This window comes from Carex rostrata, chromosome 11, assembly GCF_964058835.1.
Source record: "Carex rostrata chromosome 11, lpCarRost1.2, whole genome shotgun sequence".
In the NCBI taxonomy this organism is placed as follows: Eukaryota; Viridiplantae; Streptophyta; class Magnoliopsida; order Poales; family Cyperaceae; genus Carex; species Carex rostrata.
Genome location: NC_135928.1, coordinates 4,346,532 through 4,397,500, shown reverse-complemented (window position 1 = coordinate 4,397,500; position 50,969 = coordinate 4,346,532). Strand labels below are relative to the sequence as shown.

The 50,969-nt window shown below is 32.0% G+C and overlaps 2 protein-coding genes across 4 annotated transcripts; both read right to left on the bottom strand.

Moving 5' to 3' along the window:
• Positions 1 to 17,089: 17,089 nt before the first annotated feature.
• On the bottom strand, positions 17,090 to 19,356 carry LOC144562155 (protein G1-like1). Of its 3 annotated transcripts, none has more exons than XM_078311319.1 (2): positions 19,184 to 19,356; positions 17,090 to 18,226 (listed from the first exon to the last, which is right to left on the bottom strand). In XM_078311319.1, the coding sequence occupies exon 2, from the start codon at positions 18,109 to 18,111 to the stop codon at positions 17,344 to 17,346; it is 768 nt and encodes a 255-aa protein (XP_078167445.1). In that variant the 5' UTR covers positions 18,112 to 18,226; positions 19,184 to 19,356; the 3' UTR covers positions 17,090 to 17,343. The 3 variants fall into 3 exon arrangements, with proteins under 3 accessions (XP_078167445.1, XP_078167444.1, XP_078167446.1); XM_078311318.1 differs by lacking the exon at positions 19,184 to 19,356 and adding an exon at positions 18,522 to 18,823; XM_078311320.1 differs by lacking the exon at positions 19,184 to 19,356 and adding an exon at positions 18,646 to 18,812.
• A 19,788-nt stretch (positions 19,357 to 39,144) lies between these two features.
• LOC144562258 (putative UPF0481 protein At3g02645) lies at positions 39,145 to 41,546 on the bottom strand. Its single transcript, XM_078311445.1, has 2 exons — positions 41,218 to 41,546; positions 39,145 to 40,438 (listed from the first exon to the last, which is right to left on the bottom strand). Exons 1-2 carry the CDS (start codon positions 41,505 to 41,507, stop codon positions 39,184 to 39,186), a joined length of 1,545 nt encoding a protein of 514 aa, XP_078167571.1. The 5' UTR covers positions 41,508 to 41,546; the 3' UTR covers positions 39,145 to 39,183.
• Between the last annotated feature and the right edge of the window lie 9,423 nt (positions 41,547 to 50,969).

The window sequence follows — 50,969 nt, the reverse complement described above, 5'->3', positions numbered from 1 at the left end:
CTTAATCACTGGAACTATCTCATCCCCCAAAAACTTCACTGAGACTGTGAATCTGTGATAAGTAAATTTTTCATCAATTTTAGTTTTTAAGTTAATTTTAATACATTCATTTTTTCAAATTTTTTTGCCGCTTGATTTGATACTAAAATAACTCGAAAATATAAAAAGTTTGCATGCAAATGCATCACTCATAAAGTAAATTGGTTTAAACGGTTTGGATTCACCATTTGAACTCGATTTGATATGTTTTGGAGTTGGTGTTATATAGACTGAAATGACACTGATATTATATTGGCCATACTCCAGAATATAATTTACAATTTGAAGTTATTTTATTTATAAAGAGTTCTCGATGACACATTCTGTCAGAAAAAATTGAAATTACCAAATGACATTACTGAAATTTACCTAAAATACCATTTTATTTAGGAAAATTAGAAGTCAAGTCTTCATTTCTGAAATAAAGAGATATTTTCTTAAGCAACTAGATTAAAGATTAATTCTCGTTAAATGAGATGTTGCCTATTGACAGCGCAACTTCTAATTCCTTCATTGACTAAATTTTTCTATAAGGACAATAAATATCAAAGTTCCTTTGATTGGTTAATGATTATTTTATTTGTCGTCTCTTTAAATGGAATCCCTGTTTTAACAAACTTTTTTCTGGTTTTAAGGACCACTGATCAACTGACAAATATAACTGTACAAGATCATTTATGAATTATGATACAGGTCTAATCAGGGTGATAATATTAAAATGACTCAATTTTATATTAACACAACACCATCAAAATATTTTACTATATAGACAATTTTATCCTTCATTAATATCTTTAAAAACTGATTCTCTCTCATATATTAACACATAGTTGCTTTTCCTTAATAGTTATGTTTTATAAAGTATGTTCTTTTGTTTAAAATATATTTTTCTGTCATATATTATTTTAAAATATGTTCCTTAAAAGTTACTATAAAATATGTTTAGAAACTTTATGTTATCGTATAATAAGTATTCATTATTTATTTTAATTAAATCTTTAAGATTTTTTAAGAGAATTACAATAGTAAATTGATTTTATTATATTATTAAAATCTATCAACATTGTATATATCGATTTATTTTATAAAACTTCACAATTTTTTTTTAACAATCTACTATAAAAAATTTATTGTCTATTAACATTTTACCTTCTTTTTTACGCAATAACACTAACAAAACAACATAATTATTTATATAAAAAACATATTGAATGCAAATTATCATGAATAATTTGACATTCAACTTATGATTAAAATAATAAATTAAAAGTACAACAAAACACTACAAAATAACAAATTTATTAGGTCGCAAGCCGCGAGTTATTAGCATACATAGCCTTTAGCACCATATAAATCATGAACAACAGGAAGCATATCATCATAATTTTCAAATTTCAGATTAAGAAGTTGGATGCTTTCATTTGCATAATTCAAAACTCGATTTTCAAGGTTTTCTTTTGGCAGGTTAGGGGATTGATCCATCTATTCAATTAACAAAAATAAATTAATTACAAAACATCAATAAAAAAATTCTAACAATTTTAATTAAAATAGACTAATAGATTATAAGTATCAAAATTAAGAGAGAGAAAAATATAAAATATATATATATTTGAGTTGGAATATATCACATATTAAAGCGAGTGTATCTTAATATAAAAAAAAATTACAAAAAAAAGTTAAATACGTATTTTGACTTGACTGCTTAAAACCTTAATTGAATTGAATGTTCTATTGTGTAAATTATACAGCTATATTTTCATGATAAAAGGGAAAATCAACGAAATTCTGTAGCTTTTGATTTAACTTGAATATAAAATATAAAAATTGGAAAACAAAAATCTAGCAATTATGGAAACAAAATAATTTAATGATTACTATATTAATTATATTATGAAAAAAATATGGTAGTTAGAAAAATATTTAATGAGGATTAAAATTATCCGTACATTAAATTTTTGTAAAAATGTTGTGTTAATATAAATGTGTGTGGTGTCGATATACTTACCGGTCTAATCATAATTCCAATTATCAATGATCATCATATCGATATAATTTAATTACCTGTGTAGATAGCATATCTGTAGTGGTCCTAAAATAGTATATCATTCGTTTGTTTCTATATTAATCAATTTATACCTAACTTTGTTATTAAAAGAAAATCCATGTCACGGGAAAACCTAATTTTATTGATTCTGATCCCAAAGCATTTGGGGGTGACGAGATGAAATAAAAAGAAAATAATGAGAAAAATATTTGAAAGAAGATCCATTGCGGGTCCCAGGATAATTACAGTCCGAATCCACGTCAGACAAAGATCCGCAAAAATAGCATGGAAACCTAAAAAAATTTGGCCTCTGGTCGCACGTGTTTCAACTCTGACCGGTTTAAGGGAACTTTGACAAGCATTTACGAGACGAAAAAAAAGGTATCTTTTAGTCGAAAAAAATATTTTTAGTTGAAAGTTTGAAACAAAATAATTTTTCTACTAATTTCTTTAACAAGATATCATTAAGAACTAGCATTTTGATTAATATATAGCAAAGGCATGTTCTGAAAAATTATAAGTTCAAATTGGGATAATTTTTTTTTTTGGTTGTGTAACAACAAAGATTTGAAAAGAAATATTGAGTGGTTTGATCTCCAATTATGTAATTAAAAAAACAAAATATCTTATATGATCAACTTCATTTTAATCATTCCCTTCCCTTCTTTTTATCTTCTCATAACACTCTCAATTTTTTTTTTCATATATTTGCAACTTTTATGTTTATTTAAATAAAAAATTACAATCTTCAATATTCATTATCCATAAATTTTAGCTCCATATTTAGAAAAGTATATATGAAGTATTATATTTAAAAATACAATGTCAAACGGACGGTTCTTCAAAAACATCAAACGCAAATTACAAAATTTAGAATTTTCAGTAATTGCCTGACATTTCACATTGTCTTGTCATGCAATTTAAAAAAAAAAAACGTTTACAATTTTATGGAAGAATATAATTAAAAGTCAAATTTAATAGAACAAAAAACGAGAAATTAGAAATAAAAGTACGAATATCAAGAATTCTACATTTTTCAAAATGTCCTATAATATTGTTTGAATTCCAGAAACATGACTATTAATTTTATAATCTGGCCATGTGTCTCGAATTCAAACAATATTATATGACATATTTTAAAAAAAAATGCAAATTTCTAATAAGAATGTGCATTTGGCTTGATGTCAAAGTCACGTGGCTTTCATTTGAGAGATCATGGATTCAAAATCTAAAAGGCGAGAAAATCTTATGTAATATACACAAGAGTTTGAAAGTGTGTTGGGTGGCTTGACCTCATCCCATGATTTAAAAAAAAAAAAATTGTAATATGGAAAAAATATATAAATTTGCCCTCTGTCATGTTTTCTAAAAAAAAGTTATATAAATTTAAAATTGATATACAAAATTTCCGGTTTTTTACATATGAAAATAAAGAATTTCGTATTTACAAATTAGTATATTGAGTTAATGTTGAATTTTGAATTAATAATTTTAAATAGGAGGTGTTCAGCCAGTTTGGTTTAATTGATTTTAAATCGATTTGAGAGAGTTTAGATTAAACGGTTTGATTTCTTACATTAAATATATCAGTTCGGTCCATTTTTTGTAACCAGTTTAATTGCCTATCAAAATTAATCATGAATATTTTTTTTATTCTTGAATATGAAAATAGCTAAACCATAACTCAATCATGTGTATTGAAATAAAGTTTTTATTTTGCGCCTGTAAAAATAAAAAATAACAAAAATTATTTATTTCTTAATTAATCTTCTTATATTAGTTTAACCGAATAAACTGAAATTTATTCTGATTTGTTTGGTTTGGTTTAATTCAGTTGATAAGTTTATTTCGATCGGTTCAGTTATATATATTTTTTAAATCGAATAAAATTTTGATTTGCCTATCTTTATTTTGGTTTTAACCGAATTGAACCGATGAACACCCTAATTTTATATGTGAAATATAACTTAAGTAGAAGTATGAAAATATGGGAATTTAATGTGTTTTAATTCAATCAGTATTATATGATATTTATAAATTAGAATATTTAGAGTTCCCAGTAATCATACCTAGGTATTTCTATGTTCTAATTTTCATACTTGTAGATTTGAATTTTTAATTAACTACTCTGTTAAACTAATTTAAAAAATGAGTACTTTTTTACAAATTTGAAAGTTAAAATAATTACAAAATATTCAAAATGTGAGAGATGCAAATTTAATATTTTGTACTTGGAAGTTTTTGTAGTGTCATCCACTTAACATTGTTATATACTTATACATAATACTTCATAAATGATATTGTTAATATGAAGCTTAAATTTGTGTACAAAACATTCAAAATTAATAAGTTTCTTATAATGAAAACTGAAAATTAAATATGTAAAAATCTGAAGATGTGTAAATAAGTGAGTGGAAAGGATAATAAAAGGAACGAAGTATAACAATCAAGTTTATTGAACCTATAAGGACATTTTAGTGAAAAGCTAAATTAGATAGATTTATATTCTCTCAGGGCCTGTTCGGCGGAAGTAAAAAATTTACTGTTTATGTGAAAAAAAAAAAAAAAATTTCTGAGTAAATTTTTTTTTTTCTCACATGAACAATAAAATTCAGTTCAACATTTTTGCAACCCATTTCTATTCCCATTCCCTTTAGGTTCATGGAACAAGTCCTCAACTTCTGAAAAAAGAAGAAAATTTTATAAAATTATCCATAAAAACAAGCCGGTGTTAATTTTTCACTAGTTTTGCTCGTCGGTTTGTAGTGTTACTTGGCACAATTATAAAAATAATATGAAATCATTATTATCTACGAGAAACATTTCCCTTGATGATGAGTAGATGATAATGATATGAGTTAGCTTCTACAGGACTTCATTAAAGAGATCCAGCTAACATTTAAACTATTTATTTAAAAATGGACCACTCAGATTAATTCTGATCACGCATTAATTATCTTTATATGACCGATTTATCAGCCGCACGTCAAGTTTTAATTTTAATCGGTCTACAAAAAGTAGGGGTGCACAAAAAGCTCGTATCTCGTGATTCAGTTGAGTTCGATTCGAAGAAAAATTTGGTTCGAAACAAATCAAATCAGTCCAGTACTAAACGAATCAAATCCAGTGATCGGTTTGAAATTTGTTCGAATTGAACTGAACTTTTTTTTTCAGTTCTAAACCTCACTTTAATTTCGAACCAATTCAGTTCAAAACTAGTTCGAATTACACTGAATTAAACTCGAACTCTTCTTTTTAGTTTGAAACCTTACTTCAATTTCAAACTAATTCATTTCGAAAATGGTTCGAACTCGAACTGAGTTGTCTTCGATTCGGTTCGATTTGTTTGCAACCCTACCAGGCTTTATATATAGGAACCGAATCGTTTGCCCCCAGAGTCACTGCAGAGTGGACCTCCATTAAACTCTAAACCCAAAACTATTTTAACCCTAAACCCTTTAATAGTAACCGGGTCCACCCGCAGTGACTCTGGGGACAGGAGATCTGATTCTAAGTGTATGAAAAGCTTATCAAGCACTCCAGCTGGGATCGGTATAATTATTTTTACATAGGAATATACGATCGAATTGGAAACTCAAATTTAAAAGCTTTGATACACTTAAAAAGCGAGAGCACCGGTAAAGAACCAATTCACTGTGTATATTTACAAATAGCTACAAAAGCAAGGGTTGTGGTACAAAACAAGCTAACACTTTAATCATGGTGAAAAGGTTTGTCGATGAGGTAGACGACAGTGAGTCGTGTGACACGTGGCAGACTGAGAGTGATTCTCCTCCCACCATGTCCATGACCTATCACATCATGTCAAATCAAAACTTTCAAATTAGAAAAACTTTTTTGGCTCTTATCAGAAATTTTAAACCACACAGATTTCGATGAAAGTGGGGTGTTTTCTGATGGAGATCTTCTGATCTTATCAGAGTTAGCTGTCTGTTGACTCTCTCCCGTTCTTTCACCTCAGGATTTTCTATGGCCACAACGGATCAAAAGTTACTTTTGTTCTTCATATTTTAAAATTGTATTGTTATTATGAAATTGAATTTATGGTTTTTAATTTACGTGAGAATAACAAATGGTAGGAAGAATATGAATAAATCTATTAAATTTCGATGTGAAATATTCTAATATTATTTTGGCGTTTTTTTTGTTTTTTTGATAAGAATCAATTTTATTCACACAAGGTATATCTTCTTCATATTAGGTTGATTTTATCTGATTCTTTTGATTTTTTTTTCTAGATTCTTGTGATTTTTCAGATAGGATTAACTATTCTGATTTTTGTAATTATGTTGATTCTACTGATTCTAATTTTTTTTATTGAAATCTGACATTTAAAAGGTAACAAATTGTATTAATTAGTTGCATATAAATATTTTGTACTTGGTTTTTTAATAAACTCGCAAACATTGAAAATTTTATAATAGAAAATAAAATCCGTAAAAGTGCCATGATTATATAGTACTATAATTTTCTTCTTTTCAACATGAAAAATAATTTTCTTGGTATGATAATATTACACTTGCTAACTTTACACGTGGAAACTAAATATAATTTACACTTAATTAATTTATGTTATACTTTTGCACCCTAAACCTACTAAAATATTAAAAAAAAAATCTATAATATTGGATCTTAATCACGAATTGAACTGCAACTAGAAATTTGCACAGAAAATCAGCACCCCTTAGATTCTTCATTCTGAGGTGCCCATACGGGGACAATAATTTGTGAAGGCCATAAAACCCAATGAAATCAAATATTAAAATATTTTCCTTAAAATTTCAATTTTTTCAGTGGACACGGAAGCTAGTTCAGCTGTGATCGATGTTACTAAAAGAGGGTGTAAAATCAGAAGTCTTTTCACTTTAATTTCTCCCGCAGTTCTATCCCCGATTTAGCAAACTGCATGTCAGATGAAAACACACTTGTGTTGTCTTTCTCATCAATTTAATTCTTCAAACTTTTTAATTCAATGCATTGTATACATGAATTCACGGTCCTTTCGCTGCCGGAGCTGTATCTGGAATCAAAGGCCAGATGCTGGATTTTCGTATGGCAAAAAATAACGGTCAATCGGATCTAAATGGATAATTGAATTTTAAAAAAAAATTATAATTTTTAGTGTTCTGATTTTTAATTTTTAATTTTAATTATACATCAAAATTCAAAAAGAAATTATCCTAATTTAATTCTAAATTTAAACACAATTACAAATTAGAATTTTAGAGGGCAGCAAATAAAATTCCAAAGAGAGCGATATTGGTTCGGACCTATAGATCTTCATAAAACCCTAAACCCTAAACCCTAAACCCTTGTCAGTATCAAGTATCAACGACATGCATTGCTTAATTTGAATTGTAGGATTTGAAAATAACTGAAAGAGTAGGGATCCATTATTGAATTAGTTTAATAATTTTGATAATCACAAGAATAATTTGTTTTTGGACCATAAACAAAAACATTGGTTATGTACCAATGAAAAAATAGTAAATAAATTATAAAAATTATATTAAATTTGATCTCCAAACACATTTTAATATAAAAATCATATCAAGCGGTTCATATCGCATGTTTGAATTTTAAAATCCTAAATTAATTATTATACTTGGTTAAAATGATATGCTAAGTCATTTTTTCATAGTCAACTGTGTGCCATCTCAAATAAACTCTTCTTTCACTTAAAAATTAATTGTGCTACTTAAGACGCTAATGTGTCGAATTCCTTTATCGGGCTCTTAATTTCCGTTCCTTGCTCTCTTCTTGGTTAAGGTGCAATGCAAAAACAAAAAGTTGTGAACATCATACAAAATTACAGTTGAGAAACATGTAATAATATCATGCCTCCTTTTGTTTTAACAAGTTTTTATCAGGCTTAGAAGGCAAAAGAAAAGTAAAAAAAAAATAGCATATACACCTCATGCTGATAGATTATAGATTTATAGTTGCTTTATAAAAATTTACAAGAAATATTGGTTTATATATATTACAAATAAACGTGCTTAGAGGAAAAAATTATAAAATTATGTTTCAATATTAATTAAAAAAATGTCGCCAAATTTATGAAAATAAAACCTATGTCCATATATTATATAACTCAGAATAATTTGACAGCTAGTAGCATTTGATACCATTTTTTTTTTTAATCATTTTAATGCTTTTCTGGTACTGCCCATGTGTCCCTGACTCCCTGTTTATTATAAAAATTTCTTACAATGTATAGAATCCTATCACGCAGTGTGCAGACACATTTTGTCTAATATTTTTATTTTTATTTCTCACAATTGCATTTCTAGATTAATTTTCTTATAGATGATTTCTAATAACTCAGTCACAAATCACAATGCATCTGTGGATAAGTCATAACACTATACATATAAATATGAATTTTCTTTCGGCAAGCAGTGAACTCATTAATTGCTTTGCATGCAACTCTGCGCTCAAACTTTTTCCTCAGCTCCCCGAATAGCAAACAATCAAATAGTGCAACTTGTAATCTCCATTACTTGATGCCTACTTTATTATGCTAGTGTCATACTTACTCAAATATTTTCTATTTTACAGTTTTTCACCGCCAACCAGAGAATAACGACAAAATTAAGAATGTAGTTCCTGTCAGGCTAGCTATAATATGTTTTTTTTTTCAAGGAAAGCCCTTGGGCATTTGTATTTATCAAACTAGTTCCTGCAACTAGAAGTTATTCGTAATGAAAAAATAATTTCAAGAGATACACTGCAAGAAGCACATATTATACATGTTGATTATTATACTATCTGATTAAAGAGTAGAGAAATTGGTGGGAAAGAAATTAAAGTCAAAAGTTATGACAATTTCAAATTAATGATAAAAAAATTGTTTAACAATTAATGGAACCAAAAGTACGTAGTATATATAAATTGCAAGTATTTGACATTTTTTTAATTGCCAGTAGTGTACAGCAACGTTGGAAACCTAAATTATATATACACCACTTGCTCCCTTCAATAGTAAAATAATTTATATCGGCTATTTTAAGTACAAATGTCAGCATTATTTAGCGGCTTCTTTAATAGTGTTTAATGCAACCAGCATTAATATCAGATCTGAATATTAATGAACACCTGTTCAATATATATATCTACACGAACTCTGTTTTTTTTTTTCCCCCATTTCAAAAGTTTGATTTTAGCGACAAAGAGTGTTCTCCATCACTGCATTATCCCGGGAGACATCTTGTTGACATAACCAATTCATTTTAGTGAATTCAGATTTAATGAGGTATCATAGGTTGCAGGACGAAATCCGAACCGTTTATTTTAGCCTGAAGAATGCAGTTATTAGCGGATAAATATTGTAGATCTTCTCGTGAGATTTTGAAATTGATGTGGAACGCTGAAATCGGACACTCAAGCGAAGAGTTACGTCGTCTGAAATTTCTTCGTCTTCAATCGCCTTCTTGGTGAAGATGTCATCTCACTTGTCTTTCCTCTCGTCTTAGGTTCGCCTGTTTATAGAAGATGGCTTAGAGAAATACATGTATAGAGAAGAGAAGCTTTAGAAATAATAAAAATGACTTAGAAAATGTAGATATAGATGTATTCTAACAGTAAAAGCACAAATCAATTACATGAATTTTTTTGTGTTTTTTTTTCAGCATGCAATAAAATTGCGTATGATTACAAGCAGGATTTTTATTTTTCACAAAATCCTGCGGATCGTTCATACACGGTTTCAATAAACAATAGTAAATAAATGTGCGCTGCCATTTATACTCAGTTAATTAAAATAGAATCGTGTCCAGTTGTTTCTAATTACACATAATTTTTAATAAAAAATTGTGTATGAATGTACGTCGGAGCATATATACACAGTTGTTTATTAAAAACTGTGTATAAATATTGAAGTTATCTTATGTATACAATGTATGATTAGTGATTTTTTAGTAGTGTCTACCTAAAAAATTTATATTTAAAGCTGTCTGATTTCTACATTGAAAATGCAATCATCGAATCAACAGTAGTTATTATGATGTTATATAATTAAGCTGCATGGAGTGTTCTTCGGCACATCTAACTAAAGTCATAATATTTTATTGGTCAAAACTATTACGTGGGAGGTTAGTGCTGACAATGTGCAATTAGTAAATCCCCACTCGTGGTAATTAACAAATTGAAAGTAGATACGTACGAATTAATTAATTTGTGATGTACGAAATTTGCTGCTCATCTCTGAAGATATATATATATATATATATATATACGTAGGGTGTTGATCGAGTAGCTATACGGCTGTACGCCTGTACCTGGCGCCGCTGTTGATCATTGTATTTGTTTGGTATTTACAATAAAATGAAACAGAAAGTCGACTTAATATAGTAGCATTGATGTCAGTGCGTTGCGTGTGCATGCATGGTTGTCCAAGTTCATTAATAGAGACAAAAAAAAAAGGAAAATTAAGCTGAAAAAAAATAAAATAACATAGTATATTTATATTCTGCACACATCTTCTTATCTCTACTTCATCGATGTACTTAATGATAAAAGTAGTAACAAGAAACAAAAAACATTTAAATACTATAGATATTTATTTAACAAAGTCTTTAAGTTAAACTTATTATCATTTATAAAAGCAAAGATAATAAATATTTTGTATATTAAATGTAGATATATATTTACAAATTCAGATATCAAATTTTAGATAGTGCAGAATAATTTCTCAATTAGTTATATACTTCGGATATAAATAGTAAGGGGCAGCTAAGTACTACAGACAATATTTCAACAAATTCATAAATTCACAATTGACCACAATAAAAACGGTATAAAACACACTGAAAATAGACAGGTAACATAAGCCGTGAGTGCGTATCCTCTGAGATATCTCTTATTTTGCGTGACCGACGTGTCCGGTGCCTATTCGGGGATAGTGCAGGGGCCTGTATTATTAGAGCTTTGAGATTCGTGTAGAACGTACTTTAACGGTTGAGATATCCCAGAGAGTCACGTAAAATATGAGGTATCACAGAGGACACGAATTCCACACGTGGGGTTCTATTTGTTTCCAGAAGGGATTTTTTTCTGTGACAGTTGTTTTGTGCAGATGCTGTGTTGTCTGTCATTTTTCCTAAAAACATGATGTCATTTCAACTCATTGCACAGAAGGATGCATATATCAAGTCGTTTTTTATTTTCTAATGAGAGCAATTTTTTATCAAAAAGATACACCACTAAGGCACTAACTCTTAACGATATTTTTCTCAAAAAAAAAAACTCTTAACAATATCAGACAACCCAATAAAGTTTGCCGTTAAATTTTTGTTTTACAAGCCATTGGTGTAAGATATGCAAACAAAAAAAACCCTCAAATTTTTTATGCAAGTCAAGTCATGTGCCGACTTTTAGAGGTAAACTAATTAATTGGTGAATAACTTATCAACTAGACAACTATAGCTAGACTACGACACCATGGATAGGAAAGCGAACAAATTTATTGGACGGGCCGTTTGGATCAATTCGCTCAATTTAATCTACTTATGGAAATCATATAGAAAAGTAAATTTTGAAGTTTTGAAATTTGCATCTAATTTTAATAGAAAGAAAATACACCATCTCACAGAAATATTTTTATCCCTCTATAAAAGCTTGTAAATAATCTAAAAAAAATGTTCTATAAGCTTTCCATATGTAGATCAAATTAAATTGTTTAAATCGGTTATTTTATTTAAAACTAAAAATTAAAATTATAATACCGACTGAAGTATAAATCATAATCTCTCTCTTCATTTGTGTCAGAAACACATTACTAGACAGCAAACTATACTTTTCTAAATGCAACTACAGTTACAACCCTTTTTTTTCTTTTCTTTTTTCAATACCTTGTTTTTTCATCAACTTCAGAGGCCAATTAATTTATTGATTTAGGGCCTGTTCGGCGTGATACTATTCACGTGGAAAAAAAAAATTCACTCTGATTGATTTTTTTTTTTTCACGTAAACAGTAATTTTTCAATTCAAAATTTTGAGTTTCTATTTCCATTGAGAACGCCGAACACGCCCTTAAACTGTTGTACTAGGCTCGAAAAACAAGTGTACTCTCTAAATGTTGTTAAATTTTCTGTTTTTGAACAAATAACGATTTGTGAAAAGGAGATCAGAATAAAAAACGGTTGCAAAAAATGCTAACATTCTATGGTTGTTCAATCAGTCAACTCAATCATTAATCATATCATTCTGTTTTTTTATATAGAAAGAAAAGAAAAGAAACTCAGGCATGTCAAAAAGGGCTGACCTTTTTCTTTTCTGTCACTGTTTTGTGTGACCTAAACCATGGCTAGAGAGGTTTTCTCCTGTTTAACCCTGCCTTTTGAGATACTGTTTAATTGTGCTGATCCAAACTAACTTTTTTTTTTTTGGAGGAAAGATCCAAACTAACCGATTTCACAAACAACTGTATCTATGTTTTGATAATGCACGTGCACCCGACAAATCAGCAGAAAAATATTAATGGTTATTAATAAACTTATTTCATGGCATGGAACTTCATTACTTCAACAGTGATTCTTCTTTTTTAAAGAAAAGGAAAGGATGCATAATTATCTGAGAATAAAAATAATGCATTGTTGAATTTAACCCACAAAAAGATCTAGTACCGTGTACGGGAAGATAGAGAGAGAGAGCGGGAGAGAGAGAGAGAGTCCTGTGTGCAGGTATTCATCTGTCTTTTCATGCATTTATAATCTTTCTTCTTTTGAAAATTGGCAGAATATAGCACATGGACCAGAGAAAAATGTAAACAAACTCCATCTCCTGTCAGCTCAAAATTGGACAAGTCCCTTTCTTTGTTGCAAAAATTTCCACAGCGCGATAATTCTGTTTTCTAGTTTTACCGGATGCCGATTAACTGGAACACACATATGACTATATGAGGTACGTTTGCATGGGAAGTGGGGTTAGCTACTTATAGCTAGATTATTGAAAATAGCGCTAATCTAACAAATTGAAGGAATAGAGTGGAACATCTAACTTTTCATTCAAACATAGAAAAACAAAATTGTTTTTTTTTTTTTTTTTTTCTGAAGGTTAGTGGCTAAAAAAAATTTACTTTTTCACTAACTTGAACTTTTTTGCTAGCCCAGCTATTCCTTCTAATCACCCAAACATACAATTTATAAATGGTATTATCTTTATAAAATCATTTTATTTGAATTAAGAACACCCTAGTTCTATATCATTTTATGGTAAATGTGATACCTTGGATTTTTTACTTAAAACTATAAAAAAAAACTAATTATAATGATAGCACATATATAAAATTAATTTGAATTAATTAGAAAATATATTTATATGGCTTCCTATCAAACAATGATCTTAAAGTTGTAATAGTTTTTATTTAACGAATTTCTAGTGATTAGTCAATCAAATTTTACATCGACTTAAATGTTATTTATACACTCCCTAAATAAATAATGAGAATACATCTACAATTTTAAACGTTGAGTTTGAGTAAATTCTTTTCAATATATCACTTGTACTCAAAAGATCAACGTAAGCTAGAATTATCATAAATATAGAGATGTGAGATATATATGATTTTAACCAGTGTTCTAAATAGCTAGCTATAGCGGCACTGTAGCTTTTTCGGACCATAAACGCTAAGTTATGAGATAAAAGTGCGCTAACTCAGCTATGACCGCTATAGCTATAATAACTGACCGCTATTATCGCTATATGAGACCCGCTATACTACATGGTTTTTTTTTTTGCAATTTATATGAGCTTTTGTACTTCTATTCTTATTTTTAATGCTACATGGTCTTCTATGATAAGTATACTAAACCAAACTATATGCTTCTATTTTTATTTGTGATTTATTCTATCATTCTATATCGAGAAATATTCAAATATTAATTCTTCATTTTTATTGCTCTTCATTTGTAAAATTATTATCGTTCATTTCAATTGAAAGCTGATTTTGATTATTATTATAATATATAAAATATTTAAATATGTATATTGACTTCATTTACCTTATAAAATTAATTTCTTTTTGTCTATTATAATATGTAATACTATGAAGTATAAACTATTAAATAACGTTACTTTTTAGATCTTTTTTTTCCTTCTTATTTGCATAATTGATAAAAAGTATAGACTTAGATTAGTTGTCATTTAATTGTTACATAAATTCTCTAATATTGATTATATATGTTGATAATTAGTAGAAATATATAATATAAAATCTGAAAAGGAAAAATTGCTATGTATGATAGCTTCCGCTATTCGCAATAGCTTTTTTTTTGTCTCCCCGCTATGCCGCTATAACCGCTATTTAGAACCTTGATTTTAACCCTATACTCTATAGTTAATTAGCGTATTTTAACCCTATATAATAGTGTTGTAAAAAACGTTTGTTTAGGTCGATTAATCGTTGACAATGGTCAAACCGTCATGGATTTTCCTGACAAATCGGATGATTATTTCTAAATATGGCCGATTATTCCTGATTAATCACTTGACAATACCTTCTTCATCCGACGACCGCATACCGTTATTTACAACACTGGTATATACTAGCGCCTTCTCTCTCAATTTTTTTAGCAACTTGAACAGTTATTTGTTATTTCGTCAAGATCATTGGAAGTTTAATTCAAATCAATCGTTAATTAATCAATAAAAAAACTGGCATGGAACATCATCGTACGTATGTATATCTACGAATCATAATTAAAATTTTGATTTTCATATTTAAAATATAGCATTCTTTTAGGATAAATAATTAGAATATAGTTCGAGTTGCTAATATTGTGGAGTTAATTAGCTTCACTGGCAATGGATTCTGAATTCAGATGTACATGTTTCGCTTGAGAATCATATATTACAGCCTTGCAGGAAAGAATTGCAATATGGTAAACAATAAACAAGACACAGATTCTACAAGGGAACAGCTGTGATCTAAAGTAGAGGATATAGCTGCACTGATAAAAAAAGTGTCAACTTGGTAGTCACCACCAAGTCTTTTCACAAAAAAAAAAAACGATAAAAAAATTGAATAGTGATTGTCTAAACAAGAATAAATTTTAGAATTACATAGCCTTGCTTATCTAAGTTTTCACAGCCAAACAACAGTATCTGTTTAGAGACTTTCAATTCTAGGGCGTGGAGACATCAAGTCAAACTAGAAATCAAATTACAGGCATGCACTTCATGGTTTCAAAAGAGTCTAATATTGAAAAACCATCAAAAGAATAAATTATGGTGAAATGAGAAGAACTTAAATATATCTTGAAGCTAAAATTAAAATCGATTAGCTCCTCAAGATGTAATTATAATATTTATATATGCGAGAAAATGTAGAAATCATTTCAGAAATTATGTATATTCTAACTAATATAGAGCATCCTTACTTTTAAAACACGCTCTTAAGAAGAAAAAGAACTAATTATAAATTTAGAACCACAAGTGAAATGCTACCAGAAAATCAGATCATAGACTAAATTCATAAGCAAAAGAAGATATCATCAAAACGGGGCTAATTTCAATACTGATATCATGTGTTCAGTTCTAATTAGGACTGTAAATCAATCAAGTTTGAGCGAGTTACCTTCAACTCAAACTCAGCTCATTTAGGGCCTGTTCGGCCGACAAATGGGAATGGGCTTGGGCACGGGAATTGAACTGAAAAACACTGTTCACGTGGGAAAAAAAAATTCAGTTGAAATGAATTTTTTTTTTCCCACGTGAACAGTGATTCGTCGGAACAGGCCCTTAATAAACGTGTGTGTCAACTAGAGTTGGGATGGTAATAACGAGCTGTAGGGCCAACTCGAGTTGACTCGCAACTCGTTTATAACTCGTTTAACCAGTCAAATTCTTAGGTATTGTTATACACTAATATGTGTTTATCTATACACAAACAATTGAAATGGTCTAGTAATAGTTTATCTAAATACAAACAATCTAACACAAGAATAATAGGTCAACTCAAAACAAACAACAATTTTTCATACAACTTAGTACATAAGTTGAGTTATAAATGAGTGAGTTAGACTCAGCTCATTAATTTATTAAATGAATCAGCCAACTCGAATTATAAATGAACGAGTTAAAGTGATCCATTAACGAACTAATTATGAGCGAGTTGTGAGCATAGTGACATGATACGCGAATAATTCGCGTATAATTCGCGTATAAAACGTTTTTTTGATGTTCCCGAACCGAACTCCGTTCAAAACGGGGAAAAACGTATAATACGTTTTATTCGCGAATAAAACGCGTATAAAACGCGAATCACGTTTTATTCGCGATAAAAACGCGAAAAAAACGGGAAAAAAAAAATTTTTGGAATTTTTTTTTTTTTTTTTGGAATTTTTTTGTGTTTTCTGTTGAATTTTTTTTTTTTTTTGCTTCCGTAGTGTACCGAATCATTCCCGAATTATACCCGAATTATACCCGAATCACGAATTTTTGAACTCGCCGAACCGAACCCGAACTTTTGATTTGTCACTATGGTTGTGAGTAGAGACAATTTTGTACAGCCCAAGTCCCAATAATAAAAAAGAGTCTCCAGCTTGTATATATAAAAAAAAAAAAAAGCATGACAAGAAAGAACGTGAAGGCATTGGTTCTATTGTTTGAATTGAGCTACAAAACAAACATGAGAAAAGACCTCTCGTTGAGATTAAACAATAAAGGAAATAAAGGTCCTTACAAGAGATCCAAACACCTGCCACAAAACAAGGAGGCATAAACAGTACCAATTATTTTACCTTCGTTTTGTTTTCCTTGCTATTTCAATACTCACAGCCTCACAGGGAAAGTAAAAAGAACACTAATCATAGGAACGCTATATACAGCGTACTACATTACCCATTTACCAGCGCGGCAGGACAAACCAAAACAACAGTTTACAGCGGAGAAAAGTAACCATTTCCAATTATAAGAGCATTGAACTTTTTTTTTTAATAAGAGCAATAAACTTTAAGACCAATCTGAAATTCACACAAGAAATTAAAACTATGAAATAAGTAAATTAAAGTACGTACAAACATAGGATGGAAACATACATATACCTAGTGAGCCATGGATTTTTCACTAACATACATATACTGGCTCTCAACCTCCATACATAATATTATCCCCACTCAATTAAAAGACCTAGTTGATTCATGACATTTAGCTTAATATCATGGAATTCCACCTCTAAAAAAACAAAAGCAAAACCACATATCCTAACATATAGAGCTAGCTAGTACCAACTTCAGTTAATTAAACACGGATAAAGGGAGCATACATCCTGCGGCATGCGTCTCCGGTGCAGCGACCGTCATCACAGCACCATCACCACCATCCACCAATCCCTCATGCACCATCATAAAATCATGATGATGGAGGTGATGATGATTACCATAGAGATAAGCATGAGGAACACCCCCGTTTATTACCAAATTAAGGTCGGTCCCGCCCAGATAGGGCTGCTGGGGTCGGCCATGCAGTGGCTTAGCATCGCCATCAGAAGGGGTATGTTCGGAATAATGCTCGAATTGAACAGTGTGTGATTGCTGCTGCTGCTGGTTCCCAGTTGAAGTAGGAGGGCGTTTTCGCCGTTTCTTCTCATAGGCAATGCCCCTGGCCTTGGCTTGGCTATCCCTTACCTCTCTCAGGTACAACCGGACAGCCCGAGCACCAAAAGGGTTTGCCTCAGGCCGGCCACCATCCTCTTCAAAGGCTGCCCGGAGGCGGCCTACGAGAGCATCCAGACTGCCCCAAGCTTGCTTTAGTGGGCACGGGCATGGACCGGGTGGCGTGGGGTGCCCGAAAAAGGGGCACCCGAGATTATGCACCTTGGTTTTGCCAAATTGATCAAGGTACCTTAGAAATTCAAGCACGTGGGCTCCACTGCATCGAGAGAGCTCAAGAGGAGGCCTGTGATTGCGGAGGTACTGGCGAAACGTGTTCCAGTCCCGGCGCTTTTGGGACTCATATCGACTTGGCCGGGGACCGGGACTGTCAGAATTGTTGGAGGATGACATGGTTTGAATCTTTTTTTCCTTTTCTTTGGCCTCCTGATTCCCACGGTAGATTCAAGTTACTTGTACTCAAGTACTACTTGCTCGATCGTTAGTAACGCCTTGAACTTGTACAATCCTGCATATAATTAAGTAGAGAATCTGAGTTTCTGTTCATGGTCGCTTAGAATTAGTACTTAATAGTCTCTCTCTCTCGATCGAGAGGCAACAACTCGACTTTACCAAATAAAAAGAAACAAATTTACATGTAGGAGACATTAGGGTTTTCTACAAAAAAAAAAAAATCTTTTTTAGTTTCAATTGATGAAGATGAAGATAGGCAAGTCAGGAGTTTGGTTTATTTCTTTTGAAATTTATGGCAAAACATTGATATTTCTAAACCAAGAAAAGATGAAGAATTTATAATACAGTACCAGGGCACTAAAAAGGGTGTTTGTTTGTTGACAGAGATGGAATTATCTGTAGAAGGCAAGAAAAGCTTGGATGCTCACGGAATTTGCTTAATTGAGTTCAAACTTCAAAGCTTGAGTTACGCACCAGAATGATCAGAAGTAATAATTGAACAAGTTCAAAGGTTATCTCCTACATCCATCACAAAATGGAAACAGAATGCATATATGCTCTTAAATTCTGGAAGAAGAAAAAAAAATTAAGTGGAGAGAGAGATTAATTAGCTTCTCGGCGGATGGGGGAGAGAATAAGGCAAAACAAAGTTGAAATATATAGAAAGAGAACTAGAGAAGACAAGTGTAGAGAGGGGTAGGAGAGAGAGAGATAAGGCAAAACAAAGTTGAAATATATAGAAAGAGAACTAGAGAAGACAAGTGTAGAGAGGGGTAGGAGAGAGAGAGAGAGGGGAGACATAAACAATAAAAGCTAGGTAGGTGCAATAGGGTTTTCATGTGAAGAAAAAGAAAGCTCTCAATTAAGGCATCATAATATCTAATACAAGTCTGATATCACATATTTCAGCACTTGAAAATTAACAAAAAAAAGTTGCACGATCCAAACATATACAATTAATAAGACTAGAGAATTCTCAAGAGAGAGAGAGAGAGAGAGAGAGAGAGATTACCAGAGCTAGCTAGAGAGGGGCAAGCAAGGGAAAGACGGTTCCTTTATGGCGTTGAGTTATGGATGTAGGGATGGAACAAAATGGTAAAGGTCGAGAGATGAAGGAGAAAAGAGAGAGAGCTACAGGGGGGAGGAGAATCAAGATTTAAGAGTTGCTTGTGGAATAATGCTCTGGCGCTTTACTGCTATGGTCTACTATTCAATATATAGACTCTACCAATTAAAACTTTGGTGCTTGGATTTGGGAGACACGTTAAAACTAATGGTTAACAATTCTATTATTTTTTTTTCAAAAGAAAACAATTAATTTACTATTAGTATTTTTATTATAAATTCAAAGCTAATCATCATGCATTAATTGTTATTTATAAGGCTGATACTTATATAATTATATATCTTTACATATATGTTAGCGTGATCTGTTGTTCATATTATAACAATTAGGGTGCAAACGGGTTGGATAATATCCGACCGTATCCGGATCCGTATCTAAAAATTAGATATGGATATCCGATATCATATTCGTGCAAATATGGATACGGATATAGTTTTGAATTTTAATTATCCGTATCCGAATAGTAGATATATACTATATAGTTTAATATATATTATAAAAATATTTATGTATTAATCTACGGATATCCGATATCCAATCCATATCCTAACGTATCCGTCTACTATCTGATCTATATCTGTATCCGAAAAATAAAAACAAATACGGATATAATTTTATCACTATCCGATCCATATCCGATCCATTTGCATCCTAGTTGTTCAAGAGTCCAGACTACCGTTTATCAAAATTTTACAAAAGTATTATTGTTATTGACATCACAAAATACATTAATTATGTTAATTTATTAATTAGCGCTAGCACATCCATCTTTAAAACCCGTTTACTTCCTATATTAAAGGCTAAAAATTCAAACACAAACTAATTAAAAAGCTTGGATAAAAATAACAGTTTTATTCAAGATCTAGTGAGTAGTGACAAATAACGATTTGCGAAAATCGATCGTTAGCTAGCTGTATTGATTATAATCAATGTTGCTAGCCGTTTTTACAAATACAGTCAAATGAGCCAACGATTTTACAATCAGGTCCAATGATATCTACTACTGAAAATCCACGTACCATTTATAACGTTTTGTGATTTTTGTCTATATAAAAAATTGTTCCAACGATTAATTTGATGAATTCCTTCAAAGAGTCCTTTTACAAAATTCCAACATAGTGGTAGTCCACTAATTACAAACACACACGTACGGCTGCATTTTGAGGTTGCTTAAATTGTTGAAATGCTTATATTCAACCGTTCCAAGTCATATATTGATATGTTCAAGTGTTAATTAAGTCAAAATGAATTAATTGTTGTACAGTTTTTTTTCCTAGAATTGATTGATTTTTTGGATTCCTTACAATATGAGGTCTTTTGGAACATTTTAATTCATTCAAATCATATATGGACACTTTTTGGATTTCCTACAAATTAATATCTCATTGACATCCTCTTGGTTCTTGATTTTTTTTTAAGGTTTAGTTATTAATCTTTTTTTTTTATTTTTTTTTTAACAAAGAGTGAAGATGAAATCACCTAACTATTTAATATCTAAAAGAGATTTCTTCATTGAAATTTCAAACAAGCAACTTCTCACATATAGAGTATCACTTTTGCAACCAAATCATAGACTAGATCTCAGTTCTTGAACTTTTAACTTACTGACAATTAAATTAGCAGCACTATGTGTGTTTTGGAGTTTTTTTTTTTAAAAAAAAAAAAAGTGGTGTCCCACTGATTTCATTAGAAATCAAAATAATGTTCTGCTGCTAACTCCAAATGACTGGGGTAAAGATGTATTTACAAAAACTAGTACATACCAGTAATACCAAAACATCAACAATATCACCAAAAAACAACCACAAAGCTACCCAAAAGCCACCAAGGCTGACACACAAATCTATATAGACACAAACACAAGCTAATCAGTACAAGCTCCCTTAAACCTATACCAGAATAACAAAATTGAAAAATCTCAATCAAGCAATTCATTTAGGAACCCTAACCTAGGCATATGGGTTGAACCTCCTTGATCTAGCATAGTTGCCTGTTACGTTACGAAATTTATACAATAAATTTTTAATGATTTAAAAACAAGAATTGAAAGTCGTGCTAACAAAATGGAAGTTTAAACCTTAATTAAGGTTCCTCTAAATAAGTAAATTAAGTATGAATCGAAACTGCGTCGAAATTTCGAAGTTCTGAACCTTTATAGGTCCAGTGCGTCCGCACTGGTGGTGAGTGTGGGTGACGGACCCGCACTGGATTCTGTTTTCCTTGAGTTGTTTTATGAATTTCTTCTCAATGCGTCCGCACTGAGAAATTTTGTATTGACTGAATTTTCCAGAATGGGACTAACTACTGAGTGCGTCCGCACTGGAGTATTCTTCTGTGTTGATTGAATTTCTTTCCAAAATCTGTCTAAGTACTGAGTGCGGGTGACCGACCCGCACTGAAATTGAGTGCGTCTGCATTACGCTCAGACATTTCCCTTGTTCAGTGCCGTTTTCATGAAAATTTGACTAAGTACTGAGTGCGTCCGCACTGGAGTATTCTTTTCTGTGTTTTCAAGCTGCCGAAATTATGCCAAGTATTGAGTGCGGGTGATTGACCCGCACTAAAAATGAGTGCGTCCGCACTCGTGTATATTTCTGTGTATTTTCAACTGCTGAAAATATGTTCCAAGTGCTGAGTGCGGGTGACCGACCCGCACTGAATTGAGTGCGTCCGCACTCAGGGTATTTTTAACCCTAAAACTGAAATCGAAGCTTCTCTCTCTCCCCACAACCCACTTTCCCCATTTTTATGTGATTTTCTCCCAAGAGAGAAGAAAACGAACGTGAGAGCTCCCTTTCCCGCTCAAGCCCCCCGATTGTTACGAGAAATCGAAGTTGGAACCGAGCAAGCGGCCGTGAATCTCTCCTAACTCTCCGATTCGGTATTCCTTTCTCTCCTTCTCTCTTTCGAAACCTCAAATTTTCTCGATTTCTTGGGTTTTCGTTTTAAACCCGAGATTTGTGTTTGAATTGCTCCTTGAGCATCTTTGACCGTTTATTTGCCGAATCCTTCCCGATTTCAGTTCGATTTTTAGGGTTTTCGTGCCAAAACTGAAATTGGGCATAATCATGAATTGATTTGTTTAATCCAACCGATTAGACTTTTAATCGGTAGGGTTATCTCTTGATCTTGGATTTCTAGAACGTTTAACGGTTAATTTGAGGTTTTGACCAAATTAGGGTTTAACCAATCGGTAAATCGAATTGTTACGAGAACCAAAATAGAGAACTAGTACCTAAATTGTTACCAAATTGGATTGTATATGGCTAGAGGGCCTAGATGCAAATATGTGCAGTTGTAGAGATTGTTAATAAGAAAGAGGGAACCGAAAAGAATTGAGTAAGGAATGGACCAACCATTAATACACTAAAGTAAACGTATAGACCACCGAACCAAAGTTAAACCAAGTATATGTGTAATATAGGCCTAGACTCGGTCGAGCAAGATCTTGCGGGACACTTCGAGACGTCTGATCCTTAATTAAGCGGTACGCTCGTCGTAACCAGGTGCGGGATTCTTGGACTTGTTTGATACTTGATTTTCAGGAATTAAACTGTTTATTCGTTTGTCATGTTGAATATCATTGATTGCATTATTGAATTGTGTAAAGCATTTGCATAGCCCAATCAAATTAAACTCGAATTGATGTGACTTGAGTGATTTGCATGCTGGTATGGTTCTAGGTTGTGTCGATCTATTATGATCTGATTTGATTGAAAGTCACCACGATTTGATATGTATGTGAATGGATTTACGAAGTTAAGCACTTGGATCCAGTGAATTTGCAATGTCGGGCTGTATGCTGGCTTTGATTCCCAGTATCCTAATGGCCTTAGATGAACGGCCTTCAATGTTTCCCAGTACCGGTTGGGACGAGGGAAGGTGATTATGTTATGATGTGTGAATTGGAATCGTGGGTGACTAGTGTGTAACGTCTATGGCTCGGTGGCATTCTCTTACGTGTTAATGCATTTGGACGGTCAATTGAATATTACGAATACTGGAGACGATTCTAAAGAGGATTTTCTTTATGTGACTTGAACCAGACCTTAATAACTGTTAAGCCAAGCAATTGCAGATGGGTGTCAGATAAAGGATCCAGCTCGGTGGGCCATCTGTAGGTGTCAGTAACCCTACAGATGTGGGTTTGATAAAGGGTCCCGCTCGAAAGAACATCTGTAGTTGCTACAAGCCCTAATGAGTCGAGTTAAGCCAAATATATGTTGTGTTTGAAATTCATCTTGGAAATTCCGTAAACTGTGATTCAGTTTGATTAATTGTTGTCAAGCATTGGCATTTTGTTATTTATGAATATATATATCTGCTTTGAATTGTTATGGTTTGGGTTTTATTTTTGAATATGGAGTTTGATTGCAAGTCCAATAATTCAAATGTGGCAAATTTCGCACTGAGGATTTATTCTCACCCCCACCTTTCGGGTTACTTTACAGGTACTAGTGCGACTGATTTCGGAGAGGCACGCGAGTAGTAGGCCTTAGTAGCTTACCAGTATATGACCCTAGATATGTTTTGTTGTATAGATTTAGGGTAGGCCTCGTGGTTGGTATCCGAATGAGATACTTTTGTTGTATTATATTATGACCAGCCTGTGTACTCTGATTATATATTAGAAACTTGTTTTATATTGTTTGTTGTTTTGTTTGAACTATTTATTGCCTTCTAAGCATACACGGCGTTGTATGCTTACGGCGGGGGACTGTTGCGACCCGTGGCCGCGGGGTGTGACATTGCCTCTACATCTACATTTGAATCCTCCTCTTGAGTTGTTACTTGTGTCCCTAAAACAGTCATTACTTGATAAGGCATGTCATTAGTGTCTTGTGAAATTATTAATTAATGACAAATTAAGCATTGATCCACTATTCAAAGTCTTACACCAAAATGTGGTTAAAAAAATAATCCTTGAGCCTACAGCCTGTAAAGTAGGCATATGAGATTGCTGAAAACAAAGCTTATTTCTTTCAAGCCAAAGACACCATAAAACAACTCATCTAACAAGTTAAATCAGTGGTTTATCTTTTAAAGGTATAGCAACATTTAGAAGCCAAATATCCTCCATTGTTGTTCCCTAAAAAATAAAGTTATTATGATTGGCTATCCATACCTATATTTGAAAAGAAAAATGGCATTGTACAAAGAGATGGTCAGTTGCTTCAAAAGAACCACAGAATTGGCAGGATGTATTGCCTATCCAACCCTTATTACAAAGATTTTCCTTAGTTAGCAATTTATTTCTTTTGAGGAGATAAAGAAAAATTTTCACCTTTAAAGATATTTTTGAAGACCAAATAGATGTAAATTCATTATTGGGCATCCCACCAAATTCAAGCCAAACATACTATGAATGAACTGAAAATTTACCTAGCATAGACCATCTCTACAATAAACAGTCATTAGAAGATTAGGCATATAATTATTTAAATGAGATAGCAGGTTATGCCATTGTCAAAAGGAATTGTTAAGCAACCATTGTCAAAATCCTCAAACACCAACAAGTCAGGATCTAAAGCAATATTATAAAGATTAGGATATAAACATTCTAATGTAGTTTCTGAACACCATCTATCTTTCCAGAATTGGATAATATGACCATTATCTATTTTTTTTTTTAAATCTAACATCAACCGCATCAGCACACTTAAAGATGTTGGTCCCAAAGACACTTAGAGGGGAGGCGGGGAGGGGGGGGGGAGTGAATAGGGCCTTTTAAACTTTTACTATAAATTATAAGTCCCTAGTGTTTTTTAGAGTTATTCTTGGCGGAAACTCGAATAACTTAATTCTAAACTAAAATAGAAGATAATAAAATAAAAAGTAGAGTTTAGAGAAACTTGACACAATAGTTGTTTATGGAGTTCGACACTAACGCCTACGTCTCTGGAGCCCGCAACCTTCGAGATGGCGCGCCTTTCTTTACCCAATGAGAAAGTAGTACAAGGTGGAACCAGTGAGCCCTTATAATCTTCTGGGAAGTCATATGACCCGAGCACGATATCGGTTCACGAGCATTAAAGGCTCAAGGATAACAAAGAGAGCAACTACGGCTCAGAAGTAAAAGGTTGATCAACAGGATCACTCTAAGAGTTGTTATATTGGTTGAATAAGCTTGATATTAATTGTGAGTATTGAAGTTTAAGTGCACAAGCAACAATAACTTTCTCTAGATCTGTAAATACGAAATATTGAAGTTGGAGGTGGCTAGAGTGATACCTGAAATCTTGGTATAGCTTATATTTATAGGGAGCTGATAAAATGGAAGTACTTGGTGTTGACTGTTGCAACGGTACAAGGGATTGTCACAATGGTAGGGTAATTTGAGTGGTTTGTAGTGTAACGGGGGATATTATTGACAGCGGTCCATGACCATTGCAATGGTTCCACCAACGGTAATCCTCTGGAAGATTTAGCGTTTCGTGACGCTAAAACCTATTTTATGCATCACAGGATATACAGAGGATTTATTTATTTCGTTGCAACGATAGGCCTCACTTAGGTCAATCTCAAGCTTATTTTACCAATTGTACAGATTAATTATCCTTAATCTTGAGTTAATGCTTTTGCTATCCAATGTCTTGTGCTTCATGACAACATCCTTGATGTTGTATTGCAGTTCATTAATTTACCCTTGATGTATAATTACTGATCCTTCAATTGTTATGAACCTGCACAAATTCTCGAGAAGGAATACTGTAAAATGCAATTATGTATGTTTTGCAAATCTAGTCAAACAGATAAGTCGTGGGCTCCCAAAGCCAACAGTTCCCACAACAATAATCCTCTGGAACACTAATCGTCAAATGACGGTTCCAATCGATATAAGCCGTCACAAGCCGGTAGAGGATTTATTTATTCCATTACAACGGTTCCTGGACCGTTGTACTGGTAGGCCTCACTTAGTTCATTCTTAAGCTTATTTTACTAATTTTACATATTAATTATCCTCAATCTTGAGATGATGCTTCTGCTGTACAATGTCTTGTGCTTCATAAGTACATCCTTGATGTTGTATAGTTGTTTATTAATTCATCATTGATGTGTAATTATTAAATCTTATGTTGTCATGAACTTGCACAATATTTTAAGAGAAAAAAAAACTGTAAAATGCAATTTATATATGTTTTGCAAATCTAGTCAAACAGAGAAGTAGATTACGACACAATCCAACAATCTCCCCTTTTGATGATTTGCATAACATACATATCAAGTGACTGCATAAATTGGTTATTCCCACAAAGTTCGAAAAATTTGAAATTTTTGAAGTTTTTGTTTTTCTCTTTTTCTTGTGTTTATGTGTGTGGTGTCATGAAATACCAATATAACATGAACTTGTAATATCCCTCCCCTTTTTTGAAAATGATCAAAAGGATTGAAATAAAATATAGTTATGCTAAAAACGAAAAGAGAGAGCTTTCCCTCAATTCATGCACTTCCCCTTAATTTGCTAAAATTGTAAATTAAGGACTAAATGTAACATATCAATAACAAATTGAAATTAAAGCACATACATTTGCACTAAATTTAAATTTTGAAGTTAATGTAGTGCATCATATGAAAATTTGACTGTTTTTAGTCATGATATTGTTGAAATTAATATATTTGTTTCTAAATATCAATTTAGAAATGACTTGATCATTTTAATCATCTAAATCAAGAGAATGTTGAAATTATAATATTGATAAATTGTAATGGCTTCTTATATTTGGCAAGCTATTGAAACTAATGCGCGAAGGTTTTGACTATTGAAATTTTGAATTTTATTAATGATTAATTAATTGTGCCTCTAAATTAAGCGGAATATTCAAATTATATGGTTTGAATTTGATCATATTTAGTCTTCTAAATTAAAGGTATATTGAAATTCATGAATTATCAAAAAATTGTGTCTCTAAAATAGGCGGAATGTTAAAATTAGAAGGTTTGAATTTGATCATAGTTAGACTTCTAAATTAAGAATATATCAAAATTCATGAATGATCAAATAGTTGTGCCTATAAATTAGGTAGAATATTGAAATTAGTATACTATAACAAGATTTCTTATAAAATTGTATCAGATTGGAAATATTTGTGCATAATGAACAACTATAGTATGATCAAGAGATCGAATCTGCTGTGATTATTGTATTAACCTTTTATTAAGTTAACAAAAATATTTTAGTGAATAACATACGATTAAAGATTTAAGATGTTTGAAGATATAAAAATTTAAGGCATCTCAATCATATGACGTGTGCGTGATATTTATTAAATTTGGCATCTCATGAAAATGACTATAGATATGTGAACATTATATTTATCCGAGTTGATATCTCCTGCTTACCAAAATCTCTCTACACGTTAGGAATATTATCATAATTATAACTTAGCAATTCTAGCATATCCAAACCTAATAGATTATGGCCCAAAACATAAAGCAACCAATATCCATCAATTTCAAAATGCCAAATTAAACCTAAATGTTCATTAATCATAAAAGTTACGTCCCTAATTGTTCATTAATCCTAAGAATTACTTTCCTTATGATTCAAGCATAGCAACCAAAATAAAGTTATTACAGACCAAGTTTAAAAGTTCTCTCATCTCTCAAGCAGAAAGTAGAACAAAATAAGCAATCTCCCACATCCACCTTCTAAATGTTCACATCATCATCTCCCTCTGGGAAGCGACGATTGAACCTTTGAAGCAGACCCTTCTGGATGGCCTCGATATTATTCAGCTGATTTGATAACCCTTGATATCGCTCATTTGCGATCCTCTGATGCCTTTCGAACATGGTGCTCTTGTTTCCCATCTGTTGAGACATGTTATCGCCATATGGCGCAGGTTGAGAAGGCTCACCTTGAGCCGATGAACTGGTGTCTGCATCACTTGCCTTGGGATCCCAGTATTGGTTGGGCAACGTATTTGGTTTCCAAATCCAGTTATTTATAGGTCGATCATTTGGATAGAAATGAGGGATCCCGTTAATTCCCTTTTCAATCCAACCTAGGTTGGTTAATTCCAGCAGATGTTGATAGGTGTGAGTGCCTCTAGATCATCAAGAATGAGGATATCATGAATATCCAGAATTCTTTGAATAACATGGCCATATGGAAGAGTGTGTTGTGTGTTCATGAATGTATTGTTCGAGCAATAATCTTTTTCGTCTATTTGACTAATTTGCAAAACATACAATTATTGAATTTTACGATTTCTTCTATTTTAGAATTATGTAGGTTTAAGGCAAATTTGAATTGCAATGTAGAATGCTTGAACTGAAGAAATCATGAAGATATTTATCAAGAATTTAATTTGTAATATTTTAAAGTTGGTAAAGTATTTTTGATGTTGTTTCAACAGGATAAAAACGTTGGTAACGTTTGTAAAAAGTTATAACAATTATATCTTAAGAAAACGCTGTGAAAGAACTCGATCAAAGTAAAAAAAACATCAAAAACGTTGCTGTAATGTTTTAAAAAGTTATAACGTTTGTGAAAAAAGCTATAACGTTTTAAAACGTTGGTAACGTTTTAATTAATTTCTAAACTTTAGAAATTCCTGATTTTGATCAAGTTTTTACAAAGCAAAACGTTATGTAACGTTTTATAAACGTTGTAATGTTTTAGAGCATTTAAGCTGAGCTGTCAGACAATTTGAAAACCTAAAATCGCAAAGGGAAAACGTTGTAACGTTTTAGCTCAATTAGCTCATTTTTGAGCTGACTCTATAAATAGGGGATTGAACTTTCTTCCAAAAAAAAAAACTAGCCGTCCCTAATTGCAAAAGAGGCGATTTTCTGTGAGCTTGGTTCCACCATTGTTGATTGAGCTTAAAACTTCAATATCTCTCAAACAACCTCAAATCAATTTCACTAATCTCAAGTTAGATTAGGTTATAGTGATCTATTGAGTGTTTCTCTTATTCATCTAGACTTTGAGACTTCATTCTCACCTCGAGTAGCTCGTGTGACTTCCCTTGGTTGTAAGGGCTCGCCGGTTCACAAGTTGTAATCCTTTCGTATTGGGTAATACAAAGGCGCACCACTTGAGGTTGCGAAGCCCCGGAGACGTAGGCCTTTGTTTTGCCGAACTCCGTTAACATCCCGCGTGTCAAATTTCTCGAAACTCATCTATTTACTTTTAATCGCATTTATTTTTAGTTTTCAAGCTAATTAGTGGTGCCCTTAGTTATAACAGTATGCAGTTCTCGTATGGCGAATGTTGGGATATGGAGGTCTAGGTCATCAAGGGTGATGAGATGGTAGAGATAAAACAATCTCGAATATTCTATGTTAGTCTTAATCTTGGCCTTAGGAGTTAGAATGTTATTGATGAACATGTGGGCCAAATGGTGGATGGAAGGTAGATAGGTGGCGTAGAGAGATCCGAAGGGTTGGTCTCGGTTGAACCACCTTCGGCACTCACTTTCTGTACTAATAGTTGGAGGTTAGGATGGCCATTTCTTATGAACATATTCTTCGGTACCGGTATTCTCTAGACCTAACCAGACGGCCAAGTTCTCAAGAGACAAGTTGATCGCTTTACCACACACATAAGTGGTGCAGAGAAATAGGTTTTTGATCAACACAAAATTGGCATAGAATAGCCTGGTCATGTGAACTGATTGTCATACTCAATTAGTGACCTCCACTTCTAGTGGTCTACATACTCGTCAATTCTTGTGTCCTCGAGATCACTAATCAAATAGTAGCAATTGGAAATTTCCCGGTTCACAATACTTCCTACCGATGTATTTGGTAAATGCATTATCATCCCTAAACAGGTACCGATTCGCACTGGTTATGGTCCAATTTAGGTACGGGAGATGCTTCACGTGCCTGTTTTTCACCCTTGCCTTTTGGAGCCATGATCCCAGGAGATTGGTGAGTTGATTGTGATGTGCACTCCATGGTAGGCGTATAGGATTGACCAGTGAGAATATGGTACAATTATCTTAGATCCAATAAGAGAAATAGACGTAACAATTGATTGATAGGGTTGAAATCAATGCTAATAGTATTTATAACCTTAATTTTCTACTTAACAATCGATTCACTAGCGTATGAATCTATCGTATAGTATCGATTGGGGTGTCGATCCGCATGGATGGTGTATTAAGAGATCTAAGATGTAAACTAAATCTTGGTTCTCGGTTTCTGATTGATTGTGTTTGGTTGATTGATTATTGGTTGTTTGATTGTAATGTTGAATTATGACAGTGAGATAGGTGTAGATTAAGTATTTAGAAGACGAGCTTCTAGGAAATCAGACAAATTAGAACAAATTGTTGTCCTGATCAACAATAGTGTAACTGAGATTAATTTTTTATCAGTAGTGTTAAATTAGAAAATTTTAATTTATTAAGAAATGAAAATTTAATTTTTTGTAATTTATGACGTAGTTAAGTTTTTTTTTTTTAAATATAGAGTTTGACCCTATTTCCATCTTTAGGTCCGTGACTATATATATATGCATGGATCAAACAATCACATCTTACTACCACTGTTCCACATGTAATGTTAGTGAGCTAGCCTTCCGACACCTGCTTTATACAAAGTACTGTTTGACAACCATCTTTATACGTACAAAGTACTGTTTGACAACCATCTATTTTAATACAATTAATACAACAAATTTATTCTGTATAATCCACAAATTACGTACGGTTTCCAAACACAAAAGATATATATTCAGAAAAGTTCTATAATACATAACATTAACACTCTATATGGCATTCCAAGAAATGTTTGAAAATTAATGTTTGATTTTTTTTTTATTGCCAAACGTACTGGGTACAATTTCAACTACGTACACTTTTCCAACAGTTATATATATTCTTCATGTCTGAATTCCTATCACTCTTCATATTCTTCCAATAATATCTAGTCTAGCTCTGCTTTAAATAATTATCAAACGAGACCCCATAAACTTTAGCATACTCGATCTGTTACCTTTGTGATTGTTTTCTTCTCATCAGTTATTATTTTTGGAGCAAAATATCTTATCACTATATATGATTTTTAATGTTTTAAACCTTTGGACAACCAAAATAGTTCCTAATTAAATTATAGATGATAATTTTAATAATATAAATTGTAACAACGTAAAAATCTAATAGTGCTTTCGTTATACGAACATCGATCAATACCAATAATAAATGCATCAGTACTAAAACTAAATTAACCAGCTCTTCTGTGCTGCATTAAAATAAATTGATGAGATCTATATATTATTAGCATAAGTTGTTTACACAATTTTCTCAAATTAAAATTATATGTCCGTTTAGTCACATTTTGATGCTCATGAACATGCATGTCTAATAATTTTTTTTTATTTCCACCAGACTTAAATTAAAGATGTGGAGATCAATGGTTGTTTTATTGATTGTATATTCATTTTATTATTAAAAGTAGCTGTACATGGAAGCTAAATTAATAACATATAAGAATGCATATGCGGTATCTTCAATATAAGTGTATATAATAATCAACAAGTGACAATTAACTAACTATTTAATTAACTCATAAAGAAAAAAAATTATAGTACATCAAATTTAATTAATTTTTTGAATAGTTGATATTTATTTGATATGATGTATGTTTATGCTATATGTTTTGGATTTTTTTTTAAAAGTTAAATGACAAGAATATTAAAGTAATTTCTGTCATTGTCCATATTTGTTAGTAAATATATATTTTTTAACTAAAATTGATAGTCTGAAAAGTAAAATAAATATTTCCTATCCATCTTTGTTTGGTCGGACGGTTCAAATTTGACAATTAAATTTTCTGGTGTACTGGAGCATTAATTATTTACTTTATTATACTTAGGTTATTGTAATGTCAATTAACGATTCTTATATGTTGGCAAATATTAATTAGCGTACTTTCAGTCAAGACAACGCTATTAAAAATCTTATATATCAATTTTATTTAATTGCTAAACCACATTCAGTTGTTACACTATTGAAATGAAGAGAGAGAGAGAGAGAGAGAGAGAGAGGAGACAAGGGAATGGGACCCACAAAGTAGACAGCCACCTCGTGGGTGTGATGGTAGCGGGTAGCCTGATGATTCTCTTCCCATTGCACAAAAAGCCTTTTCAAGGGTCTTGTTTTTTCACATATCCTTCTCTCTCACTGCTATCTCTTTCTCAAGATCAAAAAACAAATATATTTTCTATGGCTAGTATAGCAAAAGCCAGAACTACTACAGTTCCTAGTTTCTTCACCATTTGTGGAGAGAAATTTCTGCTTAAATGCCAACTAACTGTGATAGAACAATGCATCTGATCGGACAAGGTTCTGTGTCTCACTGTCCTTTTCTTTTGATTTTTTTATGAATAGTTCGAAAACAACACAATAAAGTAATCGATTAATCGATTAAACATTAACCATGTGAAAGCTTTACTATAATTAAGATGCCAAGGAACAATTTTTCTTTTCGAATATGGTATATATTTATATACTTAGCTAACTAAAATTAAGTTGGAAAATTGACATTTTGCAGCCTAAAATATTTTCCTTTATTTTTTTTTCACGTGATGGTTAAGCTCGAAATTAGATCTACATCTCAACACATGAGGTTTTCAATGTCGCTTCAATTAAAAGAGATTGGAGAGATGAATGTTAACTTCTTTTACAGTAGTTTATATTTTTTTTGTGATCTTAAAAATATCATTGAGAATGGCGGATTTAAATTGTCAAACAAGCGTAAATGATTTAAACAGTTGCCACATGAACTACTTTAACGGCGTTTTAACGGGCTATTTGATAGATGCTATATATTCTGCTAACTAAATCGCGTTTTTATCCGTAGCGGTCTATTTTAACAGAAATAACAGACAAATAGCAGGTATATATTAAGCTGAAATAACGAGTCTTTTTTTTTTTTTTTTGACAAATTTAGCAGAAATTTCTAAAATATACCTAATTTTATTTTTATTATTGAATCCCTGTTTTAATTTATTGTTATTTTTATAGTTGATTACCGTCAATAAACATATTAATAAAAGAAAATATTTACAAAGTTTTAATAACATAATACCCTCCCTCGCTATCTATACAAATAGAGCGACATTGTGCAATTCCTAACCTCGAACAATTTAAGATATAAACTGAAAAGTAACCTAGTTGTTACCCATCCATCTCTCAATTTCTAGTGCGGTGTTATTCATTGAAAGCACTGTTTTAATTATAATTATTAGAGAAAAGTCTTTTATTTCTCCCTTTTTTTATAGTGCTCATGCACTTGTCAGGAACGGACCCAGGATTTTTGTCAGGGAGACAAAAAAATATCGAATCGGGTTTAAATAGTTTATCGCATTTAAACCCATTAATTAATTGGATACTTGATGAAAAAATAATTTTAACTTATATTTTTCAATGCTCTGAATTATAATTTATGATGCTTTAATTTATAATTCTAATTACCAATCATAATTCAAGAAATTTATTTTGATTTTAACACTAATTTTAATCCGAATTACAAATCAAACATTCAGAAGGGACAAAAAAATTTCCAGAGGAGGGTAAAATCGATCGGTACCAATAAATCACCACTAAAACTCAAAATCCATAGGGGACGGCTGCACCCTGGTCTACTATGAGTCCGCCCCCGGCAACTGTTATCCAGACCACATTCTATTCAACCCTCTGTCGTTGTGATTTTAATTTATTATATAGTTTTATTTATTGTGAAAAGATTATTTTAAAATCATGCTTGACCAAATTTACTGCTTAAAATTTTATTATTTTCTGTAACTTAACTTTAATGAAATTGATTTTCGGCCTTTTCATGTAACTTAACTGTTTTAATAAGTTTTTATGTTTCATCTGAAGATTAATTTATTTGTCATAATAACTATTAAACAATTAATGTTGATTACCTTAAACATATATAAATTTAAATATGAGAAAAAACTTTAACTTGGTATTGCAATATGACTCTACATTTTGAGACTTTTAATTTTTAATTGATTTAACTATCAACAAAGTACTACAAAATAGTTACAAATTATTCCAGCTGCGAAATGACGTAAAGTACCCGCTAAATGCAATTTTTCTCTTTTTTTTATGAAACTAGTATGATTACTTTTTTTACGATAACCATAAGAATTGAAATGTTATTTTGGTCCGAAATTTTTTTTTCAGGACCAAAATAGCAATTCAATCCAATGTATTTTTAAAAGTTTTACAATATCATGTTTTTCGAAATTTGTAGAAACGGTTCGAACTGAAATGATAATTCAGTCCGAAAAAAAAATACTTGGGATCGAAACGACATCTCGTTTTTATGGTTTTTATCAAGCTTCTAAATAGCTAGCTATAGCGGTTTTGGACCTAGAAAGCTAAGCTACGGGGTAAAACTGCGCTAATCGAGCTACGGCCGCTATAGCGCTAATAGCGGTCCGCTATAGCGTGTAGCGCGTAGCGGCAATAGCGGTTCGCTATGCTACATTGGCTTATGATTTTGCAATTTTAATGGACGTTAATGTCCAGATGGGCTTTTTTTTACTTTATCAAACTATATCAATATAATGAAACATGTGCGGGCTATACCGCTATATCAATTAAATTTTGTATTATGTATTATTGTTGGGTTTTCCAAAAATGAAAAATTAAAACAATGCCTAGGGACCTTGTCCGTGAGAAATTGAATTTCAATATGAACATTATAACTTCTTAATCAATTTGGTGTTTTTTTTTTCTTGATGAGACATGTTTACTATTAGTAGAAATATAAAATATAATTTTTGAAATAAGAAAACGCTATTTATGATAGCTTCCGCTATAGCTGCGCTATTCGGTAAAGCTTTTTTTTTTTTTGTCTCTCCGCTATGCCGCTATAAACGCTATTTAGAACTTTGGTTTTTATAAAAACCAAAGCAACAAAGTTGGTTTGGTAAAATATATATATTTTTTTTATGGTTTCTAAAAAAATCCGCTAAATGTCCGTTATCTCGAAATACTATGATAAATGTCCGCCATAAATTGACTATCCGTAATTTAAATTATATTTGAACATGAATCAACATTGAGGATAAGTACTTTTGTTTTCTCATTAAAAAAATTTAAGTGTAGAAAATTTTAACACTGATATATTAAATTTAGTGAACCTTAAAGAAAAATTATAAACATTATTAACGAATTAATTAGGATTCTCGAACTTGTAAGTTGAATAAAGTAATGGTATCTTGTAATTTAATCTTTCTGTTCTTTTTATTTTCTTGGGTTAAACTTATATATAATAAGACAGCACATTGGACAATCAATTATCTTATGAATAATGTGACGAATTTATACATAAAATATAGAATTAAATTTGTCACTTTAAATAACATTAATTAATTGTACTTAAAAAGTGTAATTTTTCTCATAATAAAAAAAGTTGACGTTTATTTAATCATGAGGAGGGTTCAAATTAATGCCTCCATTTTTTGTGCCTCTACCATGTCTCCATTTTTTAAAAACTTTAATAATTCAAAATTTAAAACTTAAAAGTCAAAATAAAACCATTCGATATGATCTACATCATTTTATCTATGCACGTGTAAAAAATTATGACATTTTAATTTTATTTGGGTTGTCATCAAGAGCTTGTTAAAAACTTACTAATCTGAATCATTTCTAGACGTTGATTTTTGAACTTATTGATTCATATAAAAACAAAATTGAAATGTCATAATTTTTTACACGTGCACAGATAAAATGATGTAGATCATATCCAACGGTTTTATTTTTACTTTTAAGTTTTAAATTTTGAATTATTAAAGTTTTAAAAAATGGAGGCATGATGGAGACACAAAAAATGGAGGCATTTGAACCCTCCTCTTTAATCATTCTTGGACAAAATATTGCAGAACTTCGATGGTTAGTAACTCTTAATAATAAGTATATGATATTTAAAATTACACGAAATTTTGATAAGTTATTCATAATATACACGAAATTTTGATAGTTATTTCATAGATTGTAGTTTCTAAATGTTAATCATGATTAATTATTGTTAAATGATGATGTATATAATTTTGTAGTCCTTTGTGTTGTTACAATATGAGAGGTTTGGGAAACCTTTGAATAGCTTTAATTAACATCATACTTTCTTTATTATTTTTTTTTTTTTTAATAAAGTGGGCATACCACCAGTTTCATTGCGAAACTAAAATGTTTAGGGGCGGATGGTAATAGAGTTGAAAGGAGGCTAAGTCACCTCCATGCATTGAAAATTTGTAATTTTGTCTATAGAATTTTATAATTTTTATATGTGTTAATACTTTTAGCCTCCTCTATAAAATAAAATTACACTACTCTTTACGTTGTAGCCCCCCTGATTTCAATATTCTAGTTCCGCCCCTGTAAATGTTCATACAAAAGCAGAGAAATACAATCTATGAAATAGCATACTGTACAAAATACCTAAACATGGATTAAGAACCGTAAAGACTAAGTAAACTGCATAATAGTCTTGCATAATAGTCCACTAAAGCAATTAAGAAGCGTTACTCATGACTACAGCGCTGATACTACCAGAGGAACTCATCGAGGAAGCCAGCAACAGCATCAATTGCATCGAATTCAACCCTACCACGCAGATAGTCAACATCATATTTATTAATATATAAGTAAAAAAATAAAAATGATGCCCACAAATTTTAATTATTTTAAGCAAGTTTTTGTGTCAATTTCGAACACGTTCCACACTAATAATATTTTAATAGACAGTGTACTAAAAATTGATTATCAGCCTCTAACATCATTTTAGATAAGGCACTTATTTGTTAAACACAATAATTAGTACTCTTCAAACTCAAAGAGTACTGGAATAGAACTCTTCAACTATTTTAAAATAATAAAAATGACAAAAGAAAGGACCACAGAGCTGTGAGAAAAAGGTCATTGTCAAAAACAGTTAATCTTCTAAGTTCTAATTATACCTCTTCCAATATTAAAGCCCTTTGTATTGGTTTTTTTTTATTTTGATGATGAACTTTAGCAGGCATATCAATTTTAACTAGCCAGATATCAAATGTAGATATAGAAATTGATTTTAGTTGTTATTTGTTGACTGTTTGCTGGTTTTTTGTCTTCTAGCTTTGAAATATTTGTACAGTCACGTGGCTTCAATATTTGTAATTAGAAAAGGAAATTAAAAGATAATTTCACCAATGTAATTTCACATCAACACATTGTCATCATCACCGCACGGGAGAACTGATTTGATCTGGACGAGGTGAATGCAGTAGCTGCACCCATAGTGACAAACGAATTATTCGGGTTCGGTTCGGCGATATCAAAAATTTGTGATTCGGGTATAATTCGGGAATGATTCGGAATTATCCGGATTAGAAATCTCAGTCCTGCAAGAGAGCAAAAGAAATAATTGTTCTTGGAAAAATTCAGGAAAAATTCGTAAAATTCGGAAAAAGTTCATAAAATTCGGGAATTATTCGGGTTTAATTCGGTCAAATTCGGTCAACCGAATAATTCGGTGTTCGGTTCGGCATCACCCCAAAAAAGAATTAAACGGATATAATTCGGATATAATTCGGGTATCTTGTCACTATGAGCCTGCACCTCTGTGCAACGCTCTACAGTATTGTAAAGGATCCGGTGTGTCGGAGCAAAATGGATCGATGCATGAATCTGGATGCACGTAAGGGACAGGCTGGACGCAATGCATGCTGACATGTGGGCCCACAATAACTCTGTGCTGCAGGGTTACCAGATTCTTGATTCATATATATATGATACATGCAATATGATCAACGTGCAATTGATGAACTACTGGTAAAAGTAATGGTCCTATATGTTGTAGCATGCAAACACGACGTACATGTAAGTATCGGGTACTAGTATATTAAACAGCTAGTTAAATACTGGGGAAGAAAGAGACGAGGTCTTATTCAATTCAATTTTACATACCGACATATTTGCTGATGAAATAATTTTTGTTTTGTTTTTAGAAAAAAATATATTTTTTATTTACTTGTTTAGTTTATTAACTAATACTTTTTTTTTTATATATGTGCATGGTTTCATAAGAAAAAATAAAATATACTCCATATTTAAGAAATGCACAAAATATGTATGCTTGTTTGACAAGACTTGGGAGTTGTGGTGGTTGCATGCCATCTGTGACCAGACTTGTAGATGAGGTTTTTTTTTCCTACAAATTGTATTAAATTATATAAAAACTTTTCAATCATTATAAGAAAGAAATACATGCACGCATCAAACTTTCAAAAACCAAACTAATTTCTAAAAACTTCAATTGTGAAAAATTAAAATGTTGTTGTCAAGTCTATGACTGGTATACATCTTGTTTTCTATTTGCATTTTAGATAATAATTTATTATACTTGTGAAAAATTAAAACATTACAAACTAAGGCACATATGGGAATTTATATGATACCCATTAATGTAATTCTAGTTTACAAATTTTATTTTTGTATTTTATTACAAACAAGTGAAAGGTGTGGTCTGTGAAGGCGTGACTCAGTAAAGCGATGGAAGGAGCAAATAAACAAAAGAAATAGCAACAAAAGGTCTTCGAATTAATTAGGCCGCCGGGCCCACAGAGAAAGCTATGAGTTGGATATTGGACTGTACTGTCTAAGTGGGCCTTTTGATTGTGACAGCCCATTTATTCACTTTCTAGTCACTGCAATGCGCCAATGCCAAGCAATCCTCTGTTTCATTCTATCGTTTTCATTTTGGTAATAATGTAAATCAGATTAATTTTGAAGGAAAATTTGCATAAAAATCTCTTACATGATCAGTCTTTTTGGAAGAAAGCTACAGACATAAGACATTCACCTTAGTTTGTTAAGTGAAAATTTTATTTACTTTGATCTTAGGAAAAAAAGATAAAATAATAAATGAAGATACTATGGGCTTAGTGCACTCCTAGACATAGGTCTACACCTAGGTGTCAAACAAAGTACCTCCAAGCCCATTATAAACAGTAGCACTATGGCAAGAGCAAATACTACACAGATTACATTCTTCCATAAACTAAGCACCTCATGTCTCATAAAAAACCTTTTCAAAATCACCCTCCACTTACTGTTGTAGAACTTGTTTATCTCCTCAATTATGCAGTCTAATTGTGGGACCCGTGTCAGTCTGATAGACCGGGTCATCCCGTTCCACATTTCGGCGACATCTTTATCGCTTTTCAAGTAGTTCAAAATAATCCCTTTCTTTCTGAGTAATCTTGCATCCTCCTCAGTGTCTATGATTCCGTTCATGAATTCGATATACCGAGACAATACCAGTGCCGTGGATCCGAATGATGCTTCATATGCAACCATGTTTCGTAACACAACTTCACTGTTTATATCAAGGCTTATTACAGGCAGATGAAGTATTGTTGTTTTTGTGCAAAAATCGACTGTTGATATACCGCCGCTCGTGGGACAAATTTTAATGCCAGCAGATGTTAGCTCGGTCACTGATGGAATCAAAATTTCTTCGAGCAATGGTTCACTGCTTCTTTCACTGTCTTTTGTCTTTTCGCTTGATAAAAGTTTCTCTACGGGATTTAGGATGATTGGAAGCATAGGTATGTTTCCCATTATTCGAAGAAGAATTTTTATTATCAATGACCGAAGGGTTTCTATGCGATCCGAAATGAAACTTTTTGTCAAACCTGAAAAATTGTGCAAAAATGTTGGGCTGAGGTTGTCTTGCTCACCACATTCATCTCCCCCCAAAGGATCAGAAGTCTCCTCTTGGTACCTAGGAACTATATTACAATATAGAAAATCTAATAAATGCTGGTATTTCCTGATGTCAACATGCATAATTTCTAGATTTTTGAAAGGGGAGATCTCTTTGAAAAAACCAACAAGCATGTCAGCCACTATTTCTTCTGTCATTTGGTGTAATTGGATTTGGGCGTCTGCTATCTTTAGTAGTAGAAAAAGAGGGATTTGGTTTTCGATCATTATTATGTCACGGATTATCATGCTATGTGCCGTCGTCCTGTGTTTGGAGTCGAATAACAGATGTATCATCCTAGATGGGATTCTTTGAATTGATTTTTTCTTGGTCTTAGCAAATAATTGGAGAAATTCAAAAAGGAATGATGCATGAATTGCCATCATCCAGGCAAGAGCTTGCCCCGTAAAATTAAGGTGCCTGTAAAAGAAAATCAATGAATGATTTACATAACGCGTTATGTCTCTGAATTTAGTTCATTTAAAAAAAAAAAAATCTCTACCCAGAGGCGGAGGGAGTAAGGCTATATGGAATTCAGATGCAGTGAAGTAACTCAATCTTTGGGTTTTAAATCGGGACCGTCCGATTCGAATCCGAGATGATCTATCCGAAGTAGAGCGCACATATCCCGAAACGTGAATTCGAATCCCGAAGCAATCTCAATCGACGGATTCGAATCGAACAGTCTCGATCCAAAACCCAAAGATTGGGTTACTTTAGGGCATCCGGACCCGGCTATATGGAGGTCAATTGACCTCCATTTTTTTTTTTCAATTTTTATATTTATATGTAACTTTCTATATAATTTACAATAAAATGTTGTAACTACAGTAAATTGACCCACATTCACAGTAAAAAAAAATTATATTATTGATTTTCATTCATGTTTGACCTCCATAATTTGAAAGTTTAGCTCTGTAGAGGTCTCTACCTATAAAATCTTTGTAGTTTTCAATTTTAATTGAAATTATGGAAGCTGGTTTTACACCAATGAAGCTGATATATGTATGAATATTCATCTTAGGTATTTGAATATATTATCAAGATATTATTACACTTTGACAGAGATCTGCCAACAAAGTTAATATCTTATAATTCTATTTGTACATCCATTTCTCACTGAAAAAGTTACTGGTTTTGGGGCATGATTACAAATTAACTTTGTATGTAATTACAGGAAGGACAAATTGTTCATGTACCTGTGATAGTGAGCTCTTATATGATATTCGAGCTTTCCAAACATATCTACAAGATCTTGAAATCTCATCATTTCTCGGAGTTCGTTTTGCACTCGTTTTGCCGACGCAATTTTGTATCGCTCCATGTGTTGTACCTCTTCACGAAAATGGTGGTACGGACCAAGGGACAGGATCTGAGGCACATAAAGCTCCGGTTTGACAGTTAACAGAGGTTTTGGTACTTCAAAGATGGAGACAGCTTGGTCATGCTCAATTTCTAACTCATCGTTCATTATCTGACGAATAGTCATTATCCATTGGTTTTGGTCATCAGAAGCAAGGTGGTGATGTGGAAGCATTGTGTGTAACAGTGAGATAGATAGCAGAGAGAGAGAGGGGAGGATTTGATAAGGACATGACATTAATTTTTCTTGTAACTCATAAGAGTTGCAATCCATATGCTCAAGTTAGAGGAGTTTTGTTTAATTCAATTAATATGGTAGTAATTAATGGTTTTGACAAAAAGAAAACTGAGCACGACAATGAAAGGAAATTAGGAAATCCTAGTCTGTAATCAGTTGTTACTCTAATGGGAAAAAGATTCATCTTTTCAAAATTCAAATACATTGAACATTCGCTTTTCTCTTTTTAAACAATTTATGGGCTATGATGAACACTTCGAACAGAACCGGCCCAAGAACTAACAAACCGGGCTAAGGTCAAATGCAATTCTTTTAATGGGCCTGGCACGGTTTAGATAAATCACACCGTTGCTTGCTACTGCACCTTGCTCGAAGTTACTGCCCTCGTGCCACTCCATTTATTCTTCACCATTGTAGACGAAGCCTGGAAGTTAGTTCAACTTTGCAAATTCTCAATAGTAATGAAATTATCGTTAGTGGAAGATCAAAGAGCGGTTAACTGGCGAGATGCGGCGTTACGTTAAAATGAGGGACGTAACGACAAACAGCGTTTTACATAGAATCATTGGGTAAGGCAATTAGCATAGAAAATGTTACGAGTGCGTCGATCACTACATCAAAAGGTACTGTAGCATGGAATTCACTCTGGAGGTGTCCTTTTTTTAATTGAATTTAGTTGATTTTACTGGACCTCACTTGAGAACCACGTATTGCATTACTTTTCTCCATCTTTTGTTGTGTTACTTTACTTCCTGGCAAGTCGGTTGGATTGGTGCATTTTCCAACACCTTTTATTTTGTAATTTGATTGTGTATAAAGATTTTATGTTCTAGTAGAATTTTCATGTAAATTGGTTACCTTAATATAAAAATAGGCCTGGAAACTTCAGTTCCCCAGCATTAAATTAAAGATTATGCCTAAATACTAGCATATATATATCAACTATACTTTCTCTGTCCATGATTAAAGTAATTATTGGAACCTAAAGTTACATTACTGGTATGTATTAATTAAAGGACCAAAAATTCACTGATCTTTTCTGGAGCCTGTTTAAAATTGGCGGGGCAAAAATATATTATTATTGCTCCCCCTCTCCAAATTTGTATCCTCTGTATTACTACAGAGGCATTGTTCTGTGGAATGAGATGATCCGGACCATTTTTTTTAACCTGGCACGAATTTTAAAGGGTACCCCTACAGTCTAAACAGGCACTGGATTGAGTTTGGCCCGACTGAGAGTAAATCTGGGCCATAAAATTGGGGGCTCCACTGCGAAGTACTACAGATTGCCGCCCACCCTGAATCGCTGACGTTTGGAAACTCAGATCCGAATATACCAAACAAACCCAGAATAAAGGACGATCCTGCCTGACCCCTTCAACAGGGCAAATGATGAGAATGAGAATGATCTCTAAGGCGTAGGGCCTGCCTATCTAACATGGAAGGCCTAGAAATGCGAAGAGAAAAGCTGGAGAGAAACAACTCGAGGAGGCAAGAAGGCTCAGTCTATGTAGTTGCATATGGTTTCTGGTAAGAAAAGCCATATTGATGTCACATAAGAGTCTAATAGATGTTTGGTTATATCAGATCAACGTAGGGTCTATTGGTTCTATTCATCTGTTGTGGCCTAGTTAGTGTTTCCATAATGCTCTGGTTTATTTTACAATTGGAAGTTTTGATCATATCTTATGATGTTAAGTAGAGAAGTTTATCGTCTCCATTAATGGAGAAAGACTATGAAATCCTAATACATATCATGAAAAATATATTCAAACTGCAATACCTAAAATTCATTCTAGTTGCATTATGGGATATCTGGTACGTACTGGTACTAAAATTTAGGGAAGCATCATCATTGCTACATAAATTATGATAGAAAATATAACTGACAATAAGAAATGAAAAAAGAAGTAAGAGGCAGATTGATGATATGTATTCAGAACAAAAAAGGAATATCTGTTTCATAAATAATTTATCTTGTTTCTCTCTCTTAGGCAGATTGATGACACGTAAGAGGCAAATTTCTTGTGGATAGCTAACGTGCTAGGATGCCTCATTTCTCCTAGGGGCACTTGCTACGACCTCGACATTGCTACAGTGAGCTCTTACAAGTTACAAGCACATTGCGGTGCAGAATTAGATTGAAATCATGGGATGTACCAATTTGAATGACATGATCAAGGTTCTAATTGACAGCTACCAGGAAAAACAGTAACTTATGTTTGGTTAATTAGTTTGTGCTTTATGGAGCTTTAAAGTAGGCTAGAAAGTTAACAAAGTCTTTATTAAGAAATTAAGCAGCAGAAGAGCAAAAAAAACAAGTAAAAGAGTAACCAAATGCAAGCATAATTATTAGGTAATAGGCAAATTGAACCCTTGGCAGTTCATCTTTCTTTATTTATCTTTATGGAGCACTTGTTTGTGGCTGGACACCAAAAGTTATCTAAATGGATCCCAACCTTTATTACAGTTAGTAACAGCAAACAATTTTTGTATGCAATGTAGATGATGTATATGCATGTTACTTGTCCATTCTGTTACATACATGTGTCAAATTGTAGAAGCAAATTGTAGTGGTACTTCTGTCTTGTAGGCTTAATAAGGCAATGAATTGTTGTCTTTTTTTCTTCTTCTTTTTAAAATAAATTAAACAGCGCCGACGTTTTTGGTTAGAGCACTTTTACTTTTGGAAGATGATTAAATTTGCTCGGACAAGTCAGGTTGGAGTTAAAATGTCAACCAAAAAAATATATATATCTTGTTGAAGAAAAGTTACAACTTGAGGTTGGTTTTACTGTTTGTCAAGATCTAGAGATTGAGAAAAGAATGGTATTTGATAGAGGATAGAAATCAAGAGAAAAATGGGTGGATTTCATATAGTGGGAAGCGAGAGGATAGGAATGCAAAAGAGTAGTACTCTAGTCTGATTTTTCAGGAACATAAAATATTTTCAATCCGATTGGGGCGGTTTGGAAAATTATGGGATTATTATTTTGGATAGACTGAATTTTGCCCTGGCTACATGTCAAAAACTTTATATGAGAGACATCTGTTTAATTCATCAATAACACTTATTCTTTTTTTGAGATTCTTGGTAGTGACTACTCACTACCAAGGGAATCAGTAATATTATGCAAGTGAAATTATTGATCTATCTACTTGCTATAAACCTATGATGCAATAGCAACCATGTTATATCTCCAAATTTGGTCATTTCAAACGGAATTATGTTTCGTTATGAAGTAAATAAAATGTAAACTTGATTTGAAAAATAAGATAAAATAAAGATGATTGTATTTTGAAAGTCGGATTAGTAGATTTAAGATGATCACTTAATTGAATAAACCATGGCTGGACTTTTAAATTTAGGCCCACCCCTACGGATTGGATTTTCAAAGCCCGGTATTTTTGTTCAAATGCTAATTTTGATATTGTTATTTTGTTCCGTCACAACAAATTTACAGTTAATAGTACCAACAAGAGCTTGAAACCATTTGTACTTCTCAAGTAGATTATTATCATCTCTTGTAACCATTGGTATTACCTTTAAGCTAGCAAGAGTATGTATATTTAATAGCAACATTTGATTTGATCGGCTCAGGATTGTGATCCCGGAGAGCTTTCATGTTAAATAGTTAATCCACAGGATTTACCAAACATTGTTATTGGAAAAATGAAATATTATAAATTACAAAGTGATGAGGAAAAGAATATTATTTCCAAGGGAACAATAGGGGTCAGAACAGCACAGCTGGGATAATGACATTTTCTTGTAGGCTAATACAATCTACTGTTGACAAATAGTTTTTTTTTTTTTTTAAATGAAAAGTGGAGGTCTAGTCTACCAGTTTTTTTTTTAAAATCTCTATGTATGTTACAGAGGATTTCTCTATACTTTGTGAGTTTCGAACTCATGACTTCTCACATGAGAATCATGTATCCTTGCCACTAGACCAAAAGTTGATTCTCGTTAGCAAATAATTTTGTTAATTTTCAATTTTTGGTAAAGAAACCCTTTTAGTTTTTGTGACTTCCAAACACTTTATAGGCCTTGATGCTTTCAATCCTCCGTGTAAAGTTTGGAAAAGATAAAATCTTTGCAAAAAAAAAGTTTAGGCCCAAAACTACTAATGATGAAAGTGACCTTGAATCTATATTAATTTGATCATCTATATACGGTTGAATGAGGAATCAGCACCAAACTAGTTTTTATTCCCAACACTAGGAGGTGTCTTTATATTTTAAATGAAATAAGAGTTATAAGGATTTAATGAAGTTTTAATTATTGTCTATTGCAAATAAGTAATTGACAAATGAAAAGTCAGCTTGCCAATTTTCATTAGAGTACAGATAACCAATTGACAAAAAAAACCAGGATGTATTTCATATATTGAATTCCTTGAATAATATTTTCTGAAAAACTAATATAATTATTTGTCTTTATATTTCAAATGAAATAAGAGTTATAAGGAGTTAATGATGTTTTAATTATTTTCTATTGCAAATAAGTAATTGACAAATGAAAAGTGGCTTGCCAATTTTCATTATTTTCATTAGAGTACAGATAAGCAATTGACAAATAAAACAAGGATGTACATATATTGAATTCTTTGAATAATATTTTCTGAAAAACTAATATTATTATTTGTCTTCATAATTTAAACGAAATAATAGTTATAAGGAGTTAATGATGTTTTAATTATTTTCTATTTCAATTAAGTAATTGATAAATTAAAAGTCAGCTCGCCAGTTTTCATAAAATACAAATAAGTAATTGACAAATAAAACAAGGATGCCTTACATATAATGCTTGCTTTAAATAATATTTCTAAAAAATAATATAATTAGTTATCTTTATCTTTGTAATGACATAAAGTGTTACAAGGCAATAATGATGTTTTGGTCCTTTTCTATTAAAACAGAAATTGTGAACAATTTTTATGAGCAAAACTGGGGTGTGATGTGCTCACCAAGAAGGATTGGTGAGCATACCTCCAAAAGACTATCGGATTGACTTCGAACTACGAATCCAAATCGTTAAAATTTATATACTTCGTGAGTGATGCATGTACATGCAAAAATTTGTAAGTTTTGAATTTATTTACCACACGATCAAGCGGTTAAAACAATGAACATTTTATAAGTTATTTTTTTAATTGTTTAATGTATTCATTTTTCATTATTGTTTTGAGCACTTGATCATGTACTAAATAAATTTAAAATTTAAATTTTTTTGCAAGTACATGCATCACTCACGAAATACTTGACTTTCAACTGTTTAAATTCGTAGTTTGAAGTCAATCCGATAGTCTTTTAGAAGTGTGCTCACCAATCTCTCATAGTGAACACATCACACCCTAATTTTGCTCTAATTTTTATTGCTTGGAATAAAATCGTTTCGGACTCAATCTAACAATACAGATTTGTCACATGTGCGATTTTTTCACAAAATTTTCAGAAAATGTGAAATTTATTTAAAAGGAAAAACGAATATTTGTTTTATATAATTACACGTCCGTAACTCTATTGATTGGCATTTCGAAACGATTTACAATTACTAATTATAAAAATGATAAAAGTATTGGTTGTATAAAAAGAAATAAATACCTATAATTAATTAGCTAATTAATGATTTTCGAGCCGATGCTGGATTTTTCCGTGATATTTTATGAAGAGGAGGGTTCAAATGCCTCCATCATGCCTTCATTTTTAAAAACTCTAATAACTCAAAATTTAAAACTTAAGAGTCAAAATAAAACTGTTGGATATGATCTACATCATTTTATTTATGCACATATAAAATATTATGACATTTCAATTTTGTTTTGATTGTCATCAAAATATTATAAAAAAATGTACTAATATGAATAATTTCTAGACGTTGATTTTTAAACTTATTAATTCACATAAAATCAAAATTGAAATGTGATAATAGTTCATGAGCATATAAAGAAAATAACGTAGATTATATCCAATGGTTTTATTTTGACTTTTAAGTTTTAAATTTTGAGTTATTAGAGTTTTCAAAAATGAAGGTACAACGAAGGCACAAAAATGGAGGCATTTGAAACCTCCTCTTTTATGAAATATACAACTAATATATTTGTTTTCAAAGCTTTCATTATCTGCACCGCCCCTTGTTGTTTTATCTCCTTTTTATCTTTTAATTGTAGCTATCTACCCAGGAGTTGAGATCTCCTGTGGCGCTAATAGTGTAGCTATCAGTGTAAGGCCTAAAACATTAGCATACATGATGAGCAAATATAGAGTTTGATGTGCTTACCAAGAAAGTTTGGTGAGCACAACTCCAAAAATATATTGGATCGACTTTAAACGCCGAATTCAAACTATTGAAATCCATGTACTTCATGAGTGATGCACTTACATTCAAAATTTTGAAACTTTCGAGTTTATTTACTACAAGATCAAGTGGTCAAAGAAATATACTTTTGATAAGTTAATTTATAAGTTGTTTTATATATTCAATTTTTATCATTTATTTGACCGCTTGACCTTGTAGCAAATAAGCTCGAAACTTTCAAAATTTTGCATGTACATGCATCTCTCATGAAGTACATGAATTTCAACAGTTTGAATTTAGCATTTGAAGTCGATCCGATATACTTTTGAAATTGTGCTCACCAAACTTTTTTGGTGAGTACATCACACCCTAATTTTACCCGTTCGTATATGATATATACAATTGTCAAGTTACAGGATGTACACAGAAAATAAAATAAAACATTACTCCAATTGAAATAATCAAATCGGCGAGGGTAAAATAATTGCGGCCATTTTTATTAATACCCCCAAATTTTTTTTTTAAATGCCCTTGTCATCTGCTTTTTTTTTTTTTCAAAATTGTCCCGATTGCCAGGCCCACGGGCGGCCCAATAAATCCACCAGACTGCCCCATGCAAAGGCGGGCTAGTCCACTAGCGGACCGCCCCCTGCAGAGGCGGTCCTCTATTTTTTATTTTTTTAGAGATATTAATATTTTGATTTAAATAATTTTGTGAAGAAAAGATTTTCTTGTTTAGAGTGTACGCCAAAAAATAAGACATTTGATATATTTATGAAGTTATGTAGTAACTCTTTACTATGATTTATACACGATACGCGTATGGGAATCAAATCTGCAACTCACATGCATTGTTTTAACTTTTGTCAAATCAACGTTTTACTTTCGTCAAATCACCACTCAAAAAAATAAAAGAGTAAACCGGAACACCACACTCAAAGAATCTGTATCTTATGGGACCCGAGGTGCAATTTATATAGACGGTCCAGATTAATTCTCAGCCGAAATAAATTCAATGGCTTAAGAAAATATAAGAGTATGTTTCAAGATTCATGCCAAGTTAAAAAAATGGTTCATATTTTATAATTGAACCTCAGGTATCTAGGATCTGAATTCCACACTCAATAGCGCGCTATAGCGGCGCAATAGCATTTTCAGACCTCTGTCCATGCACAAGCACCCTAGACTGACCTCTGGTATGGTATCAAGTCCAAACTCAGCAGCAAAGCACTGGGTAAAGGCCACTGATATAATGTAATGCACTAAAAACATCAAATTTGACCTCTATTGGTAAATCAGCAAGTCTAGACTTATACAGGGATCCAACTATAAAAGTGATTACACCAGCATGTAGAGCATTCAAAAATACACATAATTGACATAAATTTCAATTTATTTGGAATTTTCTACAGTTAGTTATGAATTTTCAAAGTTTATCTTTTGAAAAAACTTTAAACAGCCATAACTTTGGCTAGGAAAGTCGGATTTACGCATATGGCCACTTTTCGAAAAAGGGGGGACGAGACGGATTTAGATATCACCCCGGGGGTCACCCTTAGATATCCAAAGGATCATAATTTCAAAAAAAACGTCGTTTAGTGCCTCAGAAACTCAATTTAAGTTTTCATTCAACGGTAGACGTACAACGATCGGTATTTTGTTTAGTCAAAAGCCTAAGATTATTCAAGAATTATTCATATAATTATTTTAAAATGCATTTACTATTTATTGTGTTCGTTTGCTTATCTCCGAGCAATTGGTATATGTTGACAATAATCAAATAATCCAATTATTCTCTCTCGCTCTCCAATTATTCTCTAAAAAAAAAAGTTGACATCATTGATGCAATCTAACCATATTTCCTTGTGTATATTTGAATAAAAGAAATTATTAAGAATCAAGGCCATGTCCTTAATTAGTGTTATCTTTAGACTTGTGATATCCAACTGACAAATCAAATCAAAGTTATAAAGAGATACGACATCTCACTCATAAATATATCAAATGTCTTATTTTTTGACATATAAGAAAACTTTTTTTTCACAAAATTATTTAAATCAAAATATAGATCTCTCTAAAAAAAGAAAGAAGAGGACTGCCTGGCCCCCACGCGGTCTGGTCCCTAGTGGACCGCCCCTGGCCCGGGCGGTCTGCTAGAGGATCTGGGTCGCCCATGGGCCTGGCGGTCGGGGAAGTTTAAAAAAAAAACAGGATGTAGGGGCATATTTAAAATTAAGTTTTTTAAGGGTATTAATAAAAATAGCCGAAATAATTGTGTATGTCATAAATGTAGCACACCAAATTTTTATTTGTAGCATTTTGAAAATTAAAAATAAAAAGTTGATTGCATTTTTCAAATTCTCAAAATTTAGCAAACACGGTATGCATGTCACTCAAGATGGCACGCACACCTAATTTGCACATCATTTTTTTTTTAATTTAGAAAATTTACTTATTATTTGTCGTTATAATTGAAAAATTATGTAATAATATTTGTAATTGTTAATTATTCAAGATATTATGCAATATTTTAAATTGCCCATTATGTATTACTTCGAGATTTCTTCAACTACTTTAGGGTATGTTTGGGTGACACAAGAATAGCACTAACTCAGGAATAGTTGTTATTCCTGGTGAGTTATTCTCAACACAACACGTTTGGGTGGAAAAAAAATGTTATTCTCAACAAAGGAATAGCTAGCTTGGATTAGCTGCTATTCCGCTATTCTTATGAAATGTTGGGTTAGCAGCTCTTCCGAACCTAAAAATAGCTGCTATTTCAAGTTATTCCTTAATTTCTAAATTTTATTATTTTAAAATGTTACAAATAAAATCTTCAAGCACAGAAAAGCTTCAAATTTGGCGCCACCAGAAATTGAAATCTATAAAGCACCGCCCCAAAGCACATGAGATTAAACAAAAAGTGCACTAGATCTTTTTTAAAGTTTTCAGCTGGTTGAATTGTACTTGACACTAGCGAAATAGTTTCAACACCAGAAATTCAAATGAACTGAGAAATCAATTTCCTGCGACGAATGATAGTTCTTTTT

What these genes read in the sequence shown, in the direction of transcription:
- LOC144562155 (XM_078311319.1), bottom strand. Translation starts at nt 18,111, where the DNA reads ATGTCATCCTCCAACAATTCTGACAGTCCCGGTCCCCGGCCAAGTCGA.
- LOC144562258 (XM_078311445.1), bottom strand. Translation starts at nt 41,507, where the DNA reads ATGACTATTCGTCAGATAATGAACGATGAGTTAGAAATTGAGCATGAC. An exon ending in ATAAGAGCTCACTATCACAG is followed by an intron (nt 40,439 to 41,217) that starts GTACATGAACAA and finishes TTTCTTTTACAG; the next exon opens with GCACCTTAATTTTACGGGGC.